The 71654-nt window shown below is 34.3% G+C and overlaps 5 protein-coding genes, 1 long non-coding RNA gene and 2 other non-coding genes across 12 annotated transcripts; 5 read left to right on the forward strand and 3 right to left on the reverse strand.

Moving 5' to 3' along the window:
• Positions 1-11513: 11513 nt before the first annotated feature.
• Positions 11514-14744, forward strand: LOC107916320 (heterogeneous nuclear ribonucleoprotein 1). The gene is made up of 6 exons (XM_016845545.2): positions 11514-11885; positions 11974-12014; positions 12127-12290; positions 12848-12947; positions 13088-13257; positions 13542-14744. Exons 1-6 carry the CDS (start codon positions 11842-11844, stop codon positions 14034-14036), a joined length of 1014 nt encoding a protein of 337 aa, XP_016701034.1. The 5' UTR covers positions 11514-11841; the 3' UTR covers positions 14037-14744.
• Positions 14745-16737: 1993 nt separating this feature from the next.
• On the reverse strand, positions 16738-18397 carry LOC107916317 (uncharacterized). Its single transcript, XR_001689462.2, has 3 exons — positions 18044-18397; positions 17203-17293; positions 16738-17103 (listed from the first exon to the last, which is right to left on the reverse strand). It is a non-coding gene; the product is annotated as an uncharacterized lncRNA (long non-coding RNA).
• An 8817-nt stretch (positions 18398-27214) lies between these two features.
• On the forward strand, positions 27215-32178 carry LOC107908494 (actin-histidine N-methyltransferase). The gene is made up of 11 exons (XM_041099668.1): positions 27215-27232; positions 27537-27620; positions 27898-27955; positions 28636-28689; positions 28942-29013; positions 29166-29246; positions 29862-30034; positions 30145-30250; positions 30325-30456; positions 30853-30975; positions 31717-32178. Exons 5-11 carry the CDS (start codon positions 28957-28959, stop codon positions 31765-31767), a joined length of 723 nt encoding a protein of 240 aa, XP_040955602.1. The 5' UTR covers positions 27215-27232; positions 27537-27620; positions 27898-27955; positions 28636-28689; positions 28942-28956; the 3' UTR covers positions 31768-32178.
• A 2864-nt stretch (positions 32179-35042) lies between these two features.
• On the forward strand, positions 35043-38848 carry LOC107916303 (heterogeneous nuclear ribonucleoprotein 1). Of its 5 annotated transcripts, none has more exons than XM_041099670.1 (6): positions 35043-35239; positions 35412-35565; positions 35708-35822; positions 36014-36241; positions 36420-37623; positions 38306-38848. In XM_041099670.1, the coding sequence occupies exons 4-6, from the start codon at positions 36020-36022 to the stop codon at positions 38317-38319; spliced, it is 1440 nt and encodes a 479-aa protein (XP_040955604.1). In that variant the 5' UTR covers positions 35043-35239; positions 35412-35565; positions 35708-35822; positions 36014-36019; the 3' UTR covers positions 38320-38848. The 5 variants fall into 5 exon arrangements, with proteins under 5 accessions (XP_040955604.1, XP_016700988.1, XP_040955605.1 ...); XM_016845499.2 differs by having other exon boundaries at positions 35043-35207; XM_041099671.1 differs by having other exon boundaries at positions 35214-35822.
• Positions 38849-39533: 685 nt separating this feature from the next.
• On the forward strand, positions 39534-39614 carry TRNAL-CAG (transfer RNA leucine (anticodon CAG)). The gene has a single exon. It is a non-coding gene; the product is annotated as a tRNA-Leu (tRNA).
• Positions 39615-40363: 749 nt separating this feature from the next.
• Positions 40364-48410, reverse strand: LOC107916296 (putative MO25-like protein At5g47540). Its single transcript, XM_016845487.2, has 11 exons — positions 48065-48410; positions 47757-47918; positions 47558-47676; positions 47368-47442; positions 46847-46940; positions 46657-46716; positions 46137-46205; positions 41302-41400; positions 41153-41197; positions 40739-40841; positions 40364-40656 (listed from the first exon to the last, which is right to left on the reverse strand). The coding sequence occupies exons 1-11, from the start codon at positions 48182-48184 to the stop codon at positions 40559-40561; spliced, it is 1044 nt and encodes a 347-aa protein (XP_016700976.1). The 5' UTR covers positions 48185-48410; the 3' UTR covers positions 40364-40558.
• Positions 48411-52267: 3857 nt separating this feature from the next.
• Positions 52268-53922, forward strand: LOC107918858 (rho GDP-dissociation inhibitor 1). Its single transcript, XM_016848442.2, has 5 exons — positions 52268-52740; positions 52880-52946; positions 53049-53267; positions 53369-53493; positions 53572-53922. The coding sequence occupies exons 1-5, from the start codon at positions 52564-52566 to the stop codon at positions 53650-53652; spliced, it is 669 nt and encodes a 222-aa protein (XP_016703931.1). The 5' UTR covers positions 52268-52563; the 3' UTR covers positions 53653-53922.
• Positions 53923-64282: 10360 nt separating this feature from the next.
• On the reverse strand, positions 64283-64389 carry LOC121220498 (small nucleolar RNA R71). The gene has a single exon (XR_005917702.1). It is a non-coding gene; the product is annotated as a small nucleolar RNA R71 (small nucleolar RNA).
• Positions 64390-71654: the final 7265 nt, after the last annotated feature.

The following is a 71654-nucleotide window of genomic DNA, read 5'->3' on the forward strand; positions in this document are numbered from 1 at the left end:
TGTAGAGAAATGGCGCCATCGTGGGTTCATGGTGAAGAAGGGCTCGGCAGTGGCGCGGCTACGGGTCCGAACCATGGTGGTGGCGATCGATGGTGAGGGATAATGGTGGAGGGAAGAGCGACGGCTATGGTGGTTTTGTGGGAAAAGGAAAGAAAAAAAAATTTAGGGTTGGGGGGTTAATTTGTGTTGATGGGTGGTGCTTGGGCGCAGGGATCAGGGTGGTTGGCTGCAGGAATAGGGTAGTTTGGCTGCAGGCATTCTGGGCTGGAATAGTATTTGGAATAGAGGTTGTTTGGTACTATGGATAGGGCTGTTTGGTTCTATTTTTCTAGCTTTTTCCTTTTTCTTCGCATTTTCGCTGTGTTTTATCTAAGCAAAAGAAGAGAAATTTATTAATATCCAAATAAGTAATAAATAATAAGATAAAATAAAATAATAAATAAAGTAAAGAAAATAAATAAATAAATAAAAATTAGGTTGTCTCCCAACAAGTACTTGTTTAACGTCATTAGCTCGATGCTGTTATTGGTTCTATGGTGGTTCCAAATGGATTTTCTTAACCGTGTGGGCTTGAAAATTATCATAAAATGGCTTCAACCATTGGCCATTGACTATGAACCGCTTTTCAGATTCTTCACTCTCTATTTCAATCGCTCCATGTGTGAACACTTCAGTAACAATAAAAAGGCATTGCCATCGTGATCGAAGTTTACCTGTGAATAACTTTAATACGAAGTTATAAAGTAAAACTTTTTGTCCTACCAAAAAATGCTTCTGAGCTATTCTCTTATCGTGAAACAACTTTGTCTTGTCTTTATAAATGCGAGCATTCTTGTAGGCATTATTGTGAATTTCTTCTAATCTTGGATGTATAATTTCCTTGCCTTTCCTGCGGGTTCTAACTCCAACTCTGGAGCCTGTATAACAGAAGGTAACAGTTTAGTATTTGGAGATAATAATTCATTAACAAATTCAAATTTATCAAGTTCATAATTATCTCCATAAATTGAATCAAAATTCTCTTCCACTAAAGAGTCAATTATGTCGATATGATTTACGCTCAAAATTTCGCTTGGATGGCTAATGGCGTTGTAGACATTAAACTTTATGATCTCCTCATCAACCTTCATCGTGAGAGTTCCACTTCAAACGCCGATTTTAGTACTAGCTGTACTAAGGAACGGTCGACCCAGTAGGAGATCTGAAGATCCGTGAGTGCTATCCTCCTCTATTTTGATCACATAAAAATCTGCAGGGAAAATAAGCTCGTTAACGTTTACCAGAACATCCTCAATGACTCCTTCTGGATACACAACAGATCTGTCCGCCAATTGAATGATAACACTTGTTTTTGTCAAAAAAAACCCGCGTTAAGTGATTCATAAATAGAATATGGCATTACATTTATAGAAGCCCATATATCACACATAGCCTTCTTAATTCCCAGATGGCCTATTTTGCATGGTATTGCAAACATGCCCATATCATTGTATTTTGCCGGCATTTTCCGCTGTAACACTGCGGATACATTCTCACCAACATCCACCCTTTCATTACTTGTTAATTTTCGCTTGTTGGTGCAAAGCTCTTTAAGAAATTTAGCATACCGCGGTATTTGCTTTATGGCGTCCAACAACGGAATGTTGATCTCGAAATTCCTAAATGTTTCAAGGATTTCCTTGTCCTCTTTACCTCTTCGACACTGGTTGAATCGTTCTGGAAATTGAGGTTGAATTTTAGGCAATAGAGGTTTCGGTCGTACCTGTTCGTCTTTCTCGAGTTTTTTCTGGGCGATTTATTGGCCAAGATTCCTGTTAGGAATCAGTTTCAATACTTTCTGCTTCGCAACGTCACTGCATTCGTATTTTTTCTAGGGTTTGGTTCTGTTTGTGACGGCAGCTTCCCTTGAAAGGTTAATTTCTCGATTGATGTGGTTAACTCTATGATGGACGCCTCAGTTTTCTGTTGGAAATCTTTCGTCTCTTTTTGGAAATTAAGAGTTTGTTGTTGAAAACCAAGAACATTAGTTGCTAACTTATTGACCATGGTTTCTAGAGAATTACCTGAACCTTGCGGCTGTTGCGGAAACTGATTTTGGTATGGCTGGTAATTTCGTGGATTGGCCCCATAACTTAAGTTAGGATGATCCCGCCACCCTGGGTTGTAGGTATTAGCGTAAGGGTTGTATCGCCTTTGTGGCGGCCCAGAAAAATTTCCCACAGCATCCAGATGGGCCATGGTATCATCATACAAACTAGGACATGCATCAGTTGCATCATCAGGTGTAGCACATATTTCGCATAATCGGGCTATCTTCGCTTTTTCTGCAATAAGAGAGTTCATCATATTAGTAAGTCTATCAACTTTATCCTTTAAGGTTGAATTACTTAGCTGGTGAACCCTTCTAGGAGGTTCAGTATTGGCTCGGAATTGCTGAGAATTTGTAGCCATCGTGGAGATCAAGTCTCTCTCTTGTTGGGTAGTCATGTTGATCAATGCTCCTCCACTAGCGGCGTCTACCATATTCATCTTCATGGGCTTCAAACCTTCGTAAAAGTATTAGAGGAGAGATTGCTCTATTTTACCATATTGTGGGCAGCAGCTTGTACACAACTTCTTAAATCGCTCCCAATAAGCGTAAAGGGACTCAGCTTCTTTTTGTCTTATTCCAATGATCTCTCTTCTTAGCTCAGCTGCTCGAGACGCCTGGAAAGAACCTATTAAAAAAACGAGATAGATCAGCCCAAGTTGTAATAGATTCAGGGGGTAAATAAAATAACCATTCCTTAGCGAAATCTGCTAGAGAGAAAGGGAAAGCACGCAATTTAATTTGATCCTTAATTACCCCTTGAGGTTTCATCTAAGACAAACCATATGAAACTATTTCAGACGTTTGTAGGGATTTTCATTTTGTAACCCACGAAAAGTTGGCAGTAACTGGATTAGACCTGAATTCAACTCAAAACCGGTATCTACAGTAGGATACGCGATGCACAATGGTGGTTGTTCTGTCGGAGCTTCGGCCAGTCGCCGAATTGTTTGAGCCATTGGTTGGTGTGCAAGATTTAGGTTTTCATTAACCCTAGCGTTAAACACTTCTTCTAGTGAGTCAACTTCTACTTTTTCGCTTTCAAGTGTTCCAGTAAGGTTTTCGTTGACCCTGGACTCAACTTCGTCATCAACTTCGATTTCTGACGGTGAGTTACTTTGAGTTCCAACCACCGCTGACTGCTTTTTCTGTAACTTTGTCTCCCTGCAATTGGCTCTAGCAGTCTTCTCAATTTCTGAATCGAACGCAAGGGTACCTGGAGCAGATCTGGTTATAAGAAACAAAAAACAAGATTAGTACGTTGCCAATCCTTGGCAACGGCTCCAAAATTTGATGCGGTTGTTAAAAGCACCAAAAATACCCTATCCCTAATAAATAATGAAAAAGAATAGTAAAAGGGAAGTAGGGTCAAATCCTCAAGAACTGGATTTGCACAATGTCTTATTCTATGAAATCTCAGGCAGAATCTTGCCCAAGAAAACATGCGTTCCTAGAAAAAAATAAGAAAATAACATATTTAAATATTTGCATCTAGAAACGAAAAATAAAATAAAAATAGAATTAAGAATATTGAATAAAAAATTCGAGAAATTAAAAATAGAGTTGAGAGAAATGAAATTCTTATGGGAGGTTCCAGCCTCAGTTGTCTCGTTCCGCCTTGGGTTCAATCCTAGGCTTTTAGATGATCCTTCCCAAATCGAATAAGCCAGTTATAGTGGAAGAGGACGTCTACGACCACCAGCTCCAAGGATTTAGACTTACGATTTAGTAGAACCTAACTCTAGCCAATAATCGCTTCTGTGGGATCGTCTTATGCTAGATCAACGCTTCTCAATGGGGAATCCCACGCCATTTTGTCTCTTGGGCTGGTCAACCTCTGACGTAGTAAGCTAACGAATCAACTGTGCAACCTTCCCAAAACATACAAAGCGGCCGCCTTTGCATACGTTTAAAAAGCTTACTTCTTAAGGGACATGGATGGAAGCGTCAGCCCCGTAGTGCAGAGAAATAAGGAATACTCGGCGAGGAGGCTAAGTACGGACTCTAAGCCTTAAAAACCCTTTTTGAGGAATATTGACAACCTTCGGCTAGATGGGTTTAGTGGCTCATGGTTGTGGTGGAAAAGAAAATAAATAAAATAAAAATAGATATTTTATTGAAAGGAAATATGAGGAGAACAAAAGCCTAAACTTTTGGGGGAGAGTGTTTTCAGAAAAAGATGGATGCATTTTGAGTCACTTCACCCCCTATTTATAGTGCTAGGGGAGATAGTTTAATCCTACTTAAACTCCCAAAAGATAAATACATTTAATTGAAGATAAATAAAGATAAATAAAATTAAATCCTAAAATTAAATAATCCTTAATAATTATCTTAATATTAATTATCCTAATATAATTAAAATAGAGTCTGATAGAATAAAATATATTCTTTTTGCATTTCAACCCTTGTTTCCTTCATGCTTGCACTTTTGGAACCAACTTTTCCTTGTGTCGCACATTGGCCCATTTTATCTCTAAATTCACGCTTCCGGCCCTTAATTTTGCTTTTGCCTCAAATTTAGTCCCTATGAGATAAAAGATCATAAATAGCTCAAATTAGCAGGATCATACTCAGAATAAATACATAATTAATACATAAAAATACGTTATTCTAGAGTGTTATCAAGTCACATCAACTCTCATAGTGATAATGACGTATGTGATATTTAAACTTAAGGTTATCATAGTTCTCAATATCAGTAATTGTATATTTTAATACAGTTAAACATCTTTTATTTTAGAGCCTATTGTTGGATATACCACAAACTATATAGTGAGATTTGAGTAACGGAGATATGATTTGTCCCTTCTACGTTTGATATCTTGGGCCATTGATAGAATTAAAATAAAAAATATATGATCATGCTCAAATTAATTGATATGAGATGTCATACTTATTTGTATATCGTAGTTTTTTTTTATATATATGTATTTAAGAAACAAGAGATTAAATTGTACAAGTATATCAGATTTATAATTTATGTTCAATCTAGATATTACATGTAAAGAGATGGACTATATGGTAACATTATCACAAAATCTTTTTATCAAATTATAATTTTTTACAACTTAAATAACAGCAATACATTGCTAGATGCAACTAATTTTGTAATATTAAAAGTGTTTTAATATTGCCGGCAATATTACAAGATCCTACATAGTTGCACCTTATAATCGAAACGGTGGATGATAATAAGTCGTCCATTATAATAGTAAATCTTTTAGGTTTTCAAGATTGCTGTGAGGGAAGGCTTTTTATTTTGAATAATAATAAATATTGGGTAAATTATCTTTTAGTCCTTATAGGTGGGAAAATTGATTGATGACAAATTAAATGATGTGGCGAAAATTTGCACGTGTCATCTCTTTATTAGTTTGACGCCATTCATTAACAGTGTTAAAAGCAAGTATTATTTTAATAAACAAAATTAAAGGTATCAAAATGAATAACTTGAAAGTATAGATATCAAATTGATAAATTTATTGAAGTACAGAAGTAAATCTTAGAACACTGTTCAACGACAATCAATGATAAGTTAACATAAATAGACGATCAATCAATTAATGCGGTCAACTGTTAACGACCACATTATCAATCATATAGGTAAAGACAAATATATGAAAAAAAAGATATTTGGTCTAAAGGTGTTAATGAACTAAGCAGTTGAACTTACTTTAGGTCGAGCTTAAGTTTAATATTTTCAGGCTCAATTTGACTCGTGTTACTATTAAAAAATATAAATTTTTATATTTATATTTATATATTTTAAACAATAAGTTAATTTGAGTGATCAAGCCCAAAACCATACCTATAACTTTTTTGAAATCAAACTTAAATCAATCTCGATCTCAACCAGAAAATCATAAAATGGTACCTAAAACTTTTATATACCATTTTTGGTATATAAAAAAAACCCTAAGTAAAAAAATGGATTGAATTACATATAAATTTTGTTTTTTAAATAATTACTGGATTAGGTCGTTTTTTTGTAAAATTACGGGATTGAGCCGAAATAACGAAAAACGCTTCTAGCTGGAAGTATTTTTAGATGATTTCCAGAAAAACGCTTCCAACTGGAAGTATTTTCCCCCAACGATCACTCCTAACGGTTATTTAATTAGTCATTGAAACCAACGACTCTCCCTCCCAAACGGCCATATTTTTTTTATATAAACCCCTCCCTTTCATTTTATTTTTCAATTCAATCTCAACTATCTTTCTCTCACATTCTCAAATCTCTCTCAATTCCCTCTTAATTTCTCACTCAAATTTTATTTCTCTCTCAACTCTTTTTTTATTAAAGTTGTATTAAGATTTTCGTAAATTATTTTTCTATTACAATTTATTTCATGTTTTTTTAAAGTAGCAAAGACAAAATCTCTAATCTGTTTGGATGGCAAGCACATTTCGATCGATCAATTGCAAATTGTAAGAATTTTTTTTATTATATTGAATCTAATTTAATTTAAATATTTTCTTCTTATATTGGAATTTAATATTTTGAATTTTTTATATATAGGAGGAAGATCAAATTTTGGAGACGTATATTTGTAAGCTACCCACTCCTCCATCACCCTTAATCAAACCCTATTTAAGAGATGTGGGATTTTTGCACGTGGCCATTATGGGTAAGGGGTGTAAATTGGACCCCACACTTGTAAGCGCGTTGGTGGAAAGGTGGAGACCCGGGATGCACACATTCTATCTTCCATGCGGCAAGTGTACCATCACTCTGGAGGATGTGCAGTTACAGCTTGGGTTACCGGTCGATAGGCCAGTAGTGACTGGGTTAATTTACGCAGTCAATTGGAGAGACGTGTGCGAGCAACTTTTGGGGAGGGTTTTGGAAATGATTTATAGAGCCTGGATAGATATGAATTGGTTAAGAAGAAATTTCGGTGGGCTCAATAAGGATTCAAGTGAAGTCCAAAGAGAACAACACGTTTGAGCGTACATCCTTATGATCATCGGGGGTCTCCTAATGCCCAATAAGTCACGAAATTTTGTCCATCTAAGGTGACTACTAAAACTCGTCGACTTTAAAGAAGCATGTGAACTCAGTTAGAGGTCAATCGTGTTGACAACATTATACCAGGAGATGTGTCAGGCGACAGAACCACAAAAAATTCAAATCGATGGTTGTATGCTTCTACTGCAATCATAGGTGTGGAATTGGCTAACATTTTTACGTCATCGAGCAGATTACCCTTATACATTCTCACTCGTAACAAGGTAAAATCCATTAGATAATATAATTACTATAATAAATTTATTTAAAATTTAAATTATTGTGTTAACATATTATTTCAATAGGTAGAACCATAAGTTAAGTTACGTAGGACTACCCGATAAGCTTCGATATATACGGCTTCTGTTAGACCAACGATTGGAAGCAAATGTATGTACTTTTTAAATTTGAATTATATAATATTAACGTAGTTGATTAAAAAATTAATAGTATATATATAACTATTTTTTTTATTTTAATATAATTTGAATGAACGTCATACTCCGATTTGAAAATTCAAGATGCATCCTGTCCGAATTCTTGGTGAATCCTAACATCTGGCATGTGAAGGTGAAATTGGTAGTGTATGCTACGGTGGAGATGCATGAGTCGGATAGTGTTGCAGCAATTCGGGTTTAGGCAATCGATTCTGCTGGCACCCTAAGACATCGAAGATCTACATCATATCGACTTGTGGAAGAGAACGAATAAGCATTGGCCTACATTTCATGCGCAATATATCAATATTTGGAATAATAGGAACGAGTTTTTACCTACTCCCAAGGCCATTATCGCTCTGGAGTTAACTTGCGATTTAAAGTACATATCACAGTTTAGGGTTCATGGCAAGCCATATCTGCTAGTGGAAGAGGTAAGGATAGGCAACCGCATACGATGAGGCCATGACGGGCGCTTAGGCATCCAAGGTCTGGCGCAACTGTCGAGACGGGTCCATCGTCTACACGTACGCATGAATCAATATCGATGGCTGCACCACCCCCCGGTTAGTATGACTCGACTTATTTTAGTACTTATACTAACCCCGTCATTTTTACACAAGCACCACATATTGCATAGAGGTGATCATGGGCCGGGCCGGGTTCGGGTCGAGCCCACATAAAATTTTAGGCCTGATTTCTAGGCCCGGGCTCGGCTCGAAATATGGGCCTAAAAATTTATCCAAGCCCGGCTCGGGCCGATCGATATTTAATATATATATATTTAATATATATAAAATATATATTTGATTAAAAATAAAATATATATTTAATATATAATTCGGGCCGGGCTCGGGCCAAAAAAGTTTTACCCGAGCCCGACCCGTTTTCTAAACGAGCCTAATTTTTTTGTACAAACTCATATTTTGGGCCTATATTTTTACCCGAACCCTCCCATTTTTCGGGCTGGCCGTCGGGCCGGGCCGGGTAGCCCAACCCATGATCACCTTTAATATTATACCATATTTTACTATTTCTACATCTGTGTTAGATTTTATTTTTTGGACCTCCGTCCTCGACATATTACATGCCTCTGCCATCGACGTTTTAGATGACGACGATGCCAACGATGACATATAGGTTGTTTATGTTTGGGGCACTGGCCGTAAGTTCGATCATTATGCCATCGATGTATGGGACACAATATAGCTATACTCCTACGCTGATGGTGTCGCAAACACCTCCGGGATCATTGTTCTACCAAGGTGGACCATCTTTGCAACCACATATTCCTAGAACAGAGGATACAAGATGGCAACCGATGAGCAATCGATCGCAATCAACTACAAATGAAGGTGATGAATATGAGAGGCCGAAACCATAACCTGTACCGGAGGTTGAACCAAGAAGGAATCCAGCTCACAACCGTTGACCACCCTGATGTGGCACACATTCTGCCTGAGAATTGGATTGATTTTTTTTTTGTACTTCTCATGTAGATTTTTAAATAAATATGAAAGGTTTTTATTGCATTGATGTTGGATATGAAATGTTTTTAAACAAATATTGTTTTTACATCAAAATTGGTTGTCATGGTCATTTCATATTATTAAATCAAGTCTGCATGGGAATAATGGAACAAAGTTGTATATTTTATTGATTTGTATGGTATAATAAAAACGCGTGTTTACAAGTTACAACAAAATTTGAGTGTGAATGAAAAAAAATTAACAAATAGATTGCAGTTAAAAATTAATAAATCAGTTAAAAAATTAATAAATCTATCAATGAGGCATTGTCCTTATATCATCCCGTCGATGTGGACATGATGACATTGTATGTCCTGGGTTCCTACACCACCCGCATAACCTCGGTTGGTTTGTCTTCTCCCGGATGTCCATGCTGTTGCGTATCTGAATCGATTGGTTTATGACGCAATGATCTATCAAGTAACAACTTGAATGGAGCGCTCGATACTGACGGCCACATACGTTCATCTGGGATCGGTGGGAATACGTTTCTCCACACGTTATACATGTGTTTTACTTTGTACACTTTGTCCACAAAGCTCATGTGATTCAAACATTGATTGATACATGTTGCAATTGCATGGGCGCATGGAAAACGAAGTGCGCCAACTCTCTCATAGTCGCAGGTCCGTTGTCTCAGGTGTACACAGTATGCTCTCCCAACAATACCTTGATTCGGTCTGTTGAACTTCGTAACTTGAAACAATAGGTCTTTGTGCGAGTGACACACCGGATGCATTGAAAAAAATAATACACTGAAAAATTTGATTGACCTCAAGCTTCCGTGAAAAAAAATGATTAAAACTCAGTTGCATTAAAAAAATCGAAAGAAATTACAAACTAAGATTTTATCAAATCCAGTAGTTCAAGTTTCAATTATAAATCAAAGTGAATTTTACAATTCAAATAATTTAAACATACGATTAGTGCAAATATAATGCTTCTAAATATCAAATTAAATAATTATTAACTTTACATCTTAAAAAATTATAAAGAAACTAAAGAATATATAAAAAAATTGAAAAATATAAAAAAAAAACTCAAAAATCCTAAACCCTAAACCCTAAATCTTAGAATCCACTAAATCCTAACCCTACTTTAAAAAAACAAAACACTAAACCTAAAATCCATTTGTATAGTTTTTAGTTCGTAAGGAACAATAAAGAAAGGAAAAAAGGAGAGGGGCCAGTTGAGAAAAGAAAAGTAGAGGGAATTTACAAGATATGATCTATTTGTATCTAACGTATCAACTTCCAAATATTGAAAATAAAAAGTGAAAGTCTTTATTTTGAAATACTTTGATATATGAGATGAATCCAATATTTCGATTTCTTGCTTATTTTGTTACTGAATTAAGTTAAGCAATTTTACATTTACAGACGCATAAAAAACTACTTTTGTGAAAAAAAAATTTATGTTATGACTCTTCCGTATACATCTGCTTTGGTTTGAATGGGAATTCTGAAAAAATTTCAGTTTAGTTTTGTTATAGAAAAAAGAAGATTTTTGGATTGAGCTTTTTCCTCCTGACGAGAAAGTTTTTATTCTACAATTCATTTCAAAAGACTTCAATCGGTACACACAAAAAAAAATAGGCCAATTCAGAAGCTTTTTGTTCAATTTTTTGAGGAGTCAAACTCTCATTAGTACGAGTTAAGGGAACGACCCCCTGGTCTCTGATTTCCATATAAAGGACACAACGGGCATAAATACCCTCTTTAACTTCTATTCTGATGGACTGAATATCTTTAATAAGGAATCGTAGAAAGATGTGATGATTTTTTTCAGAAAAATCTCAACGAAAAATACATACTATTCCCTCATTTCTATCGAATCGATCATAACCATTGCCTACATTCCAAAAAATCGTGCACCACAAATAGGAACTAATAAAAAGGTCTGCGATATCATAAAAAGACATCACAATTCCTTGTGAAAAAAAAACTATTTGTTGAGGCGGAAATAAATATATCAAATTCCTACCAAGATAACCAGAAGTTTAAACTAAAACCTTAATGAACCAAAAAAAAAAAAGGATAAAGACCCAACATAAATTGCTTGTTTTTTGAGATTCCACCATAAATTCTATCCATATAGATTATGATCGCCAACTCATACATACTAGATCTAGTTGCATTTTATTCGAATTGAGAGAATAACTAAAAAAATTCGACTTTACTTTTTATGTTTCTGAACTAAGTCTCATCAACTAGTACTATTTTGATATAAACTTTTAGAAAAAATTCATCAAATTGCTTTGATCTAAAATCATTCCCTTTATATGATCGCCTATACGGATCTACTAGATATATAAACTTTAATTTTATACATTCGTTTGATACCGTCCACTTGCTATAATTCATTTAACCTTATATCATGTTTTTTTTGACAAAAACACTATATCATATTTCCGTATGCATAAAAGGGGCTTTTTCATTTATGGAAGCGTTTTTTTCTACAAATCAGCTGCATTTTCATTATTTAGACTCAATCTTGTAATTTTACAAAAAAGAAAAAAAAAAACCTAATCCCGTAAATATTTTTAAAAACGGGATTTTAAAGAAATTTCTCAAAAAAAAAAAAGGGGTATAATTTAGTTACTTTAATACACACCAAATAACGATGTAAACCAAAACAATTTGATTTTCCATTTGTGGTTCGCCTTTCTCCTTCCTATTTCATAACCCTACCTTCTAGTTCTGCCAATCAGTAAAACCCTAGCCCCACTTTTCATTTCTCTCTTTATCCTCCATAGATCTCAGAACCCTAACTTCCATGGGTACCAGAAGAAGCAATGACAACGATGGTGCTAGCCCTGGGTACTATAAATTTATACCCTTGTGCTCTTTGTTTTATCTTTCCAAACCTTTCTGGATATTTAATAGTCCCCCCTTCTTTCATGTGCAGGAAAATATTCATTGGAGGCTTAGCGAGGGATACAACTTCAGGTGATCCGAGCTTTCTTTCTTTTATTACTCTCTTTGAGGTTTCTATTTGTTTTCGTTTGATGGGTGTTCTTCAATTATTGAATTTTCAATTTTTTTGGGGGCGTGGGTTCAGAGACATTTATAAAGTACTTCGAAAAGTATGGGGACATTACAGATTTTGTTATAATGAAAGATCGGCATACGGGTCGCCCCCGTGGTTTCGGGTTCATTACCTTTGCGGATCCTTCTGTTGTTGACACTGTTATGCAAAAAGATCATGTCATTAATGGCAAGCAAGTAAGCTAAAACCTCAAACTTTTTTTTAAATATTATTATTTTTTGTATCTGAAAGTTCTGCTGTTGGCTCTGATAAGTTTAGCTATTTTCCTCAGACTTGGGTATGAGTGTTGGATACAAGTATATTTAGTATTCCTAAGTGTTTTCACGTATTTGGAAGTTACCTTTTGAAGATAATATCCCTATACCTTTTCTAGATATGTATTGGACCCGTATTAAACACGGATAGGTACTTAAGAAAATTGAAGAGTCGAAGTAAATTAAAAGGTTTAGAACTAGGTTTTTGATTTTCCTAGGGTCTAGCTACTTCTTTGGCATTTTAGTTGTGTACAGCTAAGCTTCTTGGTGCTAAGGTTGCAGAAATTGGAAGAACAAGAAAATGTTAGTCCTTTGTAATGCAATGCTTAACAAGTGAGCTCTATATTGTTAGGTCGGTTTAGCTGTAATGTCATATTTGTATTTTGGTGGAAAGGTTGGATATTTCAATTTGAGCTTGTTAGACTTTTGAAGTGCTTTTGAATTGCAATATTGTATGAAGGCTTAATTATTTGGTACAGGTTGAGATTAAGAGAACTATCCCAAAAGGTTCTTCGCAGTCAAATGACATCAAGACAAAGAAATTATTTGTTGGCGGGATTCTGACATCTGTTACCGAAGGTCTAGTATTTGATTTTATGCATTTTCTTTTTGTAACATCAAGTGTTACAGTTTATTTTTCTAATTGTTATTGTTTATACTTTTAACGGGAGGATATTGTTTGTTTAATGTTTTCCTTTTCTTTTCTGTTTGAACCTTAGATGAATTCAAGAATTTCTTCTCAAAGTATGGAGAGGTGGTGGAACATGAGATAATACGAGACCACGCAACAAAGCGATCTCGGGGTTTTGGGTTTATTGTGTTTGACAGTGAAGAAGTGGTTGACAATATGCTGGCCAATGGAAACTTGATAGATATGGAGGGTACTCAGGTGAGTACTCAATCTGATGTAAACAGATATGTATGTAATCTTTGCGGAGAAACAGTGCGAAGTGGCATGTCAAACTCTTCTGCTGATGGAAGTAACAATTATTGTTATTCTCAAGTTAAATATCATTGTGTACTTCTGTTGGTTTTAAGAGATTTAGTGTTTCAACTTTCAATTCAGCTGTGTTTGGGGCAGGTTTATTGTTGTTATTAAGTCTTTCCTTCTCAAGGCAGGCAAGATAATTTACCAGTGAAGGAAACCTAGATTGACGTACTTCTTTATTGTAGGTTGAAATCAAGAAGGCTGAACCAAAGAGAGCCTCAAACCCAGCACCTGGTCCTGGATATGGTAGGGAATCTAATATACGCTCATACAACGATGGTTTTGGTGGATTTTGTGACTATGGTGGTGATGGTGGTTATGGTCCTGGTCCTTATAGGTCTTTTGGAGGTTTTGGCAGTAGATTTGGAGATTATGGTGGTTATGCTGGTAGTGGTGCTGATTTTGGTGGTAGTTATGGGGGGTTTGGTGGTGGTGGTTTTTATGGTTATCATGGAGATCCATCATTTGGTTATTCTAGCAGCTTTGGTTCCTATGCTGGTGGGCTTAGTGGGAGTGGTATAGGTGCATATGGACGTGCAGGTGGCGGCTATGGAAGTTATGGTGGTTCAGGCTCAAGTGGTAGTTATGATTCAGGCCCGGGTGCTGGTTTTGGTGGTCCTGTATATGGTAGTAGAACAGGATACGGAGGCAGTAGTCGCTATCATCCTTACTCAAGGTAGAGCATGATTAAGATCTTCCATAGAAGTTGCCCCAGGTTTTCAAAATCTTCAGCATTTCTCGTCGCACAGTTTGGTAGGCACTATGCACTTTTGCAAGTTAGCACTACCTAAAAAGATCCGAGGAACAATTAGATTCGCTTGTCTTCGGTCCATTGCATAGAGAACCCTAGTTAGATCGTCATCAGCCTAGAGCTTCTCATCAAATGGCAAACTTGAATTTTAGTGTAGCTGCTATCTTTTGCATTAAGTTTCTTTTTCCCTTTTTATTGTAGTCGAAGACTTCTATCTTGTTTTGAGCTTTAGTTAGAATTACTTTTGAGGTTTGGCTGTAACTTTTAGGCAATTAGTAATCATACGCTAGATTGTCGATCACCTAGAGGGGTGGTTGCGTCTTTTAACATTCTAGTTTTTCTTGGCATGTAAATCTCAAGTCGTAGGTAACTTTCAGGGGAAGCCAATGCATCAGAGGTAATTGAACTACTCAGTTTAAGCTTCTGGTATGGCAGCATACCGTTGAACTAAACTGCATTTAAGCTTAGATGGCTTGAAATGCTCGTAGCTATAGATAGCTTTTGTGTGTGTGCACATTTTGGGGGAATGTATAGATAGTTCAGATCAAAAGGGTTTGTAAATGTTTGTTGAGAAGGTCCTATACACTAACCCTGAGGAAGTAGTCAATGAAACATATTGGTTTTGGCTGAATAAAAAGTTGCTTGTGATAATAATATACGCTCCGGTGGTGGATGTTTACTCGGACTAGGATGTAAATGTTGGCATGTATTTAGACAGCTTTCCGATATTTATGTTGGAATATTTTTCAAGCAAAATAGAGTTTGGGAAATATAGGGGGTGATAGGTACACTTGTTCTTGCAGATTTGATGGTCTAGTTGTCTGCCCTAGATTTTTTTTTTTGGGAATTTATTTATTCTTAATCCAACAGAGTGCTGTATTAAAGGTTTTATAAAAAAGAAATTGTTTATCCATCTACATATTTTCATTGAGAATGCATCAGATAAAGAACTAAAGCTTTTGGATCTTTTAACTCATATTAGAACAAAATAATAATGACATGAAAAATTGTATGATAAATATCATAAACTTATCAACATGACATAATCTAAGAGATTATGCGAATATGAAATTAATGCATGATTTATTGTGGTTAAAAGAAGAAGATGCATATAATAGAAAAAAATGATATTTGAAGATAAATAAAATTTTATAATAATAAACTACCTGTAGAAATTATTTCACGTTGTAATTAAACAATTTTTAATCATGTTTATAGGCATCGTTGTTTTTCTAACATAATGACTTATTTGAACTTTTAGGGCACGTTTAGTTGGGGTGAATAGAATAGGACTGTAATGGAATAAAGATGTAATGTAATATAGCTGTAATCAGTAAATGGAATGGAATAAAGCTGCAATAGTATTCTTGTGTTTGGTTGAATGTAATGGATGTTGTAATAGCATAAAGAAAAAGACTTAAATGACCAAATTAGTCTTAGTAGAAATTTTTTAGTTAGATGATTATTGTTATTGTTATTAAATTTTAATAAGATTATTACTAAATACAATTTAGTAAAAATAATGATATAATTTAATAATATTTTAACATAATTATTATTAAATACAATTTAATAAAATAATATATAATTTAATAACATTCTTAATATAATTATGTTTAAAATATGAATTAATAAAAATTATAATATATAATATTTAAAAAATAATATGTAATCTACTTTATTATTTTTAATTTGCAATGTATATTTAATGTGCTAAAATATCATTAGCGAAACAAATAATTTAATTATCTTCTAAACTAAAAAGTCAAAAATTAGAAATAATAGATAGCTTGAGAATTATATTTTACATCCAAATATAATGTTCATAACTTGCAAATTATCTTGTGGATTATGCAAACATAATATTTTACATTCAATTGTGAATTATCTTGCGAAAATGGCTCGTAGCAATGAGGAAAATGGCTTGTAGCAATGAGGACGCTTTACAATTGTTTGAACAACCTCGGAGAAGGGTTTTGATTTAGGATTATATGATTCCTATGTTATGTTTTCTTATCACCAAAAAAAAAAATATTATACTAAATGATACAAACACCCTGGGATCAATGATTATTATGGGTCAAAAAAATCTAATAAGAACCAACACATACCCGACAAGAAATTAATCTTTGTTATGAACTTTCACTGAATTACAATGATTTTAGCATCATTGACATTCACTTGAAGTTGAATGGATTTGATTACACCATTGTAGGGTAATATGTGAATGTTCAATCTGTTGACGAACAATGTACCAAAGAATCCAAGAGTAAGCGCTGTTGCTCTATGATTTGGGATACCATTCCAATGTGACTCATTATACATCAATGATGTTCCATGATTACAAAATGATCATAAAACCAAACATGATATGATGTTTTTATGATTGAGTGAAACGTTGAATATCAATGACAGGAAAAATCAAAACCACAAAATAATGATCCTATTATCATGATATCAATGACAGAGGAAAAATCAAAACCACAAAATAACGATCCTATTATCATGCAAAGCAGCTGCTTCTATCTGAACCCAACAAAAAGGGCTACTCAAAATCAAACCCACTACATTCAACAAACTGTTCTAACCCGTTGCATAAACCAAATACACAAATAGCAGACAATGAACAATTCTAACCATAACACCATATGGCATTTAATTTCTCAAAAGTGCTACACAAAACCAAACCTATAGAGATAGTGAACAGTTCCAACCATAACATAAGAAATACTAGTGTACGACAACTTCACATTTCTTTAAATTCATTGGTAACCTCAATAGTTTTTTCAAGATACACAATTCATCTTTTTCAAGCAGGTTAATCATTCTTAATATGAGCTTCTCTAGAACCATTGCATGGTTCAAGAAATAACTAATCATCTCAAATGCATATTTGCTTTCATCAACTCCAGAAATTTTGGTCTCCTTGACATGAAATGATAAACAAGAAAGTATAAGTAGTGACCTCAATCCTTTTTCACCATCAGCCTAAACTCCTACACAAAATTAAAACGAAATGTTAGTTGGTTTGTATGCTGCAATTTTTGATGTAATTATCGATAAATGAATAAGAGCACTTGGAGAATTCTTCATACCAGATCTAGAATAAGGGTCTTTAGATTAAGCACATTATGTAGAAACTCCACAAGCCGCACCCTTTTTCGATAAGGATAGTAACTAAATACCCTTGGAAAAACGAAGTTAAAACTCTACATCAGACCTATGGACTGCACAAACTAAACTAAAAGTGTAGAGTTAATGGTAAAATAAAAGCAACTAAATACCCTTGTTTTACTATTCTGTTATCTGCACTTTGGCTACAGCCATTCTTACAAGAAATTAATTGAACCAGTGGAAATTAAAAAAAAAAAAATCAGATGCAATCAATGGTATAAATGAACACCCAAGATTCCAACACCAGGAAACATGTATACTATGAAACATCAATTCTATAGATGCAATCAATGGTATAAATGAAACATATAGTAAAAAAACATTATACATATCAAACCTTAGAAAGATCAACAGAGTTTAGAATCAATAATTTACAGCGAACAAATTACTATTTTAAGCACACAAAGCTCATTAAAGCATTAACAACTTCAGCTAAAATTACATAATTTGACGCCATACCATACACTAAACTAAAACGAAGATCATGTGAATCCAAAATGACAGTAAGTTTAAGTTAGCAGACACCAAACGGAGTTTCTAAGCAAGCCAAAGGGCATTAAAACCAGAACCAAGACAAAAAAAAAATACCCAGCAAAAGAAGCAAACCCAAAAATGCAAAATAGAAACCCTTCCTGGAAATTAGTTAGATAGTGAACGTATAGAAGGCGTAAGAGAGTTTTATCTGAAATCCCCCTTTCATTTTCCTCTTAAAACCTGTACAAATGTAGGGCATTTGAAATTTGGGTCCGAATTAAAACTTACCAGTTCTTGGATCCTGCGGGACGACCCGAAAAACGCTTCACTTCTCTTTTCAATGGATTAAGCTATCAAGAATTTCCAATTTTGTCAATATATTGAAGAGAAAAAGAATTGAAGAAGAAGAGAAAATGCAGATTGGGTTCGGAGGAAATGGGATTAAAAATAGGTTTAAATTGATAAGTTGGGAATTTTTTATATTACAGTGGAAGGAAGAAGCATGAAAAAGAAAGGAAAAGATTTCAAATGTGAGAAAGAAAGGATAATAGTAAGGGTAAAATTGAAAGCTTTAGCTAATTTCTTACCCACCCACCCATTCCCTGAATCATGGGAGACCACCGAATGGTAAACAACGTTTTTACCCTGAATAATCCCATATCGAATGGGGCTGTCTTATTACAGCCCACCAAACAACGATTTAATGATGGGCCCACTGAATTGAGCTGTAATGCTTTGGTATTATAGTCAACCATACATGCTCTTAATTTTATAAAAGTTATTTTAACATTACATTTAATTTTTTGTATTTTTTTATTTTTAAACTTGCATTGTATTGTATGTCAAATTATCATAAAATAGAAGAAAAACGTTAACGAGGCAAGTAGTTAACATGTTGGCAATTAATTGATTTTTTAAAAATTAAAGTTTTTATATATTTATTAAATAAATTAAATACTTTTTATTTTTAAAATATTTTTTTATATATTTTAAAATTTTAAAAATTTAAAAATTAATTAATTGCTAATGTGATATTCACATTGCAATGCTCGTGCTTGCCACATCAGCAAAGTCAATAAGAGTTAATGTTTTTATTATTTTTGGTGATTTGATCGACAATACAAATTTAAGAGGTAAAAAAAATTTAACTAAATGGATAAAATGATTTTTGATAAAATTAAATATTCGGCCAAAATACCAATAAAAGCCTTATTTTTTTAAAAATTACTGAAATGGCCGCATTAAAAAATTAATTATCGGAATGACCCTATTTTCCCGAAAACGCGTCCACATCAGCGCGTTGTCAGGTGACGAGGCAAAAAAACGCTTCCTCAAGGAAGCGCTTTGCCTAAGTGGACATAAAGCGCACCCTTAAGGACTCGTTTTCTGTCCACGTGGACAAAGCACTTCCTTGAGGAAGCGTTTTGCCCACGCGTGAACAGTAGCAACAGTTACTTTTTTTACCGTTGGTGACCCTTCCAACGGTAAAAAAAAAACTATAAAAATTCCCCCTTTCATTTTTTTCACACCTAAATCCTTTATCTCAAATTCCTCTCAAATTTCTCTTAAAAAAATTAATTTTTTAATTATTTAAAAAAGCTTTAATTTTATTTTTTTTAATTTTTTAAATCATAAAAATTTGACCGTATTAATAATGGCCGGAGAATTAATTCGTCTCGATAACAAGCAAATATTCGTCGAACAAATGAAAATGGTAAGTATTAAATTTAATTTTTAAATATTATTTAAAATTTTTTTGATTTATGCAATTTTAAATAATTTTTATTTTATTATTTCTTATAAAAGTCTATAGATCGGATATTGCAATACTATATCCGTAATATGCATGGTCCTCTATCACCGTTGGTAGAGAATTACTTGCGGGAAGCGGGTTTTTGGCACGTGGCGACGGTAGGCCGAGGATGCAAGTTGGACCCGAAACTTATCAGTGCGTTGATTGAGAGGTGGAGACCCGAGACGCACACATTCCATCTTTTTATGTGGAGAATGCACTATCACTTTGAAAGACGTAAATTTGCAATTGAGATTGCCGGTGGACGGGTACGTGGTCACTGAGTCTGTTCAATCAGGTGATTAGGGAGTGGTATGCTACGAGCTTTTGGGTACTATTCCGGAGAATATTAACGAAGGTCGGATCGAGATGGGCAGGTTATGAGACACATTCCCATAGCCGAATGATGATTCTACCGAACTGGAAAAAATCTGATATGCTCGAGCATACATTCTTCAGATAATTGGAGGTTATATGATGCTAGACTTGTCACGGAACCTTGTACATCTAAGATGGCTGTTGAAACTCGTTGATTTTAGAGCAGCTGGTGAATTTAGTTGAGGGTCTGCCGTGTTGGCAACATTGTACCGGGAGATGTGCGGGGCGACGCAACAGAATAAAGCGAAAATCGGAGGTTGCCTATCACTACTGCAGTCATGGGCACGGTTTTGCTTTCCATTTTTATGTCCTCGAGTGGATCACTCGTATACATTCCCACTCATAACGAGGTAAATTTTATATTAGATTTTACAATTATTACGTAGATTTAAAATATAATCGAATGCTAAAAATTTATTTAATTAGGTGGAACTATTTGGCAAGTTATGCTCGATTACCTACCTCTCTTGAAGATATACGGCTTCTATTAGACTAACGCTCGAAAACACAAGTAAATATTAAATAAAATAGATATTTCCATCGTGAGATAGTCGATTGGTATTTAGTATTTAGTATTTAGTATTATGCATTATGTATATAACTAATATTTCCATCATGTTCATATAGTTTCAATGGACACCATACGAGGATCCGACAATTCGGGCAGTAATTCCGGATGCGTTCTTCCAAAATCCAAACGCTTGCCATGTGAAAGTCCTATTGGTCAACTTTGCGACCCTGGAGATGCACCAGTCGGACAGAGTATTACGGTAATTTAGATTCTGACAACTGATTCCCGTGGCACCTGAGGTGTTAGATGATCATCACAAAACCGACTTACGACAATTGCATACGGATTGGTCGAGATTCTGGTCACACTACATCCAAATATGGGAAGATCGGTATGATTATATACATACTCGGGATCCGATCATCGTTCCAGAGTTAGCGTGCGTGCCGGAATACATGCCATGGTTTAAAATTCATGGCAAGAGGAGAGGCAGCGGCAATTGCGTGTCCAAAGGGAACGACATGGCCCTTTAAATCCAAGAAGAAGGGACGACGACGTAGGCCCATCAACAGCGCCCACACAATCACTCGACCTATCAACAGCACCCATATAATCACCAAGTCTAGCAACAGCACTAACACAGTCACCCGACCTAACACTTAAACTGACGATACCCACCGCACAACCTTTTCAGATGATGCCAAAGGCGTATCCTAGTCCTTTTATGTATCCTAACCCTTATATGTTTCTTTTTTCTAGTCCTATGGCAGGTTGGAGTCAATGGCCCGGTTCATTTCTATTTTCGATTACACCGAGTGGACCGCTGAAGTATAGGCTATCGTCGCACGAGGGATCGCATGAGGGGCCGTCGGAGAGCTCTTCTTTTTACCAATCCCCATCACCGTATGGGTTTCAAACAGCTTCGCCGTTGGTGATGCAAACACCTCTACAATCACTATTCTATCAATGTGGCTTATCGTCCCAACACCGAAAACCAGATCCCCTACCGGAAGAACCAAAATCCTCGTCGGAGCAACCACAACCCCTGCCAGAAGCTGGACAAAAGAGGAATCCAGCGCGTAATCGTCGACGGCCGCCATGTGGCACTGAATCTGGCGGACACAGAGATTGATTTTTACTTTAATATATTTGTACAAACATTTTGAATATTTTGATATTATTTGATGTAATAAAATAGAAATTTACTTTTACATTTTTAATATAATAAAAATTCTTTTAAATAACACAATATTTTGAATATTTCTATATTATTTTATTTAATAAAATAAAATGTTGTTTTGAATAAAGTAATTGTAATTTACTTTAATATTTTTAATAAAATAGATTTTCTTTTAAATAAGTCAATATTCTGAATATTTCCATATTATTTGATTTAAAATAATATAAATAATACAATTTTTTTTACAACAATGTTCAATTATTGCGATTTGGGCATGATTGGCTTGTATGGCCTGGGTTCCTACACCATCCGCACAACTTGGGTTGATTGGCTATTTCTCGGATATCCATATTGTTACGTATTCTAGTCGCGCAAAGTCGACCCTTTGGTTTGCGATGTAATTCTCTATCCGGTAACAGCTTAAAGGGAGTAAGCGATACAGACGGCCACTTACGTTTATCTAGGACCGGTGGGAATACGTGTCTTTAGACGTTGTACATGTTTTCTAATTTGTACATTTTGTCGACATAGCTCATCGGATCTAGATGGAGATTCTAACAAGCTGCAATTACATGAGCGCATGGATAACGAAGTGCGTCAAACATCCCACAGTCGCAAGTCCTATTTCGCAAGTGTACATGATATTGCCCGCCAATAACACCTTGGTGCGGTTTGTCAAACTCTGTCACACGAAACCATAAGTTGTCTCGATCGTGACACACTGTGTGCATGGTATTCGCCCATACCTTGGCCTTGTTAATTTCTTGCACTACCTTACTGCACCATACATGGCCTCCCTACATTTGGCCTGCATAACTCACTGCTCACTTTGGAAATAGCGCCGCCAAACGAAAATATGTCTCTCGCACAACCTATGTTATCGGTAGATGGCGTGTTCCTTTTAGAACAGAATTTATGCATTCAGCCAGGTTTGAGGTCATATGACCATATCGTAGGCCACCATTGTATACTTGTGCCCACTGTTTGAAAGGTATGTTACAAAGGTAGTTCGCGCCTTCGCCGTTAATTGAACCCAAAACTGCCAACATCTCGTGAAAACGATATTTATTTATTTCATACCCTGCCAATATAAGTTCATAGCGAATATTACATATCACTATTTCATTTAAAATAAATTTAAAATGACACACGGAATTATATTAATAGAGACTAAATACCCATGTTGATCACTTGTCGTCGTTCATTCTTAGATGGATATTGCCTGTAGTAGTTGGAAGCAACGTGCCTTAGGCAATACCGATGGTGTGTGTACTGCCATAAGCTTTCCTGTCGATTAATTGCAGCTAGTATTCCGGTGCCCCAATCCGAAATAACACAGATATCAGGTTGGGGGCACACATGTCTCATTAACCTAGATAGAACGAAATCTCAGTCATTAGCTAACTCCCCTGGTGTTATTGCAAACGCAATTGGAAGAATTCTCCCACTGTCATCCTGTGCCACTGCTAGTAATAATCGATGGGTATATCTACCAAACATAAAGGTACCGTCAATTTGTACCAATGGCTTGCAGTATAGAAATACGTTTCGACATTGCTTAAAGGTCCAAAATAGGCATTTGAACACTTGGTATCCACGTAGCAATCGACTGTTATAGTACGCATGTTCCATTTCAAGGTCTGTTATGCAACCTGAGACGTATCTCTCTAGCACTTGACACTACTGCCATATTTAATTATTTGAAACGTTCCACCCACTATGCATCTTCTCCAACTCTTTCTGCTTAGCTATCCAAGCCTTGCGGTAAGAGGGCGTGTACCCCATTTGGCTACGAATATTTGAAATTAAGACCGGCACTGAAGTCTTGGGATCTGCCTTCACCGTGGGTAGTATCAAGCTTGCTAACATAGCTGAATCCATCTTGGGTTGATCTTGTGAAATACCTATCAACGGAGTATATTAAATAATGCAACATTACATAATAACAGTATTATTCAGAAACCCTAAATACTGTACTTGCAGCACATATATGTGGACCTTTGTATTTTTATCTCCCACAACCTTGTCTTTTTCCTTAACAAGGCGTAGATTTTCCATGAGCATGTACCGTCTTGCACTACACACTTCGCCTCAAACTTATCAGCTTTGGATTTAACCACATGGTAGTTAACGTCGTTATTGATGCTATGTTGTTTCAATGCACCAATAAAACTATCATTACCAACTTCAAATTCACCCGAATCCAGTATCGAACTTGTGCGATCACACAACCTGTGTGGTGGATCTAGAAACTCCAACGCATCATCTGCAGATAGATCGACATTATGTATATGGGCTGGAGGTGAGTATGCCCTGAATCGCGGATCTTCTTCTTCATCTGAACCCCTTTCGACATTTTCAGGTTCAATTGGAATAGACTCCGGTTCAGAAAATAGTGCAACTTCTGCACCATCGGGACCGGGCTCTCGAGGTAGATCCACATCGGAGTCATTTTCTAACCAACCATCATCTGTAACGTATGAGGTCCCCTCACCGATGGACGTCGTAGGGAGTACATCATCCCTTCTTCTAGGCATTTCATAATGTCCCTAATTGGATGTAGATTGCCAACCACTAGAAGTTGATGTCGTTCCCCAGTACGTATTTCCAGCATCAAACATCGACCCATCGAGGTGCATGTCCTATTTACTGATAAAGTGTCGTGCAGGGGATGTGTATTCCATACCGATACCAAACATGGGTTGTTCCGTATTTTGTAACCCACTAACTGAGTGTCGGGTAGGGGCCGTGTATACCTCTCGAACAACAGTCACAAGTGCATCATTTGGCGATGTAAATTATACATATAACTCCATATAGGGTGCTCCAATAGCGAGATGAGTCTGCACCATTGCCTCAAAGCTACAAGCACCTTTTACGTCGAACGAGTCATATGTCATCGAATCAACAGAAGAACAAAACCGATACGTAATAGACAGAACTTTCATTGGCATTGTTTCGAATATTTTACGCCTAATTCTTTTACGAAGTTCTGTCAAATCTATGTTCTGGTTAAAAACCAGCCGCATTGTATTATCCGATAAAAAAACAACACCATTCTCGGTGTGACGAACCTCACAATCATAGTAAATAACAGCACTAATACGTTCACTTATCTTCAATTTTTATCCTTCTTAGACTCTTTAAATTTTTTTTGCTGTAACTTATGCAATCTAAGAAAATTTTTTGTCTCATTTACACCCTCAAGCCAAACATGAGCTACTGTAGCAAAAGCGTGTACACGTGGGAGCTTTTTTTAGTACTTTTTTTGACAAAGCATCATGCTTAAAGCGTTTTTGACACTATTTGCTTAGAAATGTCTTTTTGAAATTATTTTTTCAGGAGCTACTGTAGCAAAAGCGCGTCCAGGTGGGAGCTTCTTTCAGTACTTTTGCTGACAAAGCATCCTGCTTAAAGCATTTTTTGACACTATTTGCTCAGAAACGTCTTCTCGAAATTATTTTTCTAGGAGCTACTGTAGCAAAAGCGCGTCCACGTGGGGGCTTCTTTCAGTACTTTTGCTGACAAAGCATTCTGCTTAAAGCGTTTTTTGACACTATTTGCTCAGAAACGTCTTCTCGAAATTATTTTTTCAGGAGCTACTGTAGCAAAAGCGAGTCCATGTGGGAGCTTCTTTCAGTACTTTTGCTGACAAAGCATCCTGCTTAAAGCGTTTTTTGACACTATTTGCTCAGAAACGTCTTTTCGAAATTATTTTTTCAGGAGCTACTGTAGCAAAATCGCGTCCACGTGGGAGCTTTTTTAAATTAACACTAAACCCCAATCTGATTTTTTAAAATTTTTAATTAATTTACTCAAATAACCCTAAATTCTAATTTAATTAATTTTTTCTTTAAAAATCATAAACACGAAACCTAATACAATTTTAAAAAATTCATAATTAATTTAATTAATAAACTCTAAACCCTAATCTCTTATTTATTTAATTTTTTCTTTAAAACCCTAAACCTAAAAACCTAAAAACCCTAACCCAAAACCCTAACTAGCAAAAATCCAGAACCCTAAACAACAGGAGACACAGGCAAAACACGTCCTTGAGGGCGCGTTTTATGTCCACGTAAGCAAAGCGCTCCCTTAAAGAAGCGTTTTCCTGCCTCGTCACCTGACAACGTATTGATGTGGACGCATTTTCGGGGAATTGGACCATTCCTGAAATTAATTTTTTAATGGGCCCATTTTACTAATTTAAAAAAAAAAGAGGATTTTATTGATATTTTGCCCTGAATATTCATTATACATAAGAAGCAAAGTTATAATAGAAAAATAATAATATTTTAAGTAATAAAACAAAATATGTTTTTTAGATAAAATTGATACTGTAGTTTAGTTGGATGTAACCGTCAAAAACGACCAAATCCCAATCACCATTTTCACCACGTCGCGCTTAGAATTTTTTTTTCCTTTTTAATCAGATTACACGTAACCTCCTTCGAAGTTCCCAGCCATGGCCGAAGCTTCTAGAACCTTCCACGCTACCCTTTTCTCCCTTCCAACTTTCTCTCCACGACTCCACTTCAAGCTAAGCTATTCTCACAGTCACCCTTCACTTCATCTCAAGAGAGCACGCTCGGTTCAACGCTCAATTTCCGAAACCAAAACGATGTCGTCGGACACGACCCTGCCTTGGGGCTGCGACATTGATTCCTTGGAGAATGCTGAGGCTCTTTAAAAATGGTTGTTGGATTCCGGCTTGCCTCCTCAAAAGGTGGGGATAAACAAAGTGGAAATGGGAAAGAGAGGATTGGTTGCTTTGAAGAAAATCAACAGGGGCGAGAAGCTTCTCCTTGTGCCTCCCTCGCTCTCATCACTTCAGATTCAGTAAGTTATTAGAACTGATTTTGTTCATGACCAAGTTTAGGAGTATTTTATATATTGGTTTATTGGTTTTTAGTTAAAATTTTCAATCAGATTTAAACACTGGAGCAGTTTTAATTGGTTTTAACGTTATAATTGTTCTTTAATCTTAGGATTGGAGTTCACCTGAGGTTGGTCACGTATTAAAACAGCATAATGTTGCAGATTTGCCATTGTTAGCAACTGTTAAGAAATGACTTAAAATTGGTAGTGGATTGTTGTTGTTGGTAGTGGGTTGTTGGTGGTAGTGGATTAGTGGATGGTTGTTGGTGTCCATTTTCAACCACAAATCTTTGCCAAAGTTTTGGACAATTATGTCCTTGAACTCTCTTATAAATAGAGAGGTTCATTAGCCATATTGATCATCCCAAACCAAGAGAGAGCAAAGCTTGTTCTTTGAAAGCTAGGATTTTAGCTTTCGGGTTTTCTATAGGGGTTGAGAGTTGTGAGGTTCTCGGGTTGTGTCTTGAGTGTAAAACACTTGTAATCTTCATCTTGTTATAGTGAAATTTCTTTTCGCCTCTGCCCGTGGACGTAGGCATTAAAGCCGAACCACGTAAATCCTTGTGTTCACTTTATTTTTCGTTCCGGTCAATTTACTTGTAGTCATATCGGAGTTCTCGAATCGATCCTTTCCGCAACAGCAACCTATCTTATTAGTGAAGCAAATCTCCAGAAATCTTCCAGATGGAGCAATTATATATCTTCCTTACCTCGACAACCCTATTCTCTTTTATACTGGTGAGTTTCATCTCTTTATTTTTCTTTAAATATTCGTGTCCAATACATACTTGAGCATGAATAGTGAATACGAGGACATAATCTTTCAGAGACCTTTCAACACATGAAAATCTAGGAAATTTTTGAATAATACATGTCAGCCAAAGACCCATATCTGACACTTGAACTCGAGCCCAAGTAGAACAAAGATTCTTTTCTGGCCTTGCCTACTTGGTGGCATGGTTGAACTCTCAAGAGTTTTACCTTGCTATGCATAGAGGGGTTACTCAGATTTTCCCTGTACAGTCTCTCTGTATTGTTTCAGGACACGATCAGAACTAGACAGGTATCTCAAAGCATCGCAGATAAGGCTTCGGGCTATTGAAAGAATTGCTGATATTACTGGAACGTATGGCTCTCAACCATTACTTGGTTCATATTAGGTTATTGGTTTATATTCCTAGAACTATATTGCTCCTTGTCTTCATTTTGTTTAAAGTATTCATGTCTGAAATCTCTATCCAATATATATTTGGATATGAGTATGGGTATGATTCTTATACGAAATTTAACATATCGTGTTGGACACAAACATGAATCTGACTCTCATCCCTGAGTTAGAGTAACATAGTGAGTATAAAAATTTCTAATTTGCTTCCAATAAATTGTTCTCATGTTTCATGTAGATTCGACGATTTAAGACGTAGGATATTTTCCAAGCATCCTCATTTATTCCCTAAAGAGGTACTCACTCCATATTTATGTTACTCAGACTCAGACGTGAGTGTCAGAGACGAGGAAGTTTAAATTTTTTTTATGTTTTTCTATGGAGCATCCTTTGAGATCCATATCCTCATACGTTACCTAAATGCGTGTTGGAAACAAAAAAGTCAAAGCAACATAGCTCTACAATGCAAAACTAGTTTTCTGCTATGTTAGTGTAATTTGAAGCGTTATTCTAATGATCTGCTTCTGATGATACCACTTTATGAAGCTTCTGCGATAGGGCAAATGAAAACATCTTTACCCATATATACATGTGTGTGTGTAAGTTCAATCAGTAAGGAAATAGCATCTTGTTTTATCCAAGTATTTGTTCTCTTTAAGAAAAAAACTAGTAAAGGAAGTATATGTTTTTAGTAATTCAACTTTACTTGCATTTAGGTTGTTTTATCAACCCCTTTTTGCAAATATCCTGCTGTCTTTAAATTTAGATTTTAGATCAAAGTTGTTGGATATAGGTATATGTCTAGCACGGATATCTTCAATTTTTTTTCAAGATATACATGTATTTGGAGAGTGCTTAGAGGATCATATCCTCATACCTATTTCAAATATGCGTTGGAAATGAGTACTTAAAGAAAAATGAGGAGTCAGAACAACATATCGCTTTCTATTTATTTTGCAGTATAAATTATTTGCAGGTATTCAATTTGGTGACTTTCAGATGGTCTTTTGGCATTCTCTTATCACGATTGGTAAGCAGGTGTACTTTGAAATGTTATAATGGATGTTAACCTCAACTGTGTTTGTCAATTCAAACTAAATCCAACCAAAGAGGGATGCCGTACTTTCAAGTTCACTTTGATACCAGTTATACATACATATACACATATATATCCATCATATAAAATTCTTACATGTAAAACTTATGGTTTAAGAAAATGTACAAAAGAAGAAAATTCAGAAGAATGGAAGCTTTAAAATCTTTATTTCTCTGTTAAACACAGATATACCTATCTTCAATGGATGGAAAGGTTGCCTTGGTTCCTTGGGCAGATATGCTCAATCATAGCTGTGAGGTATAGAGAGGTCTTTCTCTATTAAATATGCTTGTGAGATATATAACTGCCATAATTTGCAAAAATCAAGGACTAACTTCGGGTCAAAAGAACCTAGATAAAATTGGGTGTCTATGCCAATCTGAGTGCTCTATCTGTTTTTACTGATTCAGGTGGAAACATATTTGAATTATGACAAATCATCACAGGCAGTTGTCTTTACAACTGATCGGGCATATCAGTCAGGTGAGCAGGTAAATCAGATCCTCATAGTAAATATATATCATGTTATGTTCTTCGATCTCTGGGACATTCAGATGATTGGAGCAATAATAAAATCAGTGGGACACAGTACGTAAAACTTATATTGTTACTTGGTTTTGTCAATGATATGCCTTAAAAGATTACAGGCTTCCTGCAAGAGAGCGGGTTGGTATTCAGATATGGAAGCTTCATGAGAAGGGGAAAAAAACTTACTATAAATGCACATAGGTATATGCATGATATTTTCCTGCTGCATATAGAAAACATGAATGCATGTAGCCTATAGTGTGCATCAATGTTATATTGAAAGGAAAAGGAAGATAATGGGATATAATTGTGAGCCCTATAAACCAAAATAAGTTAGTTTTGCAGGGCGAAGGTAATGGCAGTATGTGACGCGCATATGCACTCTGTGTATCCAAACTGATTTTGCTCGATATATACATTTTGGAACAAGGACTGATCCTTAAAAGTAACGTTTTATAATGATCATAGACTTTCAGGCTAGCCTGTTGTACACATGAACTTCTTCAATGTTTAGATTTCTGGACCAGAAAGTTTAAAATGTCTTATCGATGACTGGTTACTTGCATTATTTTATGCAGGTTTTCATATCATATGGCAAAAAATCTAATGCAGAGCTGCTATTATCTTATGGATTTGTTCCAAAAGAGGGCACAAATCTTAATGATTCAGTAGAGCTACCTCTATCCCTTAAAATATCTGACAAATGTTATAAGCAGAAATTGAAAGCTTTGAAGAAGCATGGATTGTCTGCGTAAGCTGGATACATATATATTTCCTCGAGTTTCGGGTTTGATTTGTTGATTTAAAATCAAATTTATTCCATTATTAATGATTCGTTTCATTCTTGTGAATCTTTTGTAGCAGTTCTCAGTGTTATCCTATACAAATCAGTGGTTGGCCATTGGAGTTAATGGCATATGCTTACCTAACAGTCAGCCCTCCAAGCATGAGCAAGCAGTTTGAGGAGGTTTGTAAACTCTCTACCTTCTAAATCCCAGGCTCAAAGTTTAAGCATTGAATTCTTAAAGATTACTTCTTCAGATGGCTGCTATGGCATCCAATGAATCTATTATCAGGAAGGATTTAAGATACCCTGAAATTGAAGAAAAAGCACTGCAATTTATTCTTGACAATTGTGAATCAAGCATATCAAAGTATTCTAAATTCTTGAAGGTGAGGACCATATTGTCTGATTCTTCATTTCCCTTAAATTACCTGTTTCCGACACATATTCAAATATGAGTATGGAATATTATCCTTTAGGCTCCCAGATGCATGAAAAAAATTAGAAAAAAAAAATTAACATATCTGTATCGGACACATTTTCATGTTTGATACTCACACCTGAGTCTGAGTAACATAGGGTAAGAGGGAAATTGGAAGCATCTTCTTTTACAAATATTTTTAGTCGAAATCTTTTTTTGAGAACTTGAAAAACTGTACATGTACATGGACTGAAATTACCATAACAACAAGAAACTCTTTATTTGACAAAACTGAATTAGGTCTGATATCTAAATACCTCAAGTTAATGTGCCACTCTTTAATTTAATTTAATTTTTTTTATAGGAAAGTGGCTCCATGGATTTGGATATAACATCTCAAGAACTACAGAATCGAGGAGTGTTTCTGAAACAGCTAGCAGTAGATTTATGCATAAGTGAGCAGAAAATACTACATCGTGCTCAATATGTAAGACTACACTTTTGCCTTGAAGATTTATGTTTTAAGGTGCTTGGTGCATCACCATTGACGCTTGTTTTACAACCAATAATTCATAATCTGTTTTTTCAACTCCTGTCGAGTGAATCCTGAGTTTTAAGTAAGTAATCTGGTTAGGCTCAGTCTTGTACCCTTGTTACCGAGTGAAAGTAGTAACACAGACTTTCTCTAAGCTTTTCCATATATCAACACGCATATATGTATATGTGTGTCGGGCATGAGTACTTTAAAGAAGAAATAAAGGGAATGAAACCATACAGGTGAAGTGCTCACTTCCCTGTTGCTTGAGAATTGAAGAACTGTTTCATATTCTCTCTTATCAAATCCCACCAGTTAATTTCAGTGAATAAGGCCCGAGTACGAAAAGGGTTCATAAGTGCAAAAATATTATTAAATACTGCATGTTCTAGTACCCAGAATATAATAATTTTATGAGATATAGGGAATTTAAACCATAACGCTAAGAGCATATGTACATACATGTGCATACATATCATGCATATGCTGTTGTTAGATAAAATATAAATAGGTTAGAATGATCCAGTTAGTTCATTCAATAAGCAAGCTTGGGTTAGAATCCCACTATCTGTATGTAACCTTTCTTCATTCCCAAACTGCAACCTTCGTTAAACAATTTATATATATATGTATATGTTTCTTCCTGATTGGCCTAATGATTCAGCTTCATCGTGCTAATGTGAATGGTTCCAGATACTGAAGAGGAGATTGAGGGATATGAGAAGTGGTGAACTGAGAGCTTAATCTTTTGATGGCTACAACCTTTTCCCCCTCTACCTTCGCCAGTGACGAAACTTGAACTTAGAAATGCATTATTGGACCGTCTCTTTGGCGTCTTTGGAGGACTTAGTGTTCGCTGGTAAAGCCTTCTTCATGATCCTGCTTACGTTTGCAATGTCCCCCGATTCATCTGCCAACAAATCGTGGACAATTTTTCTGTTAATTAGCGGAGAATTTGTGGGATGGTGGTTCTGGTCAAATTCTGTGAGGGAAATGGAGCCGTTGTTAAGGTCCATTGGATCGATCAGTCTGTTTTAATAATATAGTCTCCAAAATTTAGATTTGTATTCTCTTTTTATAAGTGCAATCTATTTTTATTATTTTACCCAATACTTATTGATAATTATAAATAAAATTTAATCTACTTAAACTTTCTACTTATTTTTAAAATATTTGTGTTAAATGTTTTATTTTTATATAGTTCAAATATGTGTTTTGATTTATAGAAAAAATTATCATATCCAAAATACGTACATATCCTAAATATATTACCATATGTATAATATTATATTATCATAAGTTAAATCCTTTAACTTTCCTTGCGTCAAGATTAACAATTAAAAATTTGAAAAATGTAGATATTAAAAATAATCAAATTGAAAAAATTGATTAAATCTATAATTTTATACATAGTACAAAATTAGTTTTAATCAAATGCATTTAACTGTGATTGTTAGAAAGTTTAAAATTATATTATAAGTACTGACATTAACATATTCAAAGAATATAAAGATTACATTTAATCGTATAAAAACTAATTTATAATTTAAATATAGTATAAAAATTAATAGTAGATGTCGAAACCATTTTAGCATCCTCGTAACGCCCAAAAATTGGTACCTAGTTAATTAATTAATGTCTTAATGTCGAGAATTTGAAAAAAACGTAATCCTTAGCAAAACTTAAAATGTTACGTATTAAGACCCTTATTATTTCAGAGAAATAAGATACCACACCCAATGCGTTAGGGCACAGCATTCTAATTTTCCCCAAAATGAATTAGGCCAAAATACTTGTACAATAAAACTTTAAAAGAACATCCACTTATCCAAGATTTAAGAAATCAGACCCAATACGTTAGGGCACGATTCCTCTAGAATCCCAAACTCGAAATATTTCCTTTACTTTAAAAGAACATCCACTTATCCAAGATTTAAGAAATCACACCCAATACGTTAGGGCACAATTCCTTTAAAATCCCAAACTCGGAATATTTACTTTATTATTTTTAAAAAAATCTTCATTTCGAGAAATCAATGCGTCACATCCAATACGTTAGGACACAACGTGTTGAATTCCCAATAATGAGTTTTTATTTTTTTCATTGAAGAGAAATGCTCGATTGTCGGATTTAACGAAGAAAAATCGGAACCCAATACGTTAGGGCTCAATTCCCTTGAAAATCCTAAATACGAACATTATCTCAATTTTAAAAAATTTTCTATCTTTAAATTTGAGTAAAAAATGATGTAATGTGATTTTATACATACAAATGCTATAATAATAACAATAATAAATACATCATTGACATAAAAATAATATAAGCAAATGAATAAAAAAAGTAATCCATGACATGCAAAATATTAAATGTAAACACAATTATACAATGGATGGGATAGAAAACAAATAAATAAGGATCAAAAGATGTACACATAGAAATTATGAAGATTAAAAATATACATATAATTTACAAATAAAATTTTAGGTTATAGAATTTATATATAAATACAACACATAATATACTTATGAAAATAAAAAAAAATAATTATACATACATATATAAAATAATAAAAATAAGTATATTTTAAAAAAGGAAAAAAAGGGGAGTATTTAATCACTTAAAAACGTAAATATATACATATATATATGAAAATATTCATTAAAAAAATAGGAAAATATTCGTTTTTAAAAAAATATATATATGTGTACATATAAAAAGAATATATATAGATAAAAAAATAGAATAAAAATAATAATTGCACTATTAATTAATAAAATAAATAAAAAGAACATAAAAAAACTAAATTGAATTGCAATTACAATATCTAGGGTAAATCCGTAAATAAATAAAAGTAAAAGGACTAATTTGAACGCGCGAATTATATAGAGGGGCTGGAAGGGAAATTTTTCCTTCTCCACTAAAACGGTGTCGTTCAAAAGGATTAAATTGGAATTTAAAATAAATAAAAGGGTAAATTAAAAAAATAAAAAAAACTTAATTACAAAAACATTAAAAGGCGGAGGGGCTAAATAAAAAAATAAATAAAATTCGCAGTGGCATCACCTTCTCCCTTTTTTAAAATCGTGAATAAGTAAAAAAAAATAATCGAAAGAAAAAAATAGTAAGCCACCTTTAAAAAACTGTCAATCGTTCTTTTTTATTCCTCCTCCTCTTTTCTCCTTTTTTTCCCTTTACAATGAAGGGAGAGGCCTCTATTTATAGTTGAGCCTCCCCAAATCCAACGGTACAGATCAATTACATCAATGGCTAAGATTAAAGGGTATCTACAATTTAAATCTCTAAGATTACAAAATCATATATTCTAAGATTGCATATCATATCTAAGATTATATATAATATCTAAGATTGCATATCATATCTAAGATTGCATATATCATATCTAAGATTGCATATCATATCTAGGATTGCATATCATATCTAAGATTGCATATCCTCAAAAATTATGTTTCCATATGTGAGCCCGGGCTAAAATTGGGTATTATAATAGAATTGAATTTTTTTTTAAATGTTGTTATTTCTCACAATCTTATAAAAACAAGTCTCATCTTCAACATAATTAGATACGAGAAAAACTCACTATATTGCTCAAATGCTTTAAGATTAAATCACCAACAATATACATGTTAAATCAAATAACAAGCAATTTCATACTTTACGAAAAGAATCTCAATTTCAAAATTTGATAAATTAAAAAAATCATCATAGATTGACTGATTGGGTCTTAGTTCGAATGATATATTATTATTAGACCTGTTCTTAACGTTTCTGGGCCTTAGGCAAAACAATAAAATGGGGTTTTAGGTTAAGTTAGAGAAAAACTTAAAAATAATATTTTGAATCTCTTTCATCTTCGACTCTGGACAATCGCACTTTTAGATGACCCTCAAGACTGGACCGAATTGTTATCAATGTAGAAATATATAAATTTGAGTGAGGCGGATTATGATATAATTAAAAAGAATCCATCCACATAAATGTTGAATAAGCCCAGCGTGAAACTTTCATGCATGCATGACGACAATCCAAATCTCTTCTTACCAAATATATTCCGTTTACAGTTTTTTACTGCAAAATAAGAAACCTTAAGAAAATTTGTAAACCAAATCCTTAAAATATAAAAATATTTAAGAAATACGGCTTCTTTTACAGGCTCTCTCTCCATGTAAATTCTTTCTCAAATAGTGATTAGTATATGTATATTCTTTTTCTCTAAAACAAAGCTTCCATTTTTATTTTTTTTCTTAGATCGATGCATTAATGGAACATAAATTTAATAAATATTCGTGTTAACTGAATCTGAATTTCGGGGTGTCAATTTTCCTTTTTTGTAAAAAAAATTAAAAAAATTGTGATTTTTATAATACAGGAATACACAATAAAGTGAAGGAAATGTTATGTGAAGGGGCCAAAAGAGGATGGAATTAGCCTCTTCTATTCTTATTCTTACTCTGCCTCCTCTCAGATCTTAGTGTGTATTTTTTTCTTTTTGCTAGATTTGGCACTTGGCTTTCTTTTGATCGGTGGGTTTTTCTTCTCTGTTGAATCTGGATTTGGGTTTTCGATATTTTGCTTAAATTTTCTATATCGTTTTCCTGATTGATCATCAATCTGGGTATTCTTTTTTTTTTCTTCTTATTTTTCTTTTTCATTTCTGAATTGCAGGTTAAGTTAAATTCTTTCTTGACCAGTTGATTGTCTGTGGAAGGATCTGTTGGTTTTTTTTTTGTTTATTTCCAAATTTCGAATCGGGTTACAATTTTATTGTTAAAATAAGAAGGTATGAATTGTATCTGCATTATTGTGTTTGGATTAATATAATCGATAAAAGACACAATTTTGATGTGATATTTATAATTTGAGTCACTGGTATTGGTTTTTTGATTGGCCTATTGATGTTTTAGTTTGATTTGCATTACTGGATATTGTTTCAAGTTTTTATTGATGGAACTAGCTTTTTGTGCAATGTAGAAAAAGATGTCGGAGAGTGGTAGTAAACTTTTTATTGGTGGAATATCTTGGGGCACCGATGAAGACCGTCTCAAGGAGTATTTCAGTAGTTTTGGTGAAGTAGTAGAGGCAGTGATCATGAAGGACCGGACCACAGGGCGTGCTCGTGGTTTCGGTTTCGTTGTTTTTGCTGACCCCGCTGTTGCTGAGAGAGTTATCAAGGAGAAACACAATATTGATGGCCGGATGGTAAGTAAGTTCATTAAGCATTCCTGCCTAGATTAGTGTTGTTCAGTGTACTATTCATTGCAGGAATTCACATAATGTTTGTGATTCTGTCGGTTTAGTATAATTACTTATCAGCTGAAAGAAAGAGAAAGTGATGTTTAAGTTTGATTTTTCATCTCTGAGTTACTTATGCTCTCAGGTCGAGGCAAAAAAGGCAGTTCCTAGGGATGACCAGAATATTATGAGTAGAAGCACTAGTAGCATCCATGGTTCACCTAGTCCAGGTCCCACAAGAAAGATTTTTGTAGGAGGCTTAACCTCGACAGTCACGGAGAGTGACTTTAAGAAGTATTTTGATCAGTTTGGGAATATCATAGACGTTGTGGTAATGTATGATCACAACACCCAAAGACCGAGGGGTTTCGGATTCATCACTTATGATTCAGAAGAGGCGGTTGACAAAGTGTTATTAAAAAAATTCCATGAACTGAATGGTAAAATGGTTGAGGTTAAAAGAGCAGTTCCCCGAGAGTTATCACCTGGTCCTAGTCGCAGCCCCTTAGGTGGATATAACTATGGTCTGAATAGGGTCAACAACTTTCTTAATGGCTACACTCTGGGATATGCTCCAAGCAGTGTTGGTGGCTATGGACTTGGGATGGATGGTAAATTCAGCGCAGTTGCTGGTGGTCGAAGTGGGTTTTCTCCTTTTGGTGCTGGTTATGGAATAAGCATGAACTTTGAGCCAGGGTTGAACCTGAATTTTGGAAATGGTGCAAATTTTAGTGGTAACATGAGCTATGGACAGGGATTGAACCCGTACTATATTGGTAATACAAATAGACTTGATAGTCCTATTGGGCATGATAGAAGTAGTGGAGGTAGTACTTCTTTTTTCAGCTCAGCGACTCGGAATCTTTGGGGGGGAAATGGGGGACTTAATTACAACACAATTGCTGCTAGTTCCGGTGCATATATGGGATCTGGAAGTGGGAGTTTAAGAGGAAATGCCTTGGGAAACAATGGAACTAATTGGGGTTCTTCTGCCATTTCCGGTCAAGGTGGAAGGGATAACATTTCTGGCAATAGTGTGAATTTTGGCAATGGAAATGGTGATAACAACTTTGGGTTAGGAACAGCAGGGTATGAGAGAAACATTGGGACCAATGTGGTACCAGCATCATCATATACAGCATCGAACGGTGGTTATGATATATCCTTTGCAAACCTTCCTGCAAGTGCTTCCATTTATGGGGATACCACTTGGCAATCATCAACATCTGTGCGAGACAGTTCTGGTACTTTCGGCTATGGACTTGATAGTGCCACTTCTGATGTTACGCGTAAAAGTTCTCCTGGTTTTGTTGGTGGTTATAATGTTAATAAGAGGCAAGCAAATAGAGGTCAGACCTTTTCCTTAACATCCTTGATCTCGCTGTCAATGATTTTCAGCTTGAGGAAAGTTTTTGTTAAATGTTATAAAGAAATATTTTTGATGTTCATAGGAGTTTGGTTTACTAAGTGTTGTAGAAGCATAACTAAATGGTACCTCTAAAACTTTTGTTTGCGGACTCTGCTACCTATCTTTCTTTGGGTCTAACTCTTAAATTTGACAGCACATTCCTCTTAATAATATGATCTTTCATTTCTTAACAGCTGCATGACATGCTTGCTAGTTTTTTGATAAACCATGCCAGTCTAGATTGATAGACAACTTTTGAACATAATGACCATATGGTTGTGTCTGGTTTTCTTTATATATATTTATATATAATGATGTGTATATCATTTACTTTTGACAATTTTTGTAACATTTTGGTAGCTTTTAATGAAGTTTTGAATCTTCAAAGAAGGGACAAGAGAAATAGAGATAAATGAAGTTTTTAGTGAATTATTAAGGCTACTAAACTTTTAAGCTATGATATATTAATGTTGAAAATGGTGTACGAAGATAGTAGCTCTCTTATACAAAGATACTTACCATAGAGAGCAAAAATTGCACATTTAGCTTTTCTCTTTGTCATTTTGTAGAATGCACTCATTGGTTTATAGACACTTATACATTTCGATTTTCTCTTGGTTCAGGAATTGCAACCTAGAAGATTCTTTTGGTTTATCACAATAGTGTAGGTGAAGATAATCATGTGAAGCAGGTAATCTGTGAATTCTGCGCATTTCCCTCGTCGAATATAAGAGAAAGTCGGTTACCTGAGCTAACTGGGTTGCCTGTTTCAGGGAATTAAGATTTAGATATAGAAATCACAAGGCATTTTGTGTTAAGGCTTGAGTTTCAAGTTACCTTTTTTGTTTTGTTCGGATTTTTCATTATGTAAAATCAGATTGCGGGATATAATCAGAAAATGTATCATACATCTCATGTGAGACGGCGATGCATAACACGAAATGGACTAATGTTCAGTGATGGTTGTGGCGATCTTTGGGGTCGTGTTTCAGCCAGATTGTACTTGAGGTTCTTGTTGATATACTTAGTGTGAAACACTAGGAAGGGATTAAAACGGGCTAAACCCATCTAGGGTCCCCTCTTGAATAATTTACAACATATATATGCAGGTTCTTTTTCCATTGAATCTTTCTTTATGAAATGAACTATTTGAATTGATTTTTTTATTTAGTTCCTTCTTTTATTACATCTCAATATTCTGAAACTATATGTATGCAAGCCATGTTCATAACTCAATCAGTTTGGTAAGCAATTGCATTGCTTTTAACTTTTATATGGGGCATATATAAATGCTATGTTATTTTGCATTTAGGGTACAGATTTAGAGATATAACTCTCCAAGAACAAAAAGCAAAACTGGGAAAAAGTTCAACATACTGGGTTGGATGTATACCTGTATTCGAGATACATGTCCGAGTCTGAGTAACATAGTGTAAATGTTTCGTGTATAAATAATAGCCATTCATTAGAATAAGAGGCCTCAAGTCACTGTCATAAAGATTTGTCAGATGTATCCATGTTTAGTTTTTTTGGTTAAGTTTGGTATATGTTTGAAGGATCTTTTGAGGGTTATATTTCCATACATATGTTGTAATGCAACACTGACATTGAATATGAGTGCTTAACAAAATTGATGGGGCATTAAGCTTTGAAGAAAATCAAAATGCATAAGAAAAACACTGATGACTACTAAAACCATCTTTCATTCTCGTTTTCATCCAATCCGACTCTAAAACCACTATGCCTACTAATAGTTGGAAATGTATTGATAAGGCAGTTTCATTATTAAATAGAGAATAGATGGTCGTCCCGTAACAATAAATTCAATAAAAAAGAAAAAACAATCAACACGTCAAGATGGCCGAGTTGGTCTAAGGCGCCAGTTTCAGGTACTGGTCCGAAAGGGCATGGGTTCGAATCCCATTCTTGACAAAACAAATCCAGACTTTTTTTTATCAAATTGCATTTAACGTCCTTATATAACCAATTTGTGTCAGATTAAGTCCACATGTTATAATTTAATCGTTTCTAATCCCTTTACTTTTCTAAAGTTTTGCTGGCAGCCAGGTCCTTGGCTTCATTATTTTATCTTATTTTTTAGGCCAAATTGCATTTAACGTTCTTATACTACTTGTTCCTAACAGATTAAGAAAATATAATTTAATCATATCTTATTTCTAATAATATTTTTTTATTTTTTAAATATTAAAAATATAATAATAAGTTTCTTTACTCTTTGAAAATTTAAAATTTAATCTCTGTACTTTTACTTTTACTTCTATGAATTTGGTTTCAAATTTCAAAATTTAAGTCCAACTATTAACACTATTAATTTTTTTTGTTAAATTCAGGTTAAATACAACATCATTTTTTTAATTACATGACTATCAAGTGAACAATTTTTTTTATTTCAACGGCTACCAAGTGAGTATTTTTTTTTATTTCAAAATATCACACCAATAAATCTAACAAAAAAAATTAATTGTGTTAATAGTTGGACATGAATTTTGAAATATGAAAAATAGAGAGACTGAATTCTTGGAAATAAAAGAACAAGAGTTAAATTCTAAATTTTTAAAAAGCATAGGGACTTATGATATATTTAAACTTTCTTTTCCTTTTATCAGTAAAATACTTTAAAGATCAATAAAGAAAGAATTTCATGATAATAATTTTTACAATTACCACAATATATAACATCCGCAATTACAATAAAAAAGAAACTATGCAGTTGTAAAATAATTTTGAAACTTCCTAAATATGAAACTGTAATGTAAACAACATGCATGAATTAAGTATAGTACAATTAATAATTTAGCTAAAATAAATAAATAAATAAATAAATAAAAGAATGCATGAAAATTTAACATGGAACATTAGAAAGAATCTAAATCTTGGCATGGACGATCCGTGGGTTGCAAGGTAGCAATCTCTTTGATGATCTGAGATTTATCGGCTTCAAACTGTTCATCCTCTGCAACATATATATATATTTACCATTTACTTACAATATTTGATACTTAAAATAAAAATAAAAATTTCATTATATATATTACCTTTATCAATGTTGAATTCGCCAAAGAATCGAAGAAGTTTGCTTCTATTTGTGACAAGGACACTGATGATCTCTGGAGGCTTATTATGATTTGCAACAAATAACTACGAAATAGTGAAAATAAATAAATAAATAAATAAATAATAAAAGGGCAAAATCTGCAATTGCAAATAGGATTCAAGCTATGTGATGATTAAGCTTTATTCCAAAACTATGTTGTCTATGTTCTAATTGACATTTCTTCAAGAATTTTTTTTTTGATTAAGTTAGAAGTTATTCCAGTCAAGTATTAGATGCTCGAATTTAGCTTGTTCAATTATACAATGACCAAGCGAAATTCAAGTTTTTGTTTTTAAAAGAGAAAATCTTATTTACACTCTAGTGTCAAAATATACGTAGCAAAACCATCATTCACCTTGAACACATGAAATGTATCCAGTTTTATTGTCTTGTTTGAGTCCTGCACATTGATGAACCAAAATGATCACATCGAAACATATATTTTATATATATACATACAGTATAAGCAGAGGCACATAACGTGATTAAAGGAGAAAAGAGTACCCTAAGAAGATTCATCATGATCCTCATGTGATCTAAGGAAGTCACATAACGAACCATCACAGCAGAATTCGAGCGATCTAACAACATATCTCCAAGGAGCTGCAACATCAAAAGCAACAACTATGAAGTGTTAAATAAACTTAAATGAAAGTTAAGAGTCATGTAAGTGAAAGGTCAAGAGTTGAAAGGTCAAGAGTTATATTGTTTTTTTAATGGGTTTAAATTAGTAGTTTTTTGTTTAGGAAAATGAAAGGCCAAGAGTCATTGGTTTATGGTTATTATTAGATTTTAATATTTTTAATTTTTGTTGTTTTAAATGGTAAACTATAGCCTATAAATAGTTTGTAAGCTTTTGATTTTATATGAGAGAACAATTTTATATTGAGAACATTTTCCACAATTTGGTATCTGAGCTATGGAGAGTGTGACTAGTAATGTGCCATTGCCTCGACTAACAAAGGTGAACTATGAGAATTGGAGCATCCAAATGAAAGCTCTTCTCGGGTCTCAAGATGGTTGGGAAGTGGTCCAAGAAGGTTTCGTAGAACCGACAACTACTGCGGGATATACGGCGGCTCAAAACAAGGCGTTGAAAGAAATGCGGTCGAAAGATAAGGCGGCATTGTACATGTTATTTCGAGCCGTTGATGAGTCGGGCTTTGAGAAGATTGCAAGTGCGACAACTTCAAAAGAAGCGTGAGACATTTTAGCAAAGGTGTACAAAGGAGCCGACCGAGTTAAACAAGTCCGACTTCAAACTCTTCGTGGCGAGCTGGAAGGCATGAAGATGAAGGAATCAGAAGGTGTCTCCGACTACATCACGCGTGTTCAAACCGTGGTGAACCAACTTAACCGAAACGGAGAAGCGTTAACTGATGCATGAGTTGTGGAGAAGATTTTGAGATCGTTAACTGACAGTTTCGAAAATGTCGTATGTGCCATAGAAGAGTCAAAAGATCTAGCAACGCTTACAGTCGATGAACTCGCCGGTTCTCTCGAGGCACATGAACAACGTAAGAAGAAGAAGAAAGAGGAGACACTCGAGCAAGCACTTCAAACCAAGGCATCAATCAAAGACGAAAAGGTTCTCTATTCTCAAAGCTTTCGAGGTAGAGGCCGTGGTCGTGGAGATCGAGGAAATGGTCGTGGTGGAAAAGGTCGTGGTCAAGAAGGGAATTATGAAGAGAAGGAGCATTCAAACCAACAAAATTGGCGGGGAAGAAGACGTGGTCGTGGAAGAGGCGGATGGTCGAATTATTCCAATGTCGAGTGCTACAAGTGTGGCAAATATGGTCACTATGCGAAGGATTGTAACTCTGATAAGTGTTACAATTGTGGTAAGGCGGGACACTTCGCGAAAGAATGTCGCTTCTCGAAAAAGGTGGAAGAGACAACCAACCTAACCACGGAAAATAAGGAGGCAAAAGAAGGTTTTCTCTTGATGGCACACAACGAAGTCAACACCAACAACAACATGGTGTGGTACCTTGACACGGGTGCAAGCAACCATATGTGTGGGCTCAAGCACCTATTCAAAGAGATGCAAAAGGTTGAAACGGGACATGTGTCATTTGGAGATGCGTCGAAGGTTGAGGTAAAAGGCCAAGGTACCATTTGTTATTTACAAAATGATGGGTTAATTGGGTCAATCCATGATGTGTATTACGTACCAGACCTCAAAAGCAACATTTTGAGTATGGGGCAACTCATGGAAAAATGTTATTCGGTACTTATGAAAGATCGGGTGTTACACTTGAAAGATAAGGAAGGGTGTTTGGTCGCTCGAGTTGAAATGGAGAGAAATCGCATGTTCAGGTTGAATCTGAGAAGTGTTCGAGGAAAATGTTTGCGAGTTGATGTTGAAGACAAGGCGTTGCTATGGCATCTCCGTTTTGGCCATCTACATTATGGTGGTCTAAACGAGTTGGCAAAGAAGAATTTGGTGCATGGGCTACCAGACATGGACTATGAGGGAAAATTTTGTGAAGAATGTGTGCTCAGTAAGCATGCGAGAACTTCGTTTCAAAATAAGGCAGAATATCAGGCTAAGCAACTTCTCGAATTGATTCATACCGACATATGTAGACCAATCACCCCTGAATCTTTTAGCGGTAAAAGGTATTTCATTTCTTTTATCGATGATTTCTCACGAAAAACTTGGGTTTATTTTCTTAAAGAAAAATCCGAGGCATTGGAGGTGTTCAAAAAGTTCAAAGTGATGGTGGAAAAAACAACTGGTAGACACATCAAATCTGTACGATCTGATAGAGGTGGCGAGTATACTTCGACGGCTTTCATGGAGTATTGTGAGGAGCAAGGCATAAGACGATTCCTAACCGCACCGTACTCTCCCCAACAAAATGGTGTGGCCGAGAGGAAGAATCGGACTATTCTCGACATGGTTCGATCAATGCTCAAGAGCAAGAAGATGCCGAAGGAATTTTGGGCGGAAGCCGTGCAATGTGCCATCTATGTGCAAAATCGATGTCCACATGCGAAGTTGGATGATCAAACACCACAAGAAGCTTGGAGCGGACAAAAACCATCAATTTCTCATCTTAAAGTATTCGGTAGTGAGGCCTATGCACATGTGCCGGATCAGCGAAAAATGAGGCTCGAAGACAAAAGCAAAATGTTTATTTTTATTGGGTATGATGAGAAAACAAAAGGATACAAGCTACTCGACCCGATAAGTAAGAAGGTTGTGGTAAGTCGTGATGTACGATTCAATGAAGCAAGCGAGTGGGATTGGAATAACTCAACGGAGGTTATCACCAAAGATGGAGGATCATCAATCGCTACACCAACAATCATACCAACAAATCCTGAAACTACCGATGATGAAGATGAACCGCAACAACCAAAAATGCGAAGTTTGCAAGATTTGTATGATTCAACAAATGAGGTACATATTGTATGTCTTTTGGCAGATTCCGAGATTATAAGTTTTGAAGAGGCTGCACGGGACAAGAAGTGGCAAACTGCTATGGATGAGGAGATTAAAGCAATTGACCGCAACAACACATGGGAGTTAACAGAATTGCCGAAAGGAAGTCAACCCATTGGTGTGAAGTGGGTGTTCAAAAGAAAGATGAATGCTCAAGGCGAGTTAGAACGGTACAAGGCGCGACTTGTTGCAAAGGGATATAAGCAAAAGGAGGGGATCGATTATGATGAGGTATTTGCTCCTGTTGTAAGAATGGAGACAATCCGGCTGCTCATTGCACAAGCGGCACAATTTAAATGGCCAATATTTCAAATGGATGTCAAGTCGGCATTCTTGAATGGTGTGCTCGAAGAAGAAGTCTACATCGAACAACCACCCGGGTACATGAAAAATGGAGAGGAGAAAAAGGTGCTGAAATTAAAGAAGGCACTTTACGGGTTGAAGCAAGCACCGCGGGCATGGAATACTCGTATCGATACATACTTCAAGGAGAATGGGCTCAAACAATGTCCTTATGAACATGCCCTCTACGTGAAGAAGAATGGAGGTAATATGTTATTTGTTGCTCTTTATGTCGATGACCTCATTTTTATGGGGAACAATGGTAAGATGATACTGGATTTTAAGAGCAAAATGACACAAGAATTCGAGATGACAGATTTGGGTTTAATGAAATTTTTCCTTGGTTTGGAGGTTCGACAAGACAGGACAGGTATTTTTGTGTCACAGGAGGCATATGCAAAGGAAATTTTGAAGAAGTACAAGATGACACATTGCAACTCGGTATCAACACCAATGGAACCAGGTGTAAAACTCTCGAAATTCGATGGAGGAGAACGAGTCGACGCAAGTAAATACCGAAGTTTGGTGGGAAGCCTTCGCTATCTCACTTGCACAAGGCCTGACATTTCGCTAAGTGTTGGCATTGTAAGTCGGTTCATGGAGGAGCCAGTTTATTCACATTGGAAGGCGTTGAAGCGAATCCTACGGTACATTCAAGGAACGGTGTCACACGGGTTATTTTATTCAAATATGGAAGATTACAAGTTGATTGGGTATTCCGACAGTGATTGGTGCGGAGACTTAGATGATCAGAAAAGTACATCGGGATATGTGTTCTTTATGGGTAACACAGCATTTGCTTGGCTTTCAAAGAAGCAACCAATCGTGACACTATCGACATGTGAAGCTGAATATGTGGCAGCATCTTGGTGTGTGTGTCACGCTATATGACTCAGAAATTTGTTGGGTGAGTTGGAGCAACAACAACTTGGTGCAACTGAGATACGAGTTGACAATAAATCAGCGATTGAGTTGGCAAGGAACCCAGTGAATCATGAGAGAAGCAAACACATTGACATTCGTTTTCATTTCATCCGAGATCATGTAAAGGAAGGAAGTGTGAAATTAGTGCACGTGGCAAGTCGGGACCAAGTCGCGGATATCTTTACAAAACCGCTACCGATGATACTCTTCGACAACTACAAGAAATTAATCGGCATGAAGGATGGCAGAAGCATTTAAGTTTACAGGGGAATTTTGTTAAATAAACTTAAATGAAAGTTAAGAGTCATGTAAGTGAAAGGTCAAGAGTTGAAAGGTCAAGAGTTATATTGTTTTTTTAATGGGTTTAAATTAGTAGTTTTTTGTTTAGGAAAATGAAAGGTCAAGAGTCATTGGTTTATGGTTATTATTAGATTTTAATATTTTCAATTTTTGTTGTTTTAAATGGTAAACTATAGCCTATAAATAGTTTGTAAGCTTTTGATTTTATATGAGAGAACAATTTTATATTGAGAACATTTTCCACATGAAGTTGGTAAACTTAGTTTTATTTGAAAACCCAAAGTTCTTAAAACATTTCACCAACAACAATCATCTGATATACCTTCACAGCATGTCGTCTGGTTATGTAGCTTTCGGATTGCAGCAATTGTGAATTGTATTCCTGGAAAAACTGTAAGAAAGGGAAGAAAGTAATGTATTTAGCTTGTAATATATAAAACCCGAATTAGAATAACTTTGATCTTAGCTGTTGCAATATGATGTTATGATTGTTATTTTGCGGTTTCGGCTTTTTTCACTATCGATATTTACTGCAGTTGATGTGTGATTGATTAGCAGTACTTTGTAATGATTAACTCACAACCATGTTTTACATGTATATATACATATATAATCATAGTATGATGTTTTACTGTTAAGTACTACCATGATCACAACGACCGCGGTTCGTCTATGTCTCAACCAAAATGAACATGATATGATTCAAAACACATGGATCATGAATTCATACCTCTGAAAGTACATGTTCTTACATTACTCACTACTATATATCATACATGGAAATAATTTTAACATAGATACTAATATATATGTGTGTGTGTGTGTGGAATACAACACTTTACCCAGTCATAATTTGCAGAAAGAAATTCAGCCACAGTGGATTTATGCCTTGTCAAAAGCTCCTGCAGAAATGTGTTTGTGTCAGTCAGATCAGTTCATTTGTATGTTCTTTGGCACAAATAAAGCACACATATGCAAGAACAATGAAGGACAAAAAAGGAAAAGAAAAGAAAAGACAAAATGATACTCAACTTTAAAAGTGGCTTGAACATCTGAAGCAATGTCGAAATTCGGATTTTGCAGATATCCGAAAAACTTCTTCATATGATCTGATTCCAAGACATACCTGTAAAATCAACCCACAAAAGTATCATTTAAGCCCTTTTTTCCCCATAGTTTTATAATAAGTCATATTAGACGGTTTTAAACTTAACCTGAATCTATTAACAGATCAGTTGTGTGTATGCAAATCAGCAGCTATGGAATATGATAAAAGATTATACCTATATTCCTTTTAATTCTTAGCATATAATGGATTATGAAAGAATTTGCAGCAAATCAGTGTTGAAGAGCTTGATACCCTTTTTTTTATCCACAATATTAAGCTAAGCGTATTAATTGATATATTTGATCTTCATCTATCATCGGCCAGAAATTTTATTCAAGTTTCAGATATAAAGTTTTAGCATTATTAGCAAGAATAACATTTCTAAGAAGCTTTTTATCGAACAATTTGGAAACAAAATCACAAATTAACCTTCTTTTTTTCTTACCTAGCAACATTCTGATGGCGGATGCACTCCCTTAAGATTGCACCATATGTCCAAGCAATATCACTGTCTTCATAACTGATTACCACATCAAAACAATACAATCATCGTTCAAATATAGTATCCGAGTATGGATTCGAATACCAATACCCTATATTACTCGGATTCAAGAAAAAATACAATAAAATCTTACCCTGGTACCAAAATATCCATGATATCCAAGTTATTTTCCAGATACTCAGAAGCAATTACTTTTGAATTCACCCTTTGTCTTTGTAAATTAGCAATCACATGGGTAGCATTTTGACGTGCCTGCAAATCAATTTCAAGGCGCGAAACTCAATAATTACGAAAGAAAAAGAAAAAGAAAAGGTTCATCTATTGATACTTACCCCAGAATCCAAACTTGGAAGACAATTGATTAGAAGCCGAAATGTATCCTTCTGAAAGAATTCTTTGGTTACTTGTGCACATGCTTCTGCATTTGGCTCTATCTGTCCATCCCCAAAAAGAACAGTTCTTATATCCAAGAGCAGTTTATCCAGTTCTCCAATCTGCACAATTCATATAATATAAATCCATTATTCAGTGCTCAATTTGCTACAATAATTAACAATCTTATTCAAAACACCAACCTGCTTTTTTCATATAATTGAAACATACTTAGCGAAAAAAGAAGAATCAAAAAACGAAAACCGACCTTCTCTGCTCGTTTCTTTTCCCGGGTCTCGGTGTTGCCGAGAACGAAAACAAGAAGCTCATGCAGATGCTGCACCATCTCCACCGGGGTCCGAGGTTTCGACTTGAACAACCCCTTCATTTTTCTTGATCCTTGATCCCTAAATCCTTCAAATCTTTTTTCTTCTAACACCTAAAATATTATCCCGTTTCACAATGTAGATTGCATGATTCTTAGGGTTTTAGAAGAGGTGGATTGATTTGATACCAAATCGAAATTTGCATGGTTAGTTAGTTAGTTATATAAATTGTAGTACGTGAAACCAAAGGCTTGCATGCGTTGGATGTTAAAACACCTCAAATTCATTAATGGGGAAATTGATAATTTTTGTTCATCTTTATTTAGTTAACATTTTTATTCCTATAATTAAAAAAGAGTTAAATACAACATTCTCTAATTCGGATTAAATTAATATATTTTATATTTTTAATTTTCAATTTTTTATATAATATTAGTGGTGGGGTAATACAATTTGAATTCGTGTCAAACAAATATTTAGTAAGAACTTTAATCACCGCTTCATACAAGTTCATACCCGTACCTAAAACGATTTTGATACAATAGCATATTTTTTACTCATACCCAAGACTAACAAAAATTATGGATTTGTAACCGATTGAATCTTAACTTGGTTGGTATCGACATTGTTACCAATATAGAGAGACGTGAGCTCGAGCGCGTTTATCCTCCTATTTAAGGGTTGGTATTATATTAAAAAAATTATGGATTTATAAAACTATAATTAAGAATATTAATAATCTATTGATTTGAGCTTTAATTTAATCGACAACGTTACTATTGCAATAATCAAGGGGGATTGGAGTTCGAGTATGTATAAACATGTATTATCTCCCATCTTATAGGGTATTAAGAATTTACGGGTAGTATAAGAATCGTGCTTAAAAAAAGAATATTAATGAATCCGAATCAACCAGTTTTACCCTTAAGAGATCCATTTAAGGATGATATCGCTTTAATTATCAATTTTTAAAATTTTTCATACTTTCCATCATAATTTGATTCAATTTTCAGTTTTTTCATATTAATTATTGGTTTTAGAATTTAAATTTTTTTTAACAAAATGAGATTTATTTTAATTCTAATTTTTTTCAGAAAAGTTTATTTTATGTCTCTTGAATATTATTTGACAAAGTTTTAAAATTTTGTCAAAAAATATTAAAAAAAAATTTCAAGTCAATAAAAAATAATCAATAACATTTATATGATATTTTTTATATAGAACTGATAAGTTTTTCTTTCACTATTTAAATATAGAATATTTATTTTATATCATAAAATATTAAAATTAATTATAAATTAAATAAAAAAGTAAAATTCAGTTCAATTTCAGATAATTGCGATTTTTTTGACTTGCATTATATAAACCATCCACACACTTTGGTTTGAGTTGGTTTTCAATTTTTTTCTTGTTAAACCCTAAATTCATTTACAATTTTAAAGTGTAAACTATAAAACCAAATTATATATATTCAATTGAGATATATATCTTATTATGTTTTACTTATATAAGTATTTATTTTCTTAACAAATTAACTTTTATTATGAATAAAAGGTGTTAGAGGGAGCAAATACCTGAATCAGCTTAAGAAACTGACCATGATCATAGCCAAGAGACAAACTCAACGCATGTACAATGCCTACACCATTTTGAAGCACCCCTAAGCTTTAATCCATCTCAACTAAATTCAAACCAAGCAAAAAATACACCTCAAGACTCATGTGTATGAAGAAGTGTAAATGGTGGCCTTTTCTAGAATTCAATCCTTCATCAAGTTGAGTGCATTAGAATACCATATCATAATTCATCTACTTGGAACTTAACCCATGTTTCTTACTATATAAAACCTTCTCTTGACATCATTATCATTAAACCCTAAACCCTAAACCCCAACGAATCCCCTAGAGACCCCGGCCACGTCTCAAGACTCAATGCTTTTTCTATTTCGTTTGCATTTCAACTAGCTTGCTCAGCAACACTTTTTCATCACCTAAAGCTATCAAGTCCAACTCCTTTCCAAGAGTCGAGGTTGCTTTTGCTTCGGCTAGTAGAGCTACTTCCTCTTGTTGCCGTAAACCCTGTTTCAATTAACAGTATAAGTGTACATAAGTGCTATACAGGAAATAAAGAACCTATAAAGCCAAATGCTGAGAGGGTTTGAAGATTGGAATGGGCCAAGCTTCAGAAGAGAAAGGTGTCTTATATGTAGGACAATGTTATCTTTCTCAAACTCCAACAATGTGTTATCGTTTCAACAAGATTTTTGTTTGGAAAATTTTAAATCCATAGGAATTGCAGATGTGATGGTCAGAAAATTTTTGGGTAAACAATCATTAATTTAATTTGATCAGGAAGAAATGAAGTGCTGATGCTTACAATGGTAATGGGAATGGTTATAATTTTGGCAAAGAACTACAACTTGAAGAATCGATGGTGTTCCACTACAATAACCTCATCTTTGTGAATATTGTTGTCAACAGGGGCGTTGTGTTGAAAATTGAAGATGAACATCTAGAGGGCCAATATTTTTCTCGAAAAAATCAACAGGATTATTATTTTGTCATGTGGTGATGATATTATTTATTTATGCTCTTGTATGTCTAACTTAGATTTGATTATTATTACTGTCGAAAATATTTTGGATTTCATTTGTTTCAAGTTATGTTTTATTTGTTGTTTGAATAAGAGTTGAACAACATAGTTTATGTGAGAATTTACAAGGAGAGAAAGAAAATCAACTCATGTTAATTCAATTTAGATTCATCAATTTTACATCTACGGAGCCTAAGGGTGAAGCCAGAAATTATTTTGAGGGAGGCTGCATTAAATTGTATATTTTTATGATAACTTATATCTTATATTTTTATAATTTTGGGGGTAAAGTGCAATTTTACTATTACTCATTTAAAATTTTATAAATTATAAAGGGGTTTAAATGAAAAATTTTCCATTTTAAGGGGGCCAAGGTCTTTGCCAACCCCCTAACTTCACTATTGACAGAGAGTCTCACTCAAAGAATGATTTTATTAGCAGTTAACATAATAGAACTCTTAAATTAAGTCCAATCTACCCTAAGGCCAGTGGATAATTGCAGCCTCAAAATTGCACCCAATTATTAGAATCACTCTCCTAAAACCTCATAATACAATCAATTAAACTTTTCAAAGAATGTTTAAGAAAAGAGTATCAAAATACTGATTACATGATCAACTCCATGGCAAATAAGTCTCCTAAAGTAAATCTGATCAACAACTTATCCTTTAATATATCAAGAAGTTCTGATTGAAGTAAAACTTTTAATTCAAGTCAAAATTGTCACCTCAATTGGATAACTTTAAACTATTTCAAATATAGATTTTCTTTGTTCACAAAAACATGTCCAATGTATCCTCTATTTGCTGCTTAATTGGAAATATTTATATATTATCTTTATACAAGTTAAAATTGCCAACAAAATAAGATATATTTTATATGTATAAAATCTTTTATTAAAGAGTGAATGAATAGTTAGCTTAGAGGGGTGTAGCTAGGGGCTGTAGGGGTTCTGGCCCCCTAAAATAATTTTTTTATTTAAGTTTTTTAAAATTTTAAAAATTTTAAATTAATAAAGATAAAATTACACTTTATTCTTCTAAAAATAATAAAAATTTAATTTAATCCTTTAAAAATTATAAATTCTATTCAAATGGTAAAATTACATTTTTCTTGAAATATAATTTTGACCCTCTAGAAAAATTTTCTAACTTCGTTATTGTTTACTTGAACAATTTGATTTCTTATTTTAATTGGATAGGCGAATGTATATCAATTTTATTTTTAATAAAAATGTGGGATTTTGAGATTATGCAATTAATTTTTTTATTATAAATATTGTTTTAAACCTAAAATAAAATTAAATGAGGCCATTGTGATGATATCGTATAATCAGATCGCTAGCTAATGGGATCACCCATAATTTGAGGCAATATTGTGAGATAGAAACGATCTCTCCCTACACTCAAGCTCTTCCTTCCATGGCTAATAACTGAAGCTTTCCATTTGTGACATGGGACACTACTATTATTTCGGATCACCAGATGACCATTTCTTAACCCTTTCCCTGTTCCAACAACCAAGGACCACGACCACCTCAAAAACCTACCCGCCCCCTTACACTCTCTTTTAGCCTTTGCCTCCTTCCTTCATTTTTGAGTTTTTTTTTTCAACAAAATCAAAAACCAAAAGTGGACCAATAGTTGCAGACACATCATGCCTTTCCCATGGCGTCCTTTGGTTTCATGACTCTTTTCTTCTGTCTTCTTATCCACAGACATTGATTATTATTATTATTATTATTATTATTATTATTATTATTATTATTATTATTCTCGTTAGCTGTCTCTCCTCGACAACGCTTTGATGTTTGGTACTGCATTTTGATGTTGTGTTGGATGAGCAGTTGATGTCTTTGGCCGTTGGAGCTGGTCCAAGTTCCAGTAATATGGATGACAAAGCGGGCTCTGCTGAAAAAACGACCACCAACCACCGTCCAGAGAGCGATGATGATAACGAAGAGGAGAATCGCAATTTGCATTTGGGTCCTCAGTACACTCTCAAAGAACAGCTTGAAAAAGATAAGGTTAAATCTTCTTTTTTTTTTGGTACACACACACACACACACACACACACACACATATCCATTACATTTTACATGCATGCATGAATGCCTACAATTTTACTATCATTATTCTATGTTGGTGAATGTTGCGTGAGTGTAGGATGATGAGAGCTTAAGGAAATGGAAAGAACAGCTTCTTGGAGGTGTGGATATTAATAACATTGGAGGTACTTATTATGTTTAGTTAGATTGTGTGTATATATATATGAGCTAATTTTAAAGAATTTGCAGAATTTGACATGGAAATAATGGTCTCCATTATATTACAGAAACACTTGAACCGGAAGTGAAGTTCCTTAGTGTGGCAATCGTGTCACCAGATAGGGAAGACATAGTTCTTTCAATCCCTGCAGATGGAAAGCCCGAGGGTTTATGGTTTACACTGAAAGAAGCTAGCCATTATCGCTTGAAGTTCTCTTTCCAAGTTAGCAACAACATTGTATCTGGTCTCAGGTACACTAACACTGTCTGGAAAACTGGTGTCAAAGGTAAACATTAATTCTAAACCCTCTCAATATGTAATAATAATTCATCCCCCAAAACTGTTTCCAACATAATAAAATTCAATCCTTTTCTTTTGGGGTTTCAGTTGACAGCACAAAAGATATGATTGGAACTTTTAGTCCTCAGTTAGAGCCTTACACACATGAAATGCCCGAAGAGACAGCCCCTTCTGGTTTTTTGGCTAGAGGATCATACACTGCAAAATCAAAGGTTTGTATGTTAACATACTTGTATCCGACATTGATTATGTCTAAATTCGAGTAACATAGTTTGTTGTATTTGTTTCAGTTCCTTGATGATGATAACAAGTGCTACTTGGAGATCAACTATACATTTGATATCCGAAAAGATTGGGCTGCTACTGAATAATAGATCAGCTCCAAGAACCCTTCATTCAGTGCTTCATGTTCTTATTATGCTTATATATATATATTCACTTTCAGACAATTTTCAAGCAGCTAGTTTTTTCCCAAAATAAACGCAAGTGATGAGAGATGACAAGATTTTCACTTGATTAGCCTTTTTTGGTAGGGACATTTTGATAATTAATGATGTCTAGAACTCTGGATGTTGTTCATGTTCTGTTCTTGCATTCCATCTATGTGCATATATAAGAAATGAGTGATCAGTCATTGATTTTTTCTTTTTGTCATGTTTTATATCATCAAACTGCTCTCTCTCTCTTTATTACTCATCAACAAGTTTATTGTTTGGTTCACAGTTTAAGCTTTCACAAGAAAACGTTAAAAGTGAGTGATCTAGATTTAGATACAAAAGTGAAGTTTATATATCAAGCTGTGATAGGACTTAGATCCATGGTGGTTGGTTTCGTTCCGGTACCAGTTGTACCAGCCGATACACTCCGTTTCGAACATAAACTAGAGCAATATAATATAGGTTTCATTATGTCTCAAATTTTGGCCTATTTCACCTGTACTGACATATTCCGACCTGTTTCGTCTGTTTTCGACCAAAAAAGACGAACTGGCTACGGTAAGATCAGAAAAGAAAAAGAAGGAAGAAGAGAGAAAAGAGAATAAAAAAACAAAATTAAAATCTCAAATAGAAAAACAAAACATCACGGCAGATAAGTTTTGGGATTTTACAAGCTCAAAAATAATATTAATTTAATCTACAAATTTAATTTAAATAAGAAATATATTATATTTTAATATATATATTGATAATAATTAAAATTGTTAATAAATGAATAAATTAAATTTATTTTTATAAAAAATATTATTGTATTTATTATTAGTTATAAATAATAGTATGATACCTTTCAAAAAATAGTACTATGATATATTTACTATTACATATAAAATTATATAAAAAATAAAGGTAAGTATGTAACGGTACACCGAAACATATTGGTTTCGGTATGTATTAGTATCAATAGAACAACGGTATATCTATCATACGGTATTGACTAGTTTACTTAAATCACTTGTTGTATTAAGATTGATAGTGAATTATTTCTCTGAGTTAGGCTCTGTAAATATAGAGAAATCAAATCGTGTAAACAACTCAATTATGTTTTTCTTATTTCAAATACATATTCATATACAATCTTTTATGTTAAAACTTATAGTAAATAATTACAAATAAAATAAGTTGTACAAATTAAAGTGCCAGCTCTAGTGGTCACTGGAATTGAAACGAGAACGAAGAAAAACTTTGATTACTACATGTAAATAACTCGTGCCTTATAGTAAAGAAAGAACTTTACTAATTATGAGGTATGGTATTGTAGCTAGGGGTGAGTATTCGATCGAATCGAATCGAATCGAAAATTTTTGAGTTTATCGAGTTTTTGAATCTCATTTTATCATCCTAACTTTATTTGAAGTTTTCTCGAATCGAGTCGAGTGAGATTGAATTCGAATCGAATCGAATCGAATCGAATATTTGTTCGAGTTAAATTTTAAAAAATAATTTTGGGTCCTTGTAACCACAGTCACCCATTGTAATAAAATTTGTCCGCCTTAATCAAATTTTTTATTAACTTTCATCGCCTCATAATTTATTTATTAATTTTTTATATATTGGTTAGCTTCTTTGCTTGCTTAGTTGTTTCAATTATCTTCATATTCTTGTCACTATGTATTTTGGAATTAAAAAATATATCAAATGTAAAAATATGATTTTTTTAATAAAATTTATTTTAAAAATAAAATGTGAAATTGATACCAATATAAAATTTTAACACGAATATTTTATGGAATAATTAATAATTCAATTTTAATATAAATATTCAATATACTAAACAATTCAATAACATAAATAATATAATATGTGAAATTTAATTTAATAATATAAATAGTAGATATAAATAAAATTATTACTATTTATGTTTAATGATTTTTTTTGGATAATTTTGATTTTTTATTTGAGAGTACAGGGTGAGAAGTAAAGTTTAGGGGGAAAATAAAAAGTTTTGAGGAATAAAAATTTGAGGGAAAGTAAATAGGGGGAGTAAAATTTTGGAGGGAAAACATTAAAAAAAATTAGAGGGGGGAGGGTTTGGGGCAAATGGGAGGTGAGATGGGAAGGTAATAAAAGTTTTAGGGGAAAAGTAGGAGAGAGTAAAAATTTTGGGGGAAAATAAAAGGTTTTGAGGGTTTTTGGAAGTAAAATTTTGAGAAAAAGTAAATGGGAGAGTAAAATTTTGGTGGGAAATGAATTTTGGGTAGATTGGGGGGCTGGAGGGGAGGAGAGTAAAAGTTTTGGGGGAAAAGTGGGAAAGAGTAAATGTTTAAGGTAAAAGTAAAAAGGTTTAGGAGTTTGGGGTAAAAATTTAAAATATTATAGTTTGATATTCGAATTATTCGAATTCGAAAACTCAACTCGATTTGAACTCGAAATTTGAAAAAAAATTCGAGTTGATTCGAATAACTCGATTAACTCGAATAACTCGATTCGTTTAACTTGAAATTCGAATTTTTTTTCGATTTTTTCGATTCAAATCGAGTTTTGCTCACCCCAAATTGTGGCTGCTCACCTCAACTCTTAACTAGGGGTGAGCAAAATCTAATTTGATTTAAAAAATTCGATAAAAATTTTAAATTTTGAATTAAATAGTTTGAATTATTCGGATCAACTCTAATAAAAAATTAAATTGTTCAGTTTAACTTGAATATGAATTACATAATTCGAGTTATTTGAAAATCCGAATAAGAAAAGGTAAAGTTATGTCGTTTTGATAAATGTTTACCCATTAAGTTAAAAAGTAAAATCATTATATTATTTATGTAGTTAAATAATCTTGTACTTCATCTACTAGTTAAATAATCGGTCAATACATTAAGTATAAATAATAGGATTCATTAACTCGACTCGAAATTTTTTTATTCGATTCAATTCGAAAAAAAAATTCAAATTGAGTTCAGTTGCTAAAATAGAATTCGCCAACTCGACTAACTCGAAATTTTTTGACTTAATTTGACTCGACTTGATCGAATACTCACACCTACTCTTAACTATGTCATTTGAGGTCTGATTCTCGCTTATAAGAATGAAACACATTTCATAATCAGTCATTTATCTTTTTAAAAAATACTCGCAATGAATAAAGTAATCATTATTACCGACAATGAATACCCAATTTACGAAAACAAACTCGAGCCTTGATAAAGAATTAAAGTGATTGAGTATACTGTGGTTCAAATGAAAGACAATTGCAGAAGCAAAGCCTTTGAGTTTGGGCTGCCTTAATTGTTTCTTAGGAAAGCAGAAATGTATATACATGTGTGTGACACAGGGCATGTCATTGAAAAAGATATATTATAGCACCCAAAGGCATCCCACGCACTTCACAAGTATTGATGCATTGTAGAATGCACTAGTGTCGTTTTAGTTTTTATTCATCAATAAATTTACATGATATTATAAATAAATATGATAATATATTTATTTTAAAAGATTTTAAAAATAATAATATTTGAATTAACGGATTTAATTATTATTATTTGGATAAAATTAAAATTTTAAAAATTTAAAAAATATAACATATCTTTCGAGTTAAATGAGACCGTTTGCGTTTCACAATTTTGTAAAAATAATTTAATTTAATCAATAAATTTATATAAGATTCGAGTTTTTGTTCAACACGTTGCATCCTTGAATTTAGATAAAAACAATAGAAAAATTAGAATATAAATCAACCTGATTCGATTCATAAATACAATTACTTTATTATACTATTTTTTGGGTATAGATTAGTTGTGAAATGTAACCATTTATATGAAAATATTAGTTTGAAGGAAAAGAGTGTGGATAATCAAATTAATTAGTTAGATAACCTATGGGTGCTAATTAAATTATAACCCAAGGATTTTGATTATTTTGTGCAAAAATTAATTCAAATATTATGACAACAAGTTTGATGTTAATCTTGCACCTAATTTCTCTTTTCATTTCTTATTTTCCACTCCAATATTTTGCTTCTTTTTTCCATTAAGCTTTGTTTTGAGTTTTCTTCTTTTAATTCATTTTAAAAAAAATTTATAAAAGTTAAACTAAAACCAGATAATAATTTAAATATATTAATTAGTCATTGGCGTAGTGAAAAATGACCGGTGCTTAAGTCTTTATTAATATAAGGAGTAAATAAAAAAAAAATCATTTATATCTATTTTATTTGAGTACAATACATTAAACACTCAAATATTTATTACATACATTCAAATTCAACTACACTTTTTTCTTTTGAATAATCTTATTATAAGTTCTGATAATATTTGTTCTTTTTGACACAATACCTAGAACTACCCATAGCCCCTAATAGGAGGATAATGCGCTTCCGCACACTCGAAACTACGTCCTTCTACATTGACAACAATGCTCATACCAATCGAACTAAAACTCAACCGGCAATATAATTAATCACTTAAGAAGGTGCAAATAAAAAAAATCCTGGTTTAGATCTCAATCATTTTTAATTGTTTTTTATTTACATGTGTGTTAGAATTGAGTGACCCGAATCCTTATTTAAATAAAATACAGTGGCAAAATAAAATAAAAGTAAAATCTATATAGAACTACACTTCTTTTATTTTATTTTAGAATAAGGTTTTTTAAACCTTATTAAACTCCATCTATTTGATATTGATTAGAATAAGGTGTTTCAATCTTACTACGCTCCTATTAGAATATGGTTTTACAAGCCTATAAATAAACATAGTCTACTCCTCTTGTAATCATTCGAATTCGACATAGTGAATTTTCTTCTCCTCTGCTCATGGTTTTTTTCCCGAAAGGGTTTCCACGTAAAAATCTGTGTGTTCTTTATTTTTCCTTTCTCTTTTCTTTGTGATATATTGTCATTATCGACATTCTATTTTTACAAATTGGTAACAGAGCTTCCAAGTTGTTCATCTCAATCACGGTAATGGCGTCTTTGAAGTATGAAATTTTGCTGTTGGATCGCAACACTAGATTCATGTTGTGGCAAATAAAAATGCAGGCAGTTCTTGCACAGATGGACTTAAAGGAAGCCCTGCTAGGGGTAGATAAGATGCCTTCGAAATTGATGGAGGAAGAGAAGAAACGTAATGATCGAAAGGTATTAACACAGTTACATCTACATTTTTCTAACGAAATTTTGCAGGATGTGATAAAGGAGAAGACCGCCGTTGCATTATGGGAGAGGGTCTCATTGTTCGTGGGAGACAAGATTGAAATGTTAATGATGATCGTGGAAGGACACAGGAACAGAATTATTGCGTTAAATCTAAGGGTAGATCGAAGTCTTCAAACAGAGGTAAAACTTATAACTTCTGTAAGAAGAAAGAGCATATTAAATCTGAGTGCTATAAGCTATAGAACAAGATCAAAAGGGAGGTTGCGAATCAAAAAGGAAAACAACTAGAAAATTTTGGTGAAGCTGATGTTGTAGAAGACTACAGTTATGGTGAACTTCTAGTCGCTTCTGTCAACAATTCTAAAGTGAGCGAGGAGTGGATCCTTGATTCGGGTTGCACCTTCCACATGAGTCCTAATCAGGATTGGTTTACTACTTACAAAACCATGTCTGAAGGTGTTGTTTTGATGGTAAATAATGCTTCGTGTAAAATATCAGGTGTTGGAACAATTAAAGTTAAAATGTTTGATGTAGTTGTCAGAATATTTAGTGACGTACGACATGTTCCAGAATTGAAGAGAAATTTAATTTCGTTGAGTACTATTGATTCAAAAGTGTACAAATACACAGTTGAAAGCGGGGTTTTGAAGATTTCCAAAGGTTCCCTCGTTGTAATGAGAGGGCAGAGAAAGACTGCCAAGTTATATGTTCTGTAGGGTCTACTGTTATTGGTGATACAGTTGTCGCTTTCTCTTTCTTGTCAGATGATGATATTACTAAACTTTGACATATGCGCCTAGGGCATATGAGTGAGAATGACATGGCAAAATTGAGCAAAAGAGGACTTCTTGATGGGGAAGGAATTTGCAAACTAAAGTTCTGTGAGCACTGCGTTTTTGGGAAGCAAAAGAGAGTTTGATTCACCAGAAGAATCCATAACACGAAGGAAACATTGGAGTATCTTCATTCTGATCTATGGAGGCCATCTAGAGTGCATTCAAGAGGTGGAGCTAATTTATATGCTAACTTTTATTGATGATGTTTCCAGAAATGTTTGGGAGTTCTTCTTGAAGCAGAAAAACGATATGTTTTCTGCATTTAAGTTTTGGAAAACTATGATTGAAAAATAGATGGGAAAACAAATAAAATACCTCCACATAAATAATTGCTTAGAGTTCTGTTCTGATAACTTTAATAAACTGTGCAAGTCAGAAGGGATCGTGAGACACTTGATAGTTCGTCATACTCCATAGCAAAACGATGTTGTAGAACGAATGAACAAAATGATCATGGAGAAGGTTTGATGTATGTTGTCAAATTCCAACTTACCAAAGTCATTTTGGGTTTAAGCAACCTCTACTACATGTTTTTTAATCAACTGATCTCCATCTGTTGCCATTGAGAAAAAGACTCCACAAGAGGTATGGTCTGGTAATCCTGCTGACTATTCTGATTTAAAGATCTTTGGGTGTCCTGCGTATGATCATGTTAATAATGGAAAATTGAAACCGAGAACAATTAAATGTGTTTTTCTTGGTTATAAAGCTGGTGTAAAAGGGTATAAGTTATGGTGTCCTGAAAATAGAAAAGTTGTGATTAGCAGAGATTTTGTTTTTGATGAAACTGCTATGCTACCTAAATTATCTTTTAAAGATTCTTCCAATAAAGAAAATCAAATGTAGATGTAGCATCAAATTAACTTGAATATACAACAGAGTCAACTCCCCAAGCCAGTACAAGAATTAAGAATATAGTTGCTTCTTCACCACAATAATCAATCACTAAAAATAAAACTAGAAGAGAAATTAAACTTCCATAGAAGTATGCCGAGGTTGATCTAGTTGTTTATGCTTTAAATGTGGCTGAAGATATAGATGCAAACCAAGAGCCATTTAATTATTCTGAGGCGGTAGTTGTAAAGACTCAGAAAAGTGGATGTTTGCTATGCAAGAGGAAATGAAATCACTCCACAAAAATAGAACATGAGATCTTGTGAAACTTCTTAAAAGTTAAATGGTTATTCATTGTAAATGGGTGTTTAAAAAGAAAGAAGGAACTTTAGGAGTTGAAGAACCCAGATATAAAGCAAGGCTTGTTACAAAGGGTTACAGTCAAATTCCAAGAGTGGACTTCACAGATGTGTTCTCCCTAGTTATGAAGCATAGTTCGATTCGAGTTTTACTTGGTATTGTGGCCATGCATGATTTGGAGCATGAGTAGTTAGACGTAAAAACTACATTTTTGCATGGAGAACTTGATGAGGATATTTACATGCAACAATTAGAGGGTTTTACAGTCTTAGAAAGAGAAGACTATGTTTGCTTGCTGAAAAAAATCCCTTTATGATTTGAAACAGTCACCAAGACAGTGGTACAAGAGGTTTGATTCCTTCATGACTTCTCATGATTTCCAAAGAAGTAGCTTTGACAGTTGTGTTTACTTTAAGAAAAATAATGATGGTTCTTTTGTGTATCTACTCATTTATGTTGATGACATGTTGATAGCAGCAAAAGATAAAGGAGAGATAAGAAATGTTAAATCTCAACTAAGTGAAGAATTTGAGATGAAATATTTGGGACCAACAAAGAAGATACTTGGTATAGAGATTCTCAGAGATAGAAAAACAACTAAATTGTACCTAAGTCAGAAGGGGTACATTGAGAAAGTTCTTTGCAGGTTCAATATGCAGACTGCTAAGCCTGTTAGTACTCCTTTAGCAACCCATTTCAGACTTTCATCGGCTTTGTTTCCACAATCAAATGATGAGATTGAGTACATGTCACATATTCCATACTCTAGTGTAGTGGGATCTCTCATGTATGCTATGGATTGTTTACGTCCAAATTTATCATATGCAGTCAGTGTAGTTAGCAGATACATGGTGAATCCCAGTAAAGAACATTAGAAAGCAGTTCAGTGGATTTTAAGATACTTACGAGGTACTACTGATGCTTGCTTATAGTTTGGAAGAACTAGAGATGGAGTAATTGAGTATGTTGATACTGATTTTACTGAAGACCTTGATAGAAGAAGATCTCTCACAAGTTATGTCTTTATAATCGGAGGTTGTGCAATCGGTTAGAAAGCCACTTTGCAAACTACAGTCGTTTAGTCTACCACTTAAGCTGAGTACATGACACTCTTTAGTGAACTCAATGAAGGCCTTCAAATTAGTATAGTATTTTGTGACAGTCAGAGTGTCATCTTCCTTACAAAAGATCAAATGTTTCATGAGAGAACAAAACACATTAATGCTCGGTATCATTTTGTTTGTGATATTATTTCTCGTGGTGATATTGTTGTGAGCAAAATTAGTACTCATAAAAATCCTGCAAATATGATGACTAAGTTACTTCCTATAACCAAGTTTGAGCATTTCTTAGACTTAAGTCACTTCCTATAACCAAGTTTGAACATTGCTTAGACTTGGTCAAACTTGGTTGGTGTTTGATAAGCTATAAAAGTAGCATATTTTAATCTCATTCTTAATGCATTTTTGGAAGATTAATGATGTAAATTAGTGAATTTGATGCTCCTAATATTTTAAATTCATGTTTCCATACTTAGGAGAGTATTTGCTAGCAAAAGGAGCGAAAAACTAGCCAAAATCGGACGAATAGAGCTGTTTCCAGGATCCACACGGCCTGGGCATTTCCACACGGGCTGGTCACACGCCCATGTGCCAGCCTGTGTCGATATCGCACCCTATTTCCTAAACATGCGGAAAAACCCAATTTTTAGGTTTTCGGAGCATTTTAAAGTTTATAAATATCAATTAGAAGAAGATCTAGGGGGCATTCAGAGAAGATTGAAGAAAAGACTCGAAGAATGCCATTAGATTCAACTCGGAAGCAAATCTCCTTCAAGATTGAAGATCTCCATTTAATTTCCTTCGAAGTTATATTGAGTTTCTTTATGTCTTGTTGTTATCCTAATTTTGAGATGTTTTAATTCCAGATTATGAACTAAATTCCCTAGATACCTAAGGAAGATGAAACCTATGATGAATCTTATTATTTGATTTTTGATTTACATGATAAATATTTGATTCTTGTTTTCAATTATGTATGTTTATTTCGTGTTTTAATATTTTCAGGATATTAATTCATGTTTAATGTGCTTATTTCAGTGGAGCAAAAGTTCATGTTTAAGAGTAAATCTGGCATAGTTGAGTGGAGTTGCATGCAACCATAGAAATAGGACGACATAAATCTATCGGATTAGAGTCAAATCTAATAGGGTAATCCATAAATTGAGTTAATGCGACAATAGGGGTTTTAATTAGAAAAAGATTTCAATTAATCAACCTAGAGTCAGTTGTTCTTACTCTCGAAAGAGATATTAACATAATTTAAGGATTTCTACTGATAAAGGCACAAGTGAATAAATCGTTTAATTCAAATTCATAATAATAGGTGATGTCTAGGTGGATTCTTTCCTGGGTATTGTCTATCTCATTGAGTATCTTCGATTATTTTCCTATTTCATTCTCTGTTGCGTTCGTAGTTAAATTAGATTAGTAAATTTATATTAAAAACAATCACTCCAATTTATCGGCTAAATAATAGAAAAACAGTAATTACTAGTACGTTTAGTACTCGTGGATATGATATTCCCTACTCACCATAGCTATACTATTGTTCGATAGGTGCGCTTGCCTTTGTCGTAATTATAGTTAGTTTAGTGACCATCAAATTTTTGGCACAGTTGCTGGGGACTAAAATATTAAAAACACTCGATTTTATTAATTTAGCTATTTTTTATTTTGATTATATATTTTGATTTTTAATTTTTGCATTCTAATTTTTTTCTTTTATTTGCTTCTGCCAGGTTCCTTTAGTTTATTTCTAGAAGAAATCCATCAGGACCATTACTATTTGATAGCGAAATTGAAAGTACAACTAGCAGAAATTGTAGAGAAGTAAGGCAGAGTCGACAGAGTATAGTAGACGAGAAAGAGGATGTTATTATTACTGAGGAGATGAGTGATAATAAGAATAATCAGTTACCTCCTACAGTTGTTACAAATCCTGCAAATCCAAATCCTGTTCCTCATACTATGTACAATTATGCCAACCCCACTCTAACTGGGGCTGAACCGAGTATTGTGCGACCTACTATTGCTGCAAATAATTTCAAACTGAAGCCGAACATTATTTAGATGGTACAATAATTTGTTCAGTTCGATGGTTTGCAAGACGAAGATCCAAATACTCATTTGGCTAATTTTCTGGAAGTCTGTGATACTTTCTAGATAAATGGCGTTTCTGACGACGCTATTCGCCTATGGTTGTTTCCCTGCTCGTTGAGGAATAAAGCTAAACAATGGTTGAATTATTTACCACGAGGTTTTATCAATATATGGGATCAAATGATCGAGAAATTCCTGCTGAAGTATTTCCCACGGCTAAAATAGCCAAGTTGAGGAATTATATCTCTTCCTTCGTTCAGATTGACTTAGAAACCTTATATGATGGATGGGAGAGGTATAAGGACTTATTGAGACGGTGCCATCACCATGGGTTGCCTCTATGGCTACAGGTTCAAACCTTTTACAATGGTCTAAATCCCCCAACTAGGCAGTTGATTGATGCAGTAACCGGTGGTACTCTTAACAATAAAACACCTGAAGCGGCTTATAAGTTTAGAGAGGAGATGGCACTGAATAATCATCAGTGGCAAGTCATGAGGACGAAGCCAATGAAAGCAGCCAATGTTTTCAACTTAGATGCAGTCATCATGTTATTGAATCAGGTAGAACTTTTAAATAAAAAAATTGATGGTTTATGAATTTCTATGCAGGTATATCTAGTGATGCAGTGCGATATGAATGGATGAGGAATGAACAATCTAGAATATTTACCCTACGGACCTAGCACAGAGAACGAACAAATAAATTATATAGGTAATAATTCTAGGCCTCAGAATAACCCTTATAGTAATACCTATAATACAAGTTGGAGGAACCATCCCAATTTCTCTTGGGGCAGTCAAGGTAATCAGAGAGCACAACCCCCTCTAGGCTTCCAACAACAATCTTACAGCAAGAGAAGAAGCTAAAACTCGGTGTCAGAAACTCGTTTCCAAAACACTGAGGCAGCACTTAAAAATTAGGAAGTGCCAATTCAAGGACTCGAGAATCAAATCGGTCAACTTGCTAAACTAATTTCGAAAAGACCACAAGGTAGTTTGCCGAGCAACACCGAAACTAACCCAAGAAACAACTTCATGCAATTACTATTCGTGATGAAGAAGGGTTAGTTGAATCTGAACCATAACCGAGGAAAAAAAGTGTGGTAAGTAACGGTAAGGTCGAGGTAAACCAAAATGAACAAAAATCGATTAGTAAAGAATATAAACCTCGTGTGCCATATCCTAAAGCGATGAAGAAAGACCATATCCTAAATATCTTCCCATACGGTACAGTCGAGGTAACTTATTCTGAATTCGGCACATTTGAGGTAAATATTACTCGACTTAAACCTTATTTTGATAATATAATTGATAGCAAGAAAGAGGAGCTTCGGCTCCGCGAATCTTTGTAATTGTACGCACAAGGTAAGTCAAGCTTAGACTTTAAATAAGCACTTCTCGGAAGGCAACCCGAGTATTAACACTTCTAATTCTTTTATTTTTATTTCATGTTAAATAAGTGTTCTTAACCTACATGGGTTGGACACACAGGCGTGTCCCAAGACGTATTCACTAAAAGGGTTCAACAATGAGTTACACGACCTGGACACACGGGTGTGTCCTTGACCGTGTAGATCATAAGACTTAGCTTTAAAATTTTAAGAAAATTAACAGTGAGTTACATAGCATGGACACACGGGTGTGTCCTTGGCCGTGTGGATCTTGGGACTTAAGTTTTCTAAAAATCGACAGAAACACGACCTACAATAGTCTACACGACCGTGCGACATGATCATGTTGCACACACGGCCTGGACACATGGGTGTGTCCTAGGCCGTGTGAAACCTAGAGCTAATTAGTCATTTTTAAATTAAGACAGAGAGTTACACCGGCTAGGCACAAAGTCGTGTACGAGACACAGCCGAGCCACATGAGATTGTGGTCTATCACACGGGCGTGGGAGAAGCAAAGGAGGTTGCACACGGCTATGCGACATACGGGCATGTTCAGGGCCGTGTGAAAACTGAGCCTATATTTTTATAGCACACAGGTTGAAAACATCTCACACGGGCATGTGACATAGGCATGTGGCCCAACACAGGGCTCACACGACCGTGTCACCCATTTAAACCCCTAATCCCCTTTTAATTGTTTACTTCATCTTCCTTAAATTTCATCCCCCCGAACCCTAGTCGTCACTCCCTACAATCACTCCTCTCAACCGTCGTTCCTCACCACCTTCATGCCCTCTCCCTCTTTCGTCCTTTCCCTCTCATTGCCTAAAGCTCCCACCCTTTCCCTTATCTTTCCCCCGTCGGACCACCCCCACGACCAGCCACCACACCACCTTCCTTTTCCCTTTTCTTTCTCTCTTCCCTCACCTCTCCAACACTCCACGACCAGCAAACCAACCCCTCTTCACCACTCTCGCGCCTCAAGCCACCCACCAAACCACCATCCTCACCTTTCCTTTTTTTACCTCACCTCACCTCACATCACCTTCCCTTCTCCTTTCCTTTCCCTCAAGCCACAACCCCTGCACTTGTTTTACCTCCGCTCGCAACAACCCCTTCGCCCTCTCCCTCACTAGCACTTCTCCCTCATTCAAACACCCACGCGCACGACCCGACCCGATCCACCATTGTGCCACTGTCGTCTCCCACATCGTCGCCATCGTTTACTCTAGTTACCACCCACTGTTTGTCTATTTTTATTTTTATTTTATTTGAGTTTTATTTATTTGCTTATTATCCTTTCTTGTTTATCCTTTATTTTTATATTATTCCTCTGTTCTTATTATTATTCTTTATTTGTTTTATTCTGCTTTAATTTTAGTTTCTTTTTTAAGTTTAATTTATTATTTTGTTGTATTTTATTATCTTGTGTTCATACTTTTCCTATTCCATTTGGTTTTGTTCTGTTTATGAATATTGTTTTTTAGTCTAGCAAAATTTGATTCAGTAGTTTTTTTTTTAATTTAGTTTGATTTTTATAGGCTTATTATTATTTTTAGTACCATGCTTCTTGATTGATTAAAACTACGTCTTGTGTCTTTTGGTATTTCTACATTCTAGTTCTTGTTTATAGTTTGTTCACTAACGATTTCTTTCATTCGTTTAGTTATTGATGTTACCTTCGATTATAACATACGATATAAGTTTGCTTCTATTATGATCGGTTCATCCGTTTGCTTCGTTTTGTTTTAATACTTGATTGTTTGATTTTCTTGCAGAGTCATCATGATGAACACTCGCAGCAAGTCCAAGGTCCCCATCCCCGCCTCGAAAAAACGGAAGACACCTGGCACGACCTCTTTCTCGTGCACCTCCACTGAGGCCCGCCACCCTTATCTCTGATTTTCAGAGGGTCCCCAAGAGGAATTATTTGTTCTTCTCTATCATCGAGCCCACCTACATAGAGTTGACTTTGGAGTTCTGCTCGACATTTACTCTCCAGCATGTGATGACGTCTCATGACGAGCTGGGCACCATCATTTTCAGACTCAGTGGTCTGGTGCACCATATGAGTGCCCCTGAGTTCTCCGCCTACATCGGCACATCCACCACTCGCCATCTAGTTGTTGGATAGATCTTACGGTGGGTAGGACACCTTATGACGCGGGTCACTCGAAGGCGACTTCTCTCCATCCAACTTTACGGTATATTCATACCCTTTTAACTCATACTTTGACTAGTAGGAGAGAGAGCACCAGAGTCGTCAGTACTACTGATGCTCATTTTCTATGGAGCATGGCCACCGGGAATATTTTTTAATTAGCATACTTCATCACCCTAGCCTTTTGCCATCAGACAAATCACCACAGAAAGGGTCCTATCTGTTTAGGTCTTTATGTGACTCGACTCGCTCGACACTTCAGTCTCCTCGACACATTGGATCAGTCCTCTACGCTTACACTTACTGACCAGATGTCCCCACAGGGAATATCAAGTATGATCCATATGAGGATGATTGAGCGGTTTCGTGAAGTTGATCCTCCTCAGTACCGATTAGTTCATTCTGACTTTCAGAATGAACCCGAGGACTTCACTGATGATGTTCCTTTCCATCACAAAGATCCATCTCATCCTCCACCATAAAGTCACCGTCCTGTTTCCTATGCTGCTACTTTGGCAGACCTCTCCGAGCGGTTTACTCACTTTGAGCAGCACTGCTTTTAGAGGTTCGACAGTTTTGACGCGACATTGCAGTAGATCTGTTAGCATCTCCATATCTCCTCCTCAACACCGACGACTCACAACACCGATGCTTCTGATGATGAGAATCATTGAGTCTAGTTGTTTTATTTTTATTTTTATTTTTATTTTTATGTTTATTTTCTTAAGATTTATTTCATTTTTATCTTTTGAACTATATTTTTATTTTTATGGTTGTTTCGAATCGAGTTATAATCCCTTAATCTTCTTCACTATTTGTGTTTATCTTCTTATTAGTTTGCTCAGAATTGTGCTCTACATCTATCTTTATCTACAATTTCGCTTTTCATTATTTTGGGGATATCATCCAATATCCAGGGCAGTTTCAGTTTTCTCCCTTTCTTATGATATTCTGTTTATACTGTGATTATCTATGTTTGTACATTAAAGACAACATACATCTTAAGTGTGGGGAGGTTATTTATATAATTATTAGAAAATCCCTGAATTATGTCTTGTGTTTAAGTAATTTTCTCATACTTCTATTAAAATGAATTTTTATCAATTTGTGATTTTTGTTGATGTGTTTTAGATTAATTTGCCAATAATTGTGTATTGGTTGATTTAAAATTCAAGACATTAGAGAATCAAGTATGATAAGTTTATTTTTAGAATTAAAAAAAATTAGGTTGTTTCTCTGAATTGAAGTATTATCTTGAAGTTTGAAATTTGCAAGATTGATATTAAAAACCATGATTTTTTTGTGAGATTTTGAGCCTTTAGAGCATACATTTTTCTTGCTCATTTTATTATTGGTTATGAGTGTGTCAATTTGAATTGTTATTCTAGAACTTGCGTTGATTATACACGTCGAGACCACACTTTTTGATTTGATATACTGAGATGATAAAAGCACTTAGGTTTTAACCCACTTATCCTATAAAAAGCTTACATTTTTAATTAACCCTTGGAGAACCCCGTTGAGCCTAACACACCGTTTCTTAATTTACCCGTTAATGTTAACTCATAACTCATTTTTTTGATTCGTTGAGAAATTTTCCCGTTTTCTTGGCTCTCTTCTTGTCGAGATTTGATTTGGTTAGTTGTCTAACTATACTCTTTTGTTTAATTTGCTGAATTATTTCTTATTGTCAAAAAAAAAAGAAAATATAAAAAAATTGAAAAAATATATATAAATAAAATAAAATAATATATTGATCATTATTTAGTTCTATGTTGATTGAACTTGAACAGTTAAATTCATATTTTGAGAAAAAGCTCGTTTTTATTTAATTTTCGATCGATGTAATTGTTTTTTTTATTCAGCATTTGTTTATTTTTTTTAGTTTGGTAATTTATCAATTCGATCTCAATTTTAACCAACTTTTTTAGCCTTTCTCCACACCCTTAACCTAAGCCCCATTACAACCTCTTAAAGACCTTTTGATTTGTGTATCATCTCATTTTATAGTGGTGGTGATTTGATTTTCATGCAAGCTATGGTAATGACTTTTCATATTTGACTATTGAGTGCTTATTCTTGAACCTTAAGCACTTTGAGTGATTTGAGTGAATCTTCAGTGAGGATGTCAAGTCTTGTCGATTATGAATTAAAGGTAACTACTTAGATAAGGGGAAATACCTATGTTTTCATGCTTTAAAAATGTTCGACTTAGATTGTTTGAATCTTTAGTGCTCTTTTAGTTGAATTATCAATGTATAATTATTTTTGAATTATGACAAAACATCATTGATGAGAATTATGAGCTGAGAAATATTAATTTTAATTGTAAGTAGAGGATTTTGCTTGAGGACAAACAAACACTTAAGTGTGGGGATATTTGATAAGCTATAAAAGTAACATATTTTAATCCCATTCTTAATGCATTTTTGGATGATTAATGATGTAAATTAGTGAATTTGATGCTCCTAATCCTTTAAATTCATGTTTTTATACTTATGAGAGCATTTGGTAGCGAAAGGAGCAAAAAACGAACCAAAATCAGACGAATAGAGTTGTTTCTAGGATCCACACGGCCTAGGCATTTCCACACGGGCTGACTACATGCCCGTGTGAGCCACACGGGCTGGGATCATACGCCCATGTGCCAGCCCATGTCGATATCGCACCCTGTTTCCCAAACACGGGGAAAAGCCTAATTTTTAGGCTTTTGAAGCATTCTAAAGTCTATAAATATCAATTAGAAGAAGATTTATGGGGCATTTAGAAAAGACTGAAGAAAAGACTCGAAGAACGCCATCAGATTCAACTCAGAAGTGGATCTCCTTTTGAGATGTTTTATTCCTTCGAAGTTTTATTGAGTTTCTTTATGTCTTGTTGTTATCCTAATTTTGAGATGTTTTCATTCCAGATTATGAACTAAATTCCTTAGATACCTAGAGAAGATGAAACCTATGATGAATCTTATTATTTGATTTCTGATTTACATGATAAATACTTGATTCGTGTTCTCAATTATGTATGCTTATTTCATGTTTTAATATTTTCAGGATATTAATTCATGTTTAATGTGCTTAGCTTAGTGGAGCAAAAGGTCCCTGTTTAATAGTAGATCTAGTATAGTTGAGTGGAGTTGCATGCAATCCTAGAAATAGGATGACATAAATATATCGAATTAGAGTCAAATCAAATAGGGGAATCCATAGATCAAATTAATGCAACAATAGGGGTTTTAATTAGAAAAAAATTTCAATTAATCAACCTAGAGTAATTTTTTCTTACTCTCGAAAGAGATATGAACATAATTTAGGGATTTCTACGGATCAAGGCACAAGTGAATAAATCGTTTAATTCAGATTCATAATAATAGGTGAAGTCTAGGGGGATTCTTTCCTGGGTATTGTCTATCTCATTGAGTATCTTCGATTATTTTCCTATTTCATTCTCTGTTGCGTTCGTAGTTAAATTAGATTAGTAAATTATATTAAAAAAATCACTCTAATTTATCGGCTATATAATAGAAAAATGGTAATTACTAGTACTTTAGTACTCGTGGATACGATATTCCCTACTCACCATAGCTATACTATTGTTCGATAGGTGCACTTGCCTTTGTCGTAATTATAGTTAGTTTAGTGATTATTAGTGTTCATTGTTGAAATTAAACCCTTAAGGGGTTTTATGGAAGAGATGGAGAACTTGTTTGTTAAAAGTTCGCGATGAAGAATTTGTTCATTGAGAATTTGTGTCAAGGTGGAGATTGTTAGAATTGAGTGACCCGAATCCTTATTTAAATAAAATACATTGGTAAAATAAAATAAAATAAAATAAAATCCATATAGAACTACACTTCTTTTCTTTTATTTTATTTTAGAATAAGGTTTTTTAAACCTTATTAAACTCCATCTATTTGATATTGATTAGAATTAAGATGTTTCAATCTTACTACACTCCTATTAGAATATGGTTTTACAAGCCTATAAATATACATAGTTTACTCCTCTTGTAATCATTCGAATTCGACATAGTGAATTTTCGTCTC

This window comes from Gossypium hirsutum, chromosome D08 (assembly GCF_007990345.1).
Source record: "Gossypium hirsutum isolate 1008001.06 chromosome D08, Gossypium_hirsutum_v2.1, whole genome shotgun sequence".
NCBI lineage: Eukaryota > Viridiplantae > Streptophyta > Magnoliopsida > Malvales > Malvaceae > Gossypium > Gossypium hirsutum.

Excerpts from the sequence above, each read along its gene's own strand:
- LOC107916320 (XM_016845545.2), top strand. The coding sequence starts at position 11,842 with ATGGGTACCAGAAGAAGCAATGACAACGATGGTGCTAGCCCTGG. Across the intron at positions 12,015-12,126 it reads AGCGAGGGATACAACTTCAG|AGACATTTATAAAGTACTTC; the intron begins GTGATCCGAGCT and ends GCGTGGGTTCAG. Across the intron at positions 12,948-13,087 it reads TCTGACATCTGTTACCGAAG|ATGAATTCAAGAATTTCTTC; the intron begins GTCTAGTATTTG and ends TTTGAACCTTAG.
- LOC107908494 (XM_041099668.1), top strand. The coding sequence starts at position 28,957 with ATGGATGGAAAGGTTGCCTTGGTTCCTTGGGCAGATATGCTCAATCAT. Across the intron at positions 30,251-30,324 it reads TGAGCAAGCAGTTTGAGGAG|ATGGCTGCTATGGCATCCAA; the intron begins GTTTGTAAACTC and ends TTACTTCTTCAG. Across the intron at positions 30,457-30,852 it reads AGTATTCTAAATTCTTGAAG|GAAAGTGGCTCCATGGATTT; the intron begins GTGAGGACCATA and ends TTTTTTTTATAG.
- LOC107916303 (XM_041099670.1), top strand. The coding sequence starts at position 36,020 with ATGTCGGAGAGTGGTAGTAAACTTTTTATTGGTGGAATATCTTGGGGC. Across the intron at positions 36,242-36,419 it reads ACAATATTGATGGCCGGATG|GTCGAGGCAAAAAAGGCAGT; the intron begins GTAAGTAAGTTC and ends TTATGCTCTCAG.
- LOC107916296 (XM_016845487.2), bottom strand. The coding sequence starts at position 48,184 with ATGAAGGGGTTGTTCAAGTCGAAACCTCGGACCCCGGTGGAGATGGTG. Across the intron at positions 41,198-41,301 it reads TCATGATGAATCTTCTTAGG|GACTCAAACAAGACAATAAA; the intron begins GTACTCTTTTCT and ends ATCAATGTGCAG. Across the intron at positions 40,657-40,738 it reads CGAATTCAACATTGATAAAG|AGGATGAACAGTTTGAAGCC; the intron begins GTAATATATATA and ends TATATGTTGCAG.
- LOC107918858 (XM_016848442.2), top strand. The coding sequence starts at position 52,564 with ATGTCTTTGGCCGTTGGAGCTGGTCCAAGTTCCAGTAATATGGATGAC. Across the intron at positions 52,741-52,879 it reads AACAGCTTGAAAAAGATAAG|GATGATGAGAGCTTAAGGAA; the intron begins GTTAAATCTTCT and ends GCGTGAGTGTAG. Across the intron at positions 53,268-53,368 it reads CTGGAAAACTGGTGTCAAAG|TTGACAGCACAAAAGATATG; the intron begins GTAAACATTAAT and ends TTGGGGTTTCAG.